The sequence below is a fragment of the Anser anser genome, assembly GCF_964211835.1.
Source record: "Anser anser genome assembly, chromosome: 2".
NCBI classification, from domain to species: Eukaryota; Metazoa; Chordata; class Aves; order Anseriformes; family Anatidae; genus Anser; species Anser anser.
In genome coordinates this window covers 105,988,883-106,060,971 of record NC_139721.1, presented here as the reverse complement: position 1 = coordinate 106,060,971, position 72,089 = coordinate 105,988,883, and the positions used below count along the sequence as shown (strand labels likewise).

Genomic DNA, 72,089 nt, shown 5'->3' with positions numbered 1-72,089 from the left:
CTTCTCCCTGGTGACCAGTGATGGGACCCAAGGGAACAGCTTGAAGCTGCAACGGGGAAGGCTCAGGCTGGATATCAGGTAAAGGTTCTTCACAGAGAGGGTGGTTGGGCACTGGAACAGGCTCCCCAGGGAAGTGGTCACAGCATCGATCCCCACAGAGTTCAAGAAGCGTTTGGACAATGCTCTCAGACACATGGTCTTATTTTTTTGGTGGTCCTATGGGGACCCAGGATTTGGACTTGATCCTTTTGTGTCCCTTCCAACTCAGATATTCTATGACTCTATGATTCTATTAAATGCACAGGCAGTGGAAGCAGCAACATGTGGTCTGGGAAGAGTACAGGGATGCTGTCTGGATGTGCAGGGATGGAATCAGTAAATCCAAGGCACAGATGGAACTGAGCTTGGCAAGGGATCCAAAGAATAACAGGAGGCGATTTTATAGGTATATTGCTCAGAAAAGAAAGGCCGAGGAGAGTGTATGGTATCAATGCCCCCTCTGATGGATGAGAAGGGTGAACATGTAACAACAGACATGGAGAAGGCTGAGGTACTCAACAACTTCTTTACCTCAATCTTCACTGCCAGTCAGGCTTCCCAAGTCTTTTGTTTCCCTGAACCTGTAGATGGAGGCTGGGGGAGCAAAGTCCCACCCACTGTAAGTGACAAGCAGGTTTGAGGCCACCTGACGAAACTAAAAAAGTACAAGTCTATGAAGCCTGATGACATGTGTCCTGAAGGTATTGGCTGATGTAGTTGCCAAGCCTCTCTCCATCATATTTGAAAAGTCCTGGCAGTCAGGTGAAGTTCCTGGTGACTGAAAAAAAGTAAACATCACTCCCATTTTTAAAAAGGGTGGAAAGGAGGACCCAGGGAACTGCAGGCTGGTGACGCTCACCTCTGTGCCTGGCAAGATCATGGAAAAGATCCTCCTGGAAGCAATGTCAAGGTACATGCAAGACAAGGAGGTGATCCGAGACAGCCATCATGGATTCACCAAGGGCAAATCATGCCTGACCAATCTGGTGGCCTTCTGTGATGGAGTGACTGCACCAGTTGACAAGGGAAGACCAACCAATGGCATCTGTCTGGACTTCTCTAAGGCCTTTGACACAGTCCCACATGAAATCCTGGTCTTCAAATTGGAGAGAGATGGATTTGATGGGTGGACCATTCAGTGGATAAGGGGTTGATTTGAAGGTCGTGCCCAGAGAGGTGCAGTTAGTGGCTCTCTGTCCAAGTGGAGGCCGGTGATGAGTGGTGTCCCTCAGGGGTCTGTCTTAGGACCAGTACTATTTAATATCTTTACCAACGACATAGACAGTGGGATCAAGTGCACCCTCAGCAAGTCTGCAGATGACACCAAGCTGAGTGGTACAGTCAATACACCAGAAGGAAGGGACGCCATCCAAAGGAACCTGGACAAGCTTAAGAAGTGGGCCTATGTGAACCAAATGAGGCTCAACAAGTCCAAGTGCAGGGTGCTGCACCTGGGTTGGGGCAGTCCTGGATATGAGTATGGACTGGGAGAAGAACTCATTGAGACCAGCCCTGCAGAGAAGAACTTGGGGGTTTTGATGGATGAAAAGCTTGACATGAGCCGACAGTGTGCGCTTGCAGCCCAGAAGGCCAACTGCATCCTGGGCTGAATCACCAGAGGCATGGCCAGCAGGTTGAGGGAGGTGATTGCCCCCTTCTACTCTGCCCTTGTGAGGCCCCACTTGGAGTGCTACATCCAGGTCTGGGACCCCCACCACAAGAAGGTTGTGGGGCTGTTAGAATGGGTCCAAAGAAGGACCACAAAGATGATCAAGGGGCTGGAGCACCTCTCCCGTGAAGAAAGGCTGAGAGACCTGAGGCTGTTCATCCTGGAGAAGAGAAGGCTCAGAGGTGACCTTATTGCAGCTTTTCAGTACTTAAAGGGGGCTTATAAAAAGATAGAGAGTAACTTTTTGCTCAATCAGATAATGACAGGACAAGGGTTTTAAACTGAAAGAGGGAAGATTTAGATTAGAGGTTAGGAGGAAATTCTTCACTCAGAGGGTGGTGAGGCACTAGAACAGGTTGCCCAGAGAGGTTGTGGATGCCCCATCTCTGGAGGTGTTCAAGATCAGGTTAGATGAGGCCCTGGTCAACCTGAACTAGTGGGTGGCATCCCTGCCCATGGCAGGGGGGGTGGAACTAGGTGATCATCAGGGTCCCTTCCAACTTGAGCCATTCTATGATTCTGTGAAGGAAAACAAGCCATGAAATGTTTGGAGTTTCAACTTGACTAAGCATGCAGAGAGAATAAACTCGTTTTAAATCTTCTGAGTGTTAAAAGCTGAGTTGCAACTTGTACAAGAAGTGTATTCCCATGAGACTTCTCTTCCTTATTCTTCTGCCTTTAGGTAGAAATACTGTGAGAAAGAATTTCAGAATTTAAGCCTGAAAAGCAGTATTATAATATGAAAAACATTCATGCAAATCATTTTTATCAGTTTGCTTCAATATACATGCCATGTCTGTGAACAGCTACATCTATATACATTATCATAAAATACCAAACCACTGCAGAAAAAAAATTGAATATATCATTTACTAAACATCAGTGAAACACATTGATCTGCTTCAGCAGGAGTAGGTTAGCTGATGTTAAAAAAGAAATTAATTAAATTAAATTTTTAAAAAATCACAAGAAGCATAAACTAAGTTGTCTATCAGTCTCTAAAAAACTCCTACAAATAAAGAGCTCTGAAGGGTTGAAATAATTCTGAATCTCAGTCTCAGGCCCCAAAGGAGTTTTTAGTCCAAGAAGACAACAGAAAAAGGTAGTAGCAGGCAGTATCTAAGTGAGTGATTTGCCACAGTCCACAGCAGAGGCACTAGGAGTGTCATGGTTTTGGCTGGGATAGAGTTAATTTTCTTCATAGAAGTGCATACCTTCTAGGTGTACCTGCTCTGGCATGGCCTTTTCCATTGGCCACAGTCCCTTCAGAGGTCCCTTCAGACACCTGCTGTGTCACGGTCCTATTCAGGGTCACAGATGTTTCAAGGTATTCTGCATAGCCTTATATTGACAGACATGGACACGGAAAGGTGTACCTCCTGCAGCACGGATTTCTCTGCAGCCACAGATGCTTCAAGGTGTAATTGCTCTAGAGTGGACTTATCCATGGCCAGAGTTTCTTTGGGATGTACATGCTTCCATGTGGGCACATCCACAGGTCACAGTCCTTCTGACTCGAGATCAGTCCGGAGTTCTAGCCTGTCCAGTACAGCAGCAAAGGGACATCAGCAATGCCCTGGCTGTCTGCCAGCCCAGGCTCATGACAGTAGCTGTTATCAAAATGTCCACAGGCACAGCAAAGCAAGATAAGGAGTAGAACAAACAGCAGAAGCAAAGGCAACCACTAACAAGCACTGGACTCTGCCATCACTCCAAATGTCATCGTGTCCCCTGCACCCCCAACCCACACCCTTCCTCCTTCTTTACTCCAGCTTTTATTGCAGAGCACATCATCATATGATATGAAATATCTCTTTGGCCAGTTTGGGTCAGCAGTCCTGGCTGTGTCCCCTCTCAGCTTTTGTTGCAACCCCAGTCTCCTCACTGGCTTGGAAGCATGAGAAGCTGAAAAGTCCTTGGCTCTGTGTAAGCACTGCTCTGCAACAACCAAAATCATCAGAGTGTTATCACAACTGTTTTCATCAAAAATCCAAAACACAGCATTGTGTGAGCCTCTATGAAGAAAATTAACCCTGTCCCAGCCAAAACCATGAGAAGTAGAAAGAAAAAAATTCTGATTGAAAGCATTTAATCTACAAATGATTTAGAAACAAAACCAACAAATTACTATCACCTACTTTTCATTATTATCCAGTGCAGATGTGCATTTTTAGATGTGCAAACAAATATTTTTGGTTTCAGAATATATCTTAAAGTTGAAAACAAGGTGGAGATTTACGCATCTTTCATCCAAAAAGACATAATTAGTTTTTGCTCTGAATGAGCAACAGTGCTCCACTTATAAGCTTGTGATATTACTACATGAAGCCTCAACATCTTGTCTTGAGATATTTTAAGATTGCTTTGTAAAAATTTCAAAGGGTACTTTTCCTTGGATATAATTAAGTAGCATCAATGCAGCTGTATCTCAGACAACAAATTATCTTTAATGTACTTTTCTTTTAGAAGTGTTATTATAGTGCTAAACAATTAATATAAGGTAGAAGAGAGAAAGACAGAATTAACTGCCTACTGTAGCAAATTAGCTTTTCGAATAGAGACAGCCCTACAAGCATTTCGGGATCTCTGTTTGCTATTGAATATCATTGCTTTATAAGTGAACAGCTGAAACATCTGTGTTCAAGCGGTTGACTGATTAAAATGCAAGCACCATGCAGAAAGCATTTAAAGGCTGGGAAAGGTAATCATTTACCTAGTAAAGACACCAAGAGTTTGATGAAAATCCATTGCCTCTATTATTTTAGAGGTGAAGGTGTTCATATCTGTGAAGAAATCATTTCAAGAAATAGGGTAACAGAAATACCAAAGCAGAAAACAGCTGAAAATTACTATCTGTAAATAACAAGAAATGGGAAGAAATAGGCGGATTTAAAGCTGTTAAAGACACTGCAAGTCACTATAAATGACAGGGACAACACTGATGATGAAAGATCTTTAAATATCCAGATGCACTCCCATAACTTTTGAGGTCTCTTTTTCCCCTCATTTCTGCTCCAGCTCAGCTAGGGTCCCTCACATATTATTTTTAAATTGAGCTGAGTACAAAAGTTTAGAGAAGAAAAATCAACAGTAACCTCACCTGACTTAGGCTCGCTTCCTCATCCCTTCAACATGTCTACACCACCAGTGCTGTAGCACTCCCACCTCTCCCGGTGGATAACCTGCTTGTCTCTTGCTCTCTCTCTCTGCATTTGGTATTTTCCCCTGAACTCCAGAAAAGTTCACTAGACTCTAATGCTATCAGATCCATCTGTCCAAAGACTTGGATAGATATCCACTATGCCTCAGAGAAAAGGAGGGAACATTCCCAGTGTTTGCAATAACCTCACAGCACTCTCAGGATGTCTGATTTAAGCCTCACTTTCTCGTGTGCTGTTCTGAAAAAGATACAGGTTTCAAAGCCTGTCCTTTGAGGAAACAACTAGCACAAAATTCACTGTCTTCATCCATTTCATCAGAATTTGTCAATGGAAGGGGGCTGATGGCTTATGTGTTCCACCTGCACTGAAGTGCTGTCTTTTTCCACAGCCCCACCAGCTAAGTGGCTGATAAATCAGTAATTTCAATTTATTTTTTTTAAGTTCACAGAAGAAAAATGAAAAAAAAACTTTCTTTCTTTCTTTTCCCCCAATTGTTTCATTCCCCAAATTGGATGCAGATACCTCAATTTCTTTATCAAATTGAAAGGTGCACAAAACCCCAGATAGGACCACATCCTACACTGTGACATGCTGCTCTGCAAGGTAAGCCCCAAGGCAGCTGTGTGGGCAAGGTATTTTTCAAGAGGGTGCTGGGTCATGCCAGTTTCATAAATTCTGGAGATTGGATTCCTGATCTTACAGCAAAGAACAGAGAAGAGATTGCACATGAGTGGAGGTTCTTCTCCCTTTTCTGGTTTCAGTCCCCCACAGAAATGGATAATTACCTTTGCACTTTCACATTTCCTTGCAGATTGTCGAGGATCTCAAAACACAGTATATGTACTATTTTTTGTTGCCATTATGTCAATTTAATTTGATAATCATTTACTATAACCTGAAATCCAATCTCTTCCATAGTGGAATAGAACAGACATTTAACTACACTAAACACAGCTTGTTTAGACTAGAAACTGAAGAATAATAATAAATACAGACAAAGCTGCAAGGATATCATTTGTTGTATGTCCTATGCTGGAATCTGGCTAAGGTGATCACAAATCATTCATCTTTAAAAACAGAAGCCCTCAATATATGTTAACAGATATATATTCAATTGCAGTAGAATTCCACTTCAATCCAGTGACTAGCTTTAATACTGGGAAGAAAGTGTCAACTTGTGGATTAACATGCCTTTCCTGTCCTGGACCATTCTTATCATGTCCTGTCCAGTCTAGTTGGTGGGAGACAGAAAACTAAGAGGGTAAGAGACTCTAGCTGGAATGAAAAATGAGTTTCTAATAAGCATGAGAGATTGGCAGGTCTGCTAGGTAAAAAGTGTTCATCTTCAGCACCATACAGATTATTATACAGATGTATTAGAGACAGCAATTACATTTGCAGAGGAAGAGAATTGTTCAAATCAATTACAATCAACTACAACAAAGCCTTGAAGAGAGGCTAAGAAAAGACTAATACTGGTAACAAAAACAGACCACAGAGAACTAAAAAAAATGAGTAGCAAGGGGCATGGCTATAGTTTAAACACTGAAAAAAAATTAAACTCACTGGAAAAAAAAAGAGGATTTTTGTAATTCTTACAAGTTTAGAAGTATAGTATGCAAATAGAATGAGAAAAAAAATGGTTGAGTGTGAAGAAGATAAGCTAGGGGTCTATGAAACTATGGTATAATTTTCTAATACAAAGAATTACTACCTTTGTATCTTTTGATATTTAAAAATGGAATTTTTAAAAAAGTATTGAAAAATACTAAGTAGGAAATAATTTCACAACAGTTTGAAGGGACTGGACTAGGTGACTTCCAGTTTTCTTTTATGACATGCAATTTAACAAAACGCAAGATGACTCTCTGAACAAAGAGTTTGACAGAAAAATATAAAAATACTAAAGATAAAGGCCAAGATGTTCGGAGCTTGAAGGAAGGCTCTGCTTAAATTTAAAAATAAAAAAGCAAACTGTAGAAGAAATAAAAGTTACTATGTGGGGTAGGGGGGAAGCCGTTATATGTGACTTATAAATTGACATAAGAGAGAAAGAGATTCAGAGTGTAAAACAGATTAGTTTTCAAAATTGACTAAACCAAGGTTAGTCCAATGACTACAAACTAAATAACAAAATATGGAAATCAACAAAAACAAGAAAAACAGATTAATTGTTTAATAAGCATCTTCAGGAGTTGTGGGGTTTTAGTCACTGTCTCAAACTGAACTATCAATAATTTATTTACTAAGCCGAAGTTAAGTTTTAGCATTTCAATGTTAGCAAAATGATAGGGAAAAAAATAGCCAATGTTTATCTTTCATTTTTATTTTTTCACTCCTGTGTTTATTAGTGAATGTGCACTTTTGGAAAAATATATATTTTTAGACTTAATCTTCAAATGGAATTTTGATTTTGGTGGAAACAGGTTTTCCCACAAAGAGTGCTGCAAACAGAGAATAAATAATTATAATTAACTAATGACATGAATTCAAAGCAACAAGATCACATGGCTCACAAAGTGCAAAGAAGCAGTAATTCTTCTGTTCATGAACAAGTCACTCCGTGTGTGGTCTGTGTTATTCATCTGCTAGACAGTAAAGCACATTTTTCAGTTTAACTGATGTGTATATGCTTCATGCCTATGTAGTGGATCAGGTGTCTGTGAAAAGCATACAGGTAAGAGAACTGAAAAGATGACAGTGAAAATAAGAATTAGGGCAGGGAAGGAAAAAGAATGAAATAACTATCACACAAAAAGCACAGCGATCAGCAAAACATCAGAAAATTGAAAAGTAAATGTAACCTGCCAGCAAATCTAATAGAAAGAAAAAAATCAAGCAAAATTATAAGGAAATTTAAGGAACAGGAAATTCGCCTGGACTAAATGATAGGAAATAAATATAAATAAATTTAAAAAAAATCCATATTACAGTAAACATAGCACTGTTCCCTGTGATGAGTCTGCAGGTCCAACTGATACTTAATTACACTAACAAACGAATAGCTGTCAAGGTGATGAATGCCAGAACCATTTAGTACCACTCAGTGGCTAAAACAGAAAGGTACTCTATTTATATCAGATGTGTTTCAAACTCTGAAAGAATGCTAGACAGCAATGTAGTGATCACTCTGTAAAGCATGAGAAAACACAGTTGCAAGAATTCACTTCCATAAGTTGGGAAATAGTACATTCATAGATGACCAGAACCCTAGAACTCTTAAATTTGACTGAATTCCAGGTCTGACAATAATATATTGAATGAAGAAAAAAATAAATAAAAATAAAAATAAAAATAAAAATAAAAATAAAAATAAATAAAAATAAAAATAAAAATAAAAATAAAAATAAAAATAAAAATAAAAATAAAAATAAAAATAAAAATAAAAATAAAAATAAAAATAAAAATAAAAATAAAATTAAGGCAAGGATACATTATGTTTAAATTTTCTGCTTATGTTACAAATAGAGCTACAATTTCCTTAAAAATAAATAAATATAGCAAAGAAATCAGGTTCACAAGCTGAAGATATAGAAGAAATTTTGCAAGTGTCTTATAATTGATCATTACATGTAGACTACAGCTATTTCAAAAGACTTTAAATAAATAGAGTGACTGATTTTCAAATTAATATTATATGCATGCAGTTTAGCATTATGTACATTTTAGTAGCAGATTAACTAACCAGGTCAAATAACTAGCTTTCAGTCATGCAGCAAATCATTTACAAGATTCAAAAAGCCTTTCTTATAAGCCTATTTTGAATCCTGGAGTGTGGTTCCCAAAATAATCTCTACTTTTAGCGCAAAAACATGATCAATGTAGGGACAATGACAACTGAGTTTTTAATATAACATGGCCACCTTACAGCCTTCCTCAATAAAATCTCCCCAGGCTCCCTCAGTTAAAAATAAAACAATGCATTTTCATTTTTTCACTTGGGAACCAAGAGATTTTATGTCACTGTGGGAAAATGATGTTCTAAAAAATTCCCTTGTCTGGTATTTGAGTTACCACAAATGTGTCTAAGCTAGGGCTTCCCGTTGGCTGCCAGTGTCAGTCCTGGAGCACTCAGCTACAAGTGTAGCTTTTGCCATTTTATCCAGCTCCTTTGGCCTGCCCCTCAAAACCGAAGTGTCACATTTGCATTAGTGCTGTGATGGAGAAATGGATAATGAAATACATGTCTAAATGGAGCTAGAAATATTTTCTATTAAACATTAGAGAAAGACTTAAAGCAGAGATTGTTAGCAACATAAACTTAATATATGTACCCAATAAACATGTTTCACACCCAAAACACCGTTTGGAAAATATGCTCTAGGGCAACATCTTAGAAATTCTGTTCTGGAAAATCACTTTCTATGACAGCTCTGTAAACATGGCTTACAACTGAGTCTGGCTGAAAAGCTGCTTCATTGTTGAATAGCTGGGCCTGGGCCTACACCTTGAATGTCCTTGAGAACCAAACAAGCCAGCAGGGAGGTAAAAAGCACAGTGGTACTTCTAGGCTTTCCCAACAGGAAGCAAAGGGTAGAAATCAAGATTCATTTGTAGCACTTGAGCAACTCACTAGAGGTTTGCATATAGAAACACCTGAATGCAGCATTACCTGCTTATTCTAAATGAGCAAGATTTGTTCATATATTATGAATGAACAGATCAGAAAATACCCTGAGGTATTTCCAAGATTCCAAACAGAAAAACAAGACTATATTAGAAAGTGATGTGCTTACTGACAACAATAAATAATTATTACACTTACCTGTAGGGTCTAATTCAAATTGTTTTTCCATCACATTTTTTCAAAGAGAACTTACCCTCCCCTTCTTCCTCTGCTTTCCTCTCATCTTATATATCAATTCTTTAATAATATATTCTAAACTCACAATCACTAACACGTAAAGTAAGCCTTGGCATAAGATAAATGAAAGAAAGTAGTCATTATTTTACTCTTCAGAATGATTCGTTCTAATCAGTTCCCTTGTGGTGGCAAAAAAAAAGCAGGTGGAGAACCTCCTTTCTTGGTTACCTGGGAAGAGTTCAGACTTCCCCCTTGAGGTAAAAACTGCTGCACAGTTTTGTTATGACAGATATGTCCACTGAAAAACACAAAGGAGGAACTTAGCTCCAATCAGCTGACAGATACTGCTGCATCCCAAAGAAGTGGTCACAATGACCCTTTCAAATATTGTTTTAAAAATGCTATAACCTGCCCACAATGACCATTATGTGAGTCTTACCTCATACCTCTTTCTAAGCTATTTCTTGAAAATGACTTGCTCAAACCCAGTTTGGATTCCAGTATGATCAGGACAGGTTACCAGACTCTTCTGCACCATTCATAGTAGCAATCTATTTCTAATAGACACTGTCTCATCACCATCTTTCCTCCCTTCGCAAACAACTAATTTCTAACTAAAAGGAAAAAGGAAAAGCGAAAAAGGGAAAAGGAAAAAGGAAAAAAGGAAAAAGGAAAAAAGGAAAAAAGGAAAATGTAAAAGGAAAGGTTTTTGTTTGTTTGTTTTGTCTTAAAATACAAGAAAATCACCGTGCTGGAGATTTAATTCATTCTGTGGTATCCAAAGACAGGAATCACAATAATTGAGGCACATTCTTAAAAGATGTCCAAAACTGAAGGCTTCAGAAACCTTCTCAATCTCTTTCAATACTTCAGTATCTTTATTACAAAGCTGTATTTTTCCCAAATCTAACCTGAATTTTACTTCATTGCAATTTAAGTTCATTACTTCCTGTGCTGTCCATTGCTGATAAGGGGAACACACTGGAAAACAGCCAGAAGCTGTAACTGTGTCTACTCTTTTGAATGACTAATACTCTGTTAGAAGACGTACAAAGAGCTCACTGATAATTTACATGAATCTATATGCTAGTAGGTCAATATGTCAGCTCTGAAAACTATTTCTAATCCATATATATTGATATATAGTGAACACAGCAGCAGTGTTGGATGTTTGGGGCCCTGGTCATGAACAATGTTTCAAGAAACGGAGGAGATAACACCTTATGCCTGGGAAGAAGATGATAAAAAAATAAGAGAAGCACAAAGCCTTAGCTGTAATACATTATTTATAAAGTATTGTTTTTAAAAATCAAGCTGGACACTTAAGTCTGTGTTGGAAACTAATACTTATAACAAAACAAACAAACAAACAAACAAAAATTGTTTCCAGGTTCTGTTTTTTTGGAAGTTTGATCCAACACAGAGATCTGCATGCAGGGAAAGCTTATGCAACCTCTTGCAGGCAGATATGAGTTTACCCTGCCTATATTCTAAGGCAATCAAGAAGCTGCATGGCTACAGTAAGTGTGGCATTTAGCCCCTATCTGCTTAAAACCATCCTATATAATCACAGAGTTCGATGGCAATGAACTGGCTTAGGGAATCTACAATCCATTGGCTTCCTTTTCTAAACAGCCACAGAACACAAAACATATGGGGTTAAGCATTACAGAAGTGTTGGTTGAGAAAGTACTGAAGTAACCGGAAAAAATTGTGATGAGAATGCAGAAATAACACAGCCTGGAAAATTTGCAGTAAAGAGTAAGTTTGCCTTAAGACAAAAATAAACACACACTAAGAATCCAGGGAAGTATAATGGAAAACTGAGATGCAGTTGCTCAGCTACTAGTATACTCATTGTTTTCTCTATACTTTATGGTTTTAATAGCGTGATTACATCCATCTGCACACCATTAACTCTGGTAGAAGATTGGTTTGTTACAACAAGATAAGTAATAAAAATACTTTAAACAAGAAAAAAGTATTCTAGCCATGAGACCGTTAGAGTGCACCACAAGTTATTAGGTGCCAGTCAGGCAGTCTTAACAATGGATGGCACTGATCTATGAATTGGACTGTTAAATGCAGTGTAATATTATACCTATGCAAGATGATAAGGTATTTTTAAAAACAAAAAACTACCAAAGTATATATGAATAGTATAGCCAAAGTATACACTCATAGGCATGAGTATATATATGCGTATATATCTAGAGGTTATATAAAGCAGATTTTTACTAACATAGAAGGATGGAAAGACTACAGATGTGTGTTTAAAAAACTAAACTAAACTAAACTAAAATCACCATATATCTGGCAAAGGAATCGTTTATTTCGGAATGAGTAGAGTAATGCATTAAACACTGCACACTCTTCACAGAATCATGGAATCATAGAAACATAGAATCAGAGAATCATAGAACAGTTTGGTTTGGAAGGGATCTTAAAGATTATCTAGTTACAACTCCTCTGCTATGGGCAGGGATGCCACCTATTAGACCAGGGCCCCATCCAACCTGGTCTTAAACACCTCCAGGGATGGGGCATCCACAACTTCCCTGGGCAGCCTGTTCCAGTGCCTCACCACTCTCTGCATGAAGAATTTCCTCCTAACTTTTAACCTAAATCTCCCCTCTTTTAGTTTAAAACCATTCCCCCTCCCCTTGTCCTATCATTATCTGTTCGAGTAAAAAATCATTCTCCATCTTTTTTATAAGCTGCCTTTAAGTACTGAAAGATGCTCTTCAGGCAATTATCCCATAGGAAAGCCCACTAAATTTGGTTGTAAGACTCCGCTTTCACAGTCCCTGTAAATTGCTCAACCTGCCTGTAGACCCTTGTGCACCTCATGTTTTTCCCTTGTGTTCAGGTTTCCCATCTCTACTGGCATCTCCTAAGACCTGTCCCCGGGTTTTACCCTCTTGGTTATTTCTCTTCCCTTTTTCTGGTCATCATTCTCTTTCAATATCCTGGATTTTTCCTTATTTTCACTAGAAAGCATTTATTTTCTGCATGAAAGAAAAGGAGCAAGCTTATGATATTACCTGTAGGAGATATTTCTAAAGCCATTCAGCTTTTTGGTACCACTCTTCTTCAGTGTCAGAAGGTGGTGCTCAAGGCAGTTTTTTGTTTTACTGTTGCTTTGATATTGTTGAGCGAAACCATATTTCCTCAGACTTGGTCTATCAGTGCCATAAAGAATATAGCTCCTGTATTTGCCTGCATTTACAGGCAAACACACAGCAGTACTATTTTCAGAGCACCTCTAATTCCTGGACTCAGTCAAATGTGATTATACCTGACATAATTTTATATGTACAAGAGTAAGTAATGTGTACATGTTCACTGTCAAGACAGATAAAATTAAGATTATTAAATCTTTAGAGAGACAAGCACCAGCATGATAAACTGAAATGTAACTGGGAAAAAAAAAAAAAGTCAGTGAAAATATTAGGGATAAGAAACAGGTGTATAGAGGAAGACAAAGCCACACTAGCTGAGACTATAGACATTTTCCATGGAATACATCACCATTCCTACCTCTTGGCACACTGCAGATTAAAAACACTCATAAAATGTTTTTGGATTCAAACACTGCACAAAAATTTCCTGTGGGAAAACTGAGTGCAAGACAATTTGCCATAATCTGTTACCACCACAGACGAGTGGAAACTGCATTAGAATAGTAATAGAGCTTTCAATTATTTTTCAGCTGATGCATATAAAAAGTTGTTCCTTCCTTGAAAGAACTCTTGAAATCAAAAAAAAGGTTTTTAGGTTTCTTAAGGAATGGTGAAATCTCTTTGTCTGGACACTGGACTTTCTTGTTTTAAAAATAGTGCCATAAAACTGAACAGTAGAAAACAAAGGCTTATAATCCAGGTCCTTCAGTGTTTACTTACAGCCCAGAGACATAGATCTATGATGATAACCACTTCCTGCATTTTGCAGAGCTAAAAGAAACATATTCGATAAAACAGGAGAGGCTGGCAGCCCCAACTCAGCTTATGTCATCACTGAGAATGAAATCACGTGCCAAACACATGCAAGTGTTTTGTCATGTCCTGTCATGGTTATTTGGTTATTACTTTGTGTAGGGTTGGGTCAAGGGATCAGAGGAAGAAAATAGCAATGAAAAGGAGACAGTAGGAAAAAAGAGATGTAACCTTAATAAAGGACACTTGGTTCTGAAAAGAAGCCTTGAGAGAGGTGGGTTTTTTTGCTGGTGGTGGTTTTTTTTTCTTTTACCACAGTATCACAGAATGGTTAAGGTTAGAAGGAACCTCTGGAGGTCATCTGTTCCAACTCCCCTGATCAAGCAGGGACACTTAGAGCAGGTTGCCAGAACCATGCCAGATGGTTTTCAAAGATCTCCAAGACGGGAGCCTCCAAAAATTCAATGGGCAACCTGTACCGGTGCTCAGTCACCCCCACAGTAAAGAAGTGTTTCCTGATGTTTAGACAGATCCTCTTGTGTTCCAGTTTGAGTCCATTGCTTCTTGTCCTATCACTGGGAACCACTGAGATGGTGAAGGGTCTGGAGGGCAAGATGTATGAAGACTGGCTGAGGTAACTTGGTTTGTTCGGCCTAGAGAAGAGGAGACTGAGGGGAAGACTCATGGTGGTCTCTGACGGGTGCAGAAGGGCAGGCATAGATCTCTTCTCTCTGGTGGCAGAAACAGGACCCAAGGGAAAAGCATGAAGCTGAGGTTCAGACTGGATGTTAGGAAAAGGTTCTTCACTGAGAGGGTGATTGGGCACTAGAACAGGCTCACAGAGGAAGTGGTCAAAGCACCAAGCCTGCCTGGGTTCAAGAAACATTTGGACAAAGCTCTCCAACATATGGCCTGATTTTTGGGTGGTCCTGTGGAGCCAGGATTTGGACTTGATGATCCTTGCGGGTCTCTTCCTACTCAGGATATTCTGTGATTCTATGATTCTTTGCACCCTCCCTTCATTGATAGGATCCCCCCTGAGCCTTCTCTTCTCCAGGCTGAACAGTCCCAGCTCTCAATCTCTCTCGCAGGAGGCATGCTCCAGTCCCTAACTGGATCTAACTGAGTACCTGGTGGAACAAGGGACCAAAGAACTTTACTTTTACACTGCCTGGGGTTCAGGACTTGACACACTATTTTTAAAAGGCCATGATTGTATTTTAAATTTCCAAACTCTAACAACAAGATTTTATCATTAATTCATTGTTTACCTGCAAGACCCTACAATTTTGTCTAACTCCCCAAGTCAAAAGGATAATAAATAATCTAGCTAGGCTTAATATTTTATTTTAGAGCAACAAAACAGGCTATGAGCCTCATCCTCAAACATTCTGATACTCCCAGATGTTTTCAGCTTCAGATGGATAAAAGGTGTCATTTAAGCCAAAGAGTGCAGGGAGCTACTTTGCTTATTTATATACAGCATTGAAATGCTCAGAGAAATGCATTATAACTCAGCAGGAAAAATGTTTAAAAATTTCCACCCACACACTCTAATTTTAGCCCATAGAAGTGATTAGTAGTTTCTACTTCAGGTTTAGCTTTAATTGGATGTGCAGAGTGAACTCGGAATAAGCTGCCAAACTGATATAATGTATTCAGTTACATGATTTTTAAAGATTAGCCTCATATGCTCCTAATTAAAACTGTACCTGAACCTTTAGTATATTCATTTATGACTCTGACTGGCATTAGGTCTACACACGTCTATTTCAGGTAGCATAGTCTTACACATTTATGTAGTGACAGTAAAGACCACACTAGAAAAAAAAAATCAGTAAGTGATTCAGTAATATTTTTAGCTCAGATGATATGTCTGGAGTTATTCTCCTTTAATGAAGAACAGAGCTACAGCAGCAGCTCACCAAAAGTCAGAAAGAGTACAAGCATTCAGATTTCAGTCATAGTGCTGGCTGCAAAAAGCACTCTCGTTGACACATAGTCCTCTTTGGCACTCACGGGCAGACTTTTTGAGGCCAAGGAGGCATATACATGACCTCTCTCACGACTTTTGCCTTAGACATGGCCAGAGGAAGTTAACATGGGATGAAAATAAACAGACTGTGGACCACGCTTAATAAACAATGGTCTTCTCTCTCCTCACCCCACCCAGAAACTCCCAAAAGAAAAACAAATTATTTGTATTGAAATATGAACAGACTTAAATGCAAGGATAACTAAACTCAGTAAACAGAAATAAGCATCTCTAAGTTCACATTTTCATTAATTTCTGCCCTTTTAAAAGTAATTGTTTCTTAGGGATAGTGTAGTCTAAATGCAGTAAATCATTGTAACTGAAAGCAAGAAACAATCAAAAGTTAAGTCTAAAATTTCATTTATTTATTTATCTTTATTTATTTTATTATCTAATATTACCCTTAAAAGGAGCTAGAAAATTGTTATCTAGGGCATACAGATCTTATTTTTTTCCTCTGTCCACATCTGAGTAAAATGGTGCTTCTGAAAAGCAAGCTACTGAGACAGACATCTAGTGGGGTTTCTCCTGGAGGCAGGGGACCCTGTGTGCAACAGCAAGCAGAATGGGGAGTCCTCCTGTGCTATGGTCCCCTGGTGCTGCCTGTGAGTGAACAACGCAGCCTCAGCCTAACCATGCTGGTGATCTTCTGGCTTCATTGAAAACATGACACCAGTGGAGGACTGGCATAATGGAAACGTCCTCTGTCATTTCACCAAGACCAGAGATAAAGGGAATGCAGGTGGCAAAGGCTCCTAAGCAAGCACACAGGTAATTACAACAACATATCCTTGTGAACCATTTTCAAAAAACAGGTTTGGCCTCAAATCTTGATCAGCTGCAATGTTACCTTAAATTTTATAACAAATAACAAATACTTGTTTTCTTCTATTTTAAAGCAGATCAGATGATCTGGTTCAAAAACTACCACCAATCACCACTACTACTACTACTACTACTACTACTACTACTACTACTACTACTACTACTACTACACAATCAGCACATATGGGGTAGGATTCAGTATACCTAAGAAGCAGGCTCCTGTGAAGTTTTTTATCTTCACTGGCATTTAAGTTTCTCAAGTGGAGGAGTTGTGCTGCTGACTCTGGGAAGGAAAGGTTTTCTGCCACATAAGAGCAAAACACTCTGGAGAATAAAACCTTACCAGTTATCTCAGATACCATCAGGTGAAATCAGCCACTGAAATTTGTGTTTAGTTCTCACCACTAAAAATGTTGGCCCACGCTGATCAAAATGATGGAAAAAGTGAATATAATAACAATAGCAATTCCCAGGAAAGGGAGCAAACAAAGCTTCCAACACCTAATAGTGCTCTAAGGCTAATTTTGTATTCTTTCATATGTTTCTTCTCTTATTTTTATTTGGGGGCTTTTGGAATACCGAAGCACATTTATTTTCTAACTCCAAGCCTTGGCAAAAATAATAAAAACATACTTAAAAATGCAATAAAATCACTATTTAAAAAAATGGAAAGCCAAACTAGAAGACAGATAAACATATACAGGCCAAAAGAAAGAAAGAGCATAAACAGAAAAAGTATTAAGTATATTCTTTATTACATTGTTGTGTAACATGGAGCAGTTAGCCAAAACCCACAGCCACTCACGTGAAAATGAGTGAATTTGAAATGCTACTTTTGTTATGTACACATAGTACTGCTTCCCCAAACACATGAAGCAGCTTATTCTTTTGCTTAAAAACCCTAATGTTCAACATTAAAAGCAAAATCTTTACCCCAAAACTCTAATGTAGACCCACTTCCTTTTCTTCTTCTTCTCCCAGTAGATGGTAGCAATTCCTCAAATTACCTCTGTTGGCTGAGCAGGCATATGCACTCCCAAATATACATACTTCCAAACTGAAGACTGTATTACCAGGCAGTGCAGCCCAATGGACGAAACAGTTGGTGATAAGGTCTCATGTTTCGCACTACACATCTTTCAAGAGTTTCACGTAGTGGTATTCTGGGTTCCAGGCTATTTTACGGACTGACAGTTGGTGTTCTGAATTCATGAGATATGCATCTGGAACTCATCTTCCAGTTTTGTTTCCTCCCAGTGCAATCCAACTCTTATGTATTGAGACTGCTCTATGATGTGAATTGACATGCAGTAGAAAGGTGCAGTCAGGAGATTCACTTAAAAAATGCATTTCTACATTCAAACTAAAACTGTTATAGATACAACCAAAAGCAGCTGGGATAGCAAATACTTACTGTTTCAGTTGTTTAAGCTAACCCAGTCTGAGACTATTACTTCTTTAGTCGGCATAGGCTCAGCCAAAACAAAATGCCTATCAAAACACTGCATGCCTGCATTTTTTTTTATTATTTTTTTTGATTTTACTCACAAATTCTTCCACAGGCTTTGGTATCTCTGAGGACCTGTATCTTAGTCCGTCTGCCCGTTCAGTAAAGGAATACCTTCATGCCAAACCAAAGCAGGAACTGACACTATTTGCAGACGAACTGAGCACTTCTTGCATGCCCTTCAGCTTTCAAGTCTAAACACAGTCATCAATCCAAGCTTCCAAAGTAAAAGACATTGTGAATTTCAATAGAATAAATGTATCCATGGAAAAAAGTGGTTCAAAACAGTACGAGCTGCAAGAGAAGGCCAAAGCATATCAAGTTTGGGAAAAGATTAGACACCTGCCATGCTAAGAAAAATAAGCCTCTAACATTCAGCCTCAACCAATGAAAGGCCTTCTGGTCAACCATTCAAAGTGGCACCTGAAAGAAATTGTCCATGGTGTTGGCCAGTCTTCCTTGCATTCGGCCTCTCCTCTGACAGGGAAAGCACTCAAGAGATTGCACATTTCCTATTATAATTCTAATTTAACTATTTTCTATTCCTTATTCTGATTGCATTATTTTCAAATAAATAGAAAATAAATCTTATATATTATTTTATTGAAGAAATTACCTATTTTATTAAATTTTATTACTAAGGTGGGATGTTTTAGTGTTGATCAACATATTGAAAAATCCAGTTCTTCAGGACCAATGTTCATAAGTAACTTGCATTGGAATGACACAGTAAATACTATTCACAAGAGGAAAAGGTTAATATGGAATACATTTCAAGCAGAAAGGGTAAAAGGTGCTTTTGCAGAAGTATACCAGCAAACGACTAAATACACAAAGCACTCAAAATAACTAGTTTTAAGGATACAAAATATGCAGTCACATATTATCTTGCACATTCTTTTTAATTGACTGTGTTCTTGAAAGAGTATTAATTAGATATCTATTAATCTAGAACTGCCATTTACATTTTGCTGCATTAGATTATTAATCAAACATCTCTTAGTTTTTCTTTAAAGTGCAAAATATATCTTCTATGATAAATTTTTTTCAAGTTGAAAGAAATTTCTTAATTGCGTCCATATTTAAGATTCTTTTTTTTTTTTTTTTTCCCCACAGGCAGTAAGTAAGAAATTGTGTGCGCTGGGGAATTAATCTTTTCATAAATATGTATTCTAAAAATGTAATAACACAATATTGGTTTATTATATGATGTTATATCTTTTTCATAAAAATCCAGTATACCTTATAAGCAAAAGGAATTTCATAAAACTCTTTATTTTTTAAAGACAGTTCCAGAGACATGAAAATAATGAAAAATATGGTTCACATTATTTGAAAAAACAAATAACATTTAGACATTGCAACAAATTCTATTTGCTTTTGTAACATACAGCACAGTGAGGACTTACATATAATTTCCTGCTCTTTCATAAATGTAAATATTCTGGTGGATTCTCCAACAAGTACAAATGCAAACAGGAATTACAGATTATATATATTTTATTCATTCAGGGTTTTTTTGTTTGTTTGTTTTTAACAATCCTAAAAATAATTACATTTTAAGCAAAAACAGGGAAGCTTAACTCAATAGAAACACATAGCTGGACTGCTGTACTTAGAAGTACATTAGGCTTTCTCTTTTTAGTGTAATTTTTTGTAACCCTGCTGTGAGTTAAATTAGTTGACGCTGGAATGTACTACAATGCAGTGGTTGCTTCTGAACTCAGGAAGCCCAACAAGAGACCTCAAGATCACCAACATTTGTTGGTTATCCTTGGGTGGCCATGAATGCAGAGCAGTGTATAAACACTCTTCCTGACCCAGTTATCAGAGGAGCTTTCCAGTTCTCCTGTCAAAGATGAGCTGCATGACAGACATAGAAATTACACTTCTTGAACAGTGATTTCTTGTGGGAGATGAGATGGTAGATGGCTGTCTTGGCCTTAGTGATCATGATACAGGATTCATAAAGGTAAAGTCTTGCCTTAGTAATTTGATCTGCTTCCATGATAAGATCACCCATTTCGTGGGTGAAAGGAAGATTGTGAATGTAACCTTTCTGGATTTTAGTAAGGCCTTTTGATACTGTCCCTCACAGCATCCTTCTAGACAACTTGTCCAACTGTGAAATAAACAGGTTCATGCTGTGCTGGGCAATGAACTGGCTGAGTGGTAGAGCTCAAAGGGTCATAGTGAACGGGACTACATTTGGGTGGTGGATGGTCACTAATGATGTTCCACAGGGATCAACTCTAGAGCCAGTCCTGTTCAACATTTTTATCAATGAACTGGATGCAGGAGTTGAATGCATCCTTAGCAATATTGCTGATGACACTAAACTGGGATGTGTTGATTCTGAAGGGACAAGAAGCCTTGAAGGATCTAGATACACTGGAGCACTAGGCAATCAGCAATGGCACGAAATTCAACTAAGGAAATGCTGGATTCTGCATCTGGGGTAGAGTAATGCTGGGCACAGGTACAGACTGGGAGACAAATGCCTGGAAAGCAGCCCTGATGAAAGGGATCTGGGAGTGCTGAAGGTTCGACATGAATCAGCAGAGTGCGCTAGCAGCCATGCAAGAAAACTGCATTTTGGGATGCATTAAATACAGCATAGCCAGCCAGTCAAAATTGGTGATTTTCCAGCTGTACTTAGCACTGACGCAGCCTCAGCTTGAATATTGTGTGCAGTTCTGGGCTCCACAATATAAAAAAGATGTTAAGATACTTGTATATGTCCAGAGGAGGGGAACAAAGCTGGTAAAAGGGCTGGAAGGCATGTCCTGTGAGGAAAAGCTGAGGACGCTTGTGTTGTCTAGTTTGGAGAAAAAGAGGCTGATCTAATGGAAGGTGTCCCTTCCCACGGCAGGGTAGGGGATGGAAATAGCATGCTGAGAGGCAACCTCATTGCCCTCTACAAATTCCTGAAGAGGGGAAATGTAGAAGGAGGTGCTGATCTTTTCTCTCTGGTAACCAATGACAGAATCTGAGGGAACAGCACAAATCTGCACCAGGGGAGGTTCAGACTAGACATTAGGAAAAAACTCTTTACAATGAGGGAGGTCAGACAGTGGAACGGGCTTCCTAGAGAGGTGGTTGATGCCCCATGCCTGTTCAAGGGGTATTTGAATAATGTTCTCATGAATACATTTTAACTTTTGTTTAGCCCTAAAGTGGTCAGGCAGTTGGACTTGTCCTTTGTAGGTCCCTTCCAACTGAACTATTCTATTCTATTCTATTCTGTTCTGTTCTGTTCTGTTCTGTTCTGTTCTACATTTAAAACACTAAATGATGGGAAACTGTGTAGCCTACAGTAGCCATTCTAGCAGAAATTATAACTGAATATCTATTTACTGAATGTAGTGGTATGCTCAAAATATTCACACATTAAAATTTCAATGTAAGTACAGCGATTTCTTTCCTTCTAATTACAGAATCATGGAATCATAGAACCATAGAGTCATAGAATCATAGAATAATAGAATGGTTTGGGTTGGAAGGGGCCTTAAAGTAATCTTTTAATTCCAACCCCCCTGCCATGGGCAGGGACACCTTCCACTAGTCCAGGTTCCTCAAAGCCCCATTCAGACTGGCCTTAAACACTTCCAGGGATGGGGCATATACAAATTCCCTGGCAACCTGTTCCAGTGCCTCATCAACCTCTGAGTGAAGAATTTCCTTCTAACATCTAATCTAAATCTACCCTCTTTCACTTTAAAGCCATTACTCCTTGTCCTAATGTTATGTATCAGCATATAATTATGTTCAGATAAAACTGCTTGTCCTCCAACTTCCACAAGATCTTTGTAGGAGTATAAAAATAGAATGTAAACCAAAAATTCAAAAATAGAAAAGAATAGCTCCACTATGTTCACAGGAACTAAAAACATTAATGTTCAGAGAACTTGGCACAAAAAAGCACTCACATGTGAGATTCATAGGCTCAAGAATAGAACAAGTATCATGGAGGTTTGATAAAACATTTTCATAACAATTTCGGAGGGGAGAAACAGAACTGTTGAACACTGCATTTCCACAGATATTATTTTACAAGCCTAATGTATTGAAATTATTCTCTCACTAAGATACTTACATCATTTCAGTGGAGGAGAAAGGCAAATTTAAATCACTATGATAATAGTTATAACAGTCTAATGGTTCTTGGAAGTAAATCTGAATTGTTCAAAATTGTAGGAGAATGTTCTGTAAATGATCAAACACTGAAGACACATGAATGAAGTGTAGCAGAACAGCAAAACAGAACAAAGCACTTGAAGCAAAGAAATAAAAAGTGCTGGTGTCAATATTTACTTTTTTTAAAGTTAAGTGTCTGAAAACTCAAGAGCAAATAACAGGAGCTTCTTGGACTGAAGAGAGAACTGGAGTTAGTTTATCAAGATACAATGGTAAAAACATCCATATTGTTTTCAGTAAATTTTTTGTTTCCCAGAATAAAATTTAGTCATTTAAATACCTTGCAGAGTGCAATATCTTCTGGCAGCATTAATTGAAGATGTCCTGTTTTCTTTCTTTCAGATCTAAGAAGCAACTTTTTTCCTTCTAAGGCCCACTTGGTATCAGAAATGAACCTGTTGCAAGTCCTACCTGTAGGAGGGAAGATAAATTCTTGCTCATGCCATGGAGTTTCTGTTGCTTAAGAAGTGTTTGGAGAGAAAAGAGGTAAGCCTTTTGGCTACAGTCTAATTCCTTCCACTCCTTTCAAGAGTAAATCCATGCCAGCGATGTCCACTGTTTACAAGTACAAATTACAATTTTAATTATGGTCTTAGTCATATCAAATTGAAAAACCTATTAAAGAATAAAGATCCTTAACCTTTCTGCACTTTTGCCCTATGTAAATAAAGAAACCATTCTGACTTTTATAAAGTTCTGTGGAAGGTAATAAGTGTGCCCAGATGGCCAAGAAGGCCAATGGCATCCTGGCTTGTGTCAGGAATAGTGTAGCCAGCAGGACCAGGGAGGTGATTGTCTCCCTGTACTCAGCTCTGGTGAGGCTGCACCTCGAGTACTGTGTTCAGTTTTGGGCCCCTCACTACAAGAAAGACATCGAGGCCCTGACGTGTGTCCAGGGAAGGGCTACGAAGCTGGTGAAGAGCCTGGAACACAGGTCCTATAAGGAGTGACTGAGGGAACTGGGGTTGTTTAGTCTGGAGAAGAGGAAGCTCAGGGGAGACCTTATTGCTTTCTACAGCTACTGAAAGGAAGTTGTGGGGATCTGGGTATCGGCCTCTTCTCGCAGAAAACTAGTGATAGGACTAGGGGGAATAGCCTCAAGTTGCACCAGGGGAGGTTCAGGTTAGAAATTAGAAGAAATTTCTTCTCAGAAAAACAGTCAGGCAGTGGAACGGGTTGCCCAAGGAGGTGGTGGCGTCACCATCCCTGGGGGTGTTTAAGGAAAGGTTGGATGTGGTGTTTAGGATCATGGGTTGGTGGGTGATGTTGGTGGTAGGGGGACAGTTGGACCAGATGATCTTGGAGGTCTTTTCCAACATTAATGATTCTATAATTCTGTGGTTCTATGATACTATTAAATAACGTATTTCAGCACAGAGTTGCATTCTTGCTTAATAGGTCTCCCTATCTGAGTGTTTGTAAACTTAATGCAATGTTTACATGCAAGAGTAACAAGTTGCTCTTGTAAAGAAGCTATGTTACGAATCATAGAAAGCTTCTTCTAAAGTAGAATTTGAATTGTATTCTCTCCTATAATTAGATACTGAACTTTACAAATGAAATAGAAATAAATATGAAGGCTTATTGCCGTCTTTTAAAGAGCAAGATTAATATATATATATATATGTATATGAAATGGGTATTTTTAATTTAAACTAGTTTTAAAAGTCAATCTCATGGATAGGACCCAAGGGAATGGCATGAAAATGCGTCATTGGATGTTCAGATTGGATATTAGGAAAGGTTCTTCACTGAGAGAGTGATCAGATACTGGAACAGGCTCCCCAGGGAAGTGGTTATGGCACTGAGCCTGCTGGTGTTCAAGAAGCATTTGGACAGTGGTCTTAGAGATATGGTTTAATTTTTATGTAGCACTGTCTGGAGCCAGGGGTTGGACTCGATGATGCTTCTTGGTCCCTTCCAAACCGGCATACTCTGTGATTCTGTGATTCTATGATATAAGTATCTCATACATAGCTGAGAACTGCTGTTTTCAATGCTTTACTAACAATATCTCTTGTATACAAGAAACTCAGCTGATGAAAAATGATTAGTGTTTGCACTATTGCATAATGGCATCCAGAGAGACCCGTCCTGATGAAGGATGGTTCAGAAGACCATACCTTGACAACCTCCTCAGGAACACTAAGGAAGGAGGAGGGTGTTGTGGTTTAACCCGGCTGGCAGCTAAACACCACACAGCCGTTCGCTCACCCTCCCCCCTCCCTCTCTGGGATGGGGGAGAGAAACGGGAAAGTGAAGCCGGTGAGTTGAGATAAAGACAGTTTATTAAGACAGGAATATAAGGAATATAATAATAACAATAATAATAATAATAGTGATAATGATAATAGTATTAACAATAATAATGTGTAAGAAAACAAGTGATGCACAATGCAATTGCTCACCACCCGCTGACCGATGCCCAGCCTATCCCCGAGCAGCCGGCCCCCCCACCCCGGCCAGCCACCCCTATATATTGTTTAGCATGACGTCAGATGGTATGGAATACCCCTTTGGCCAGTTTGGGTCAGCTGTCCTGGGTCTGTCCCCTCCCAGCTCCTGCTGCACCCCCAGCCTGCTCGCTGGCAGGACAGAGCGAGAAGCCGAAAAGTCCTTGGCCTGGTGTAAACACTGCTCTGCAACAATTAAAACATCAGCATGTTATCAGCGCTCTTCTCATCCTAATCCAAAACATAGCACCCTACCAGCTACTATGAGCTACTTAACTCTGTCCTAACTGGAACCAGGACAGAGGGCATCTAAAGCATTATTCCCACCATGAAAGAAATGATAAAAGACAGTATTTCCATTCAAAGTATTATGGATTTAAAATACACCATGCAGAGAATTTGTACATTATGGATTAAATAGCATTCTGTCCACTTTCCCAAGACTCAAACCTGTACATTATCGATAAAATGATGAAGAAAACACATATATAAACAAGCATAGCAACCCTTTCAAAATTTCCCAGTGTTTGAAGGTAGTTACAGAAGGAACTGTATTTTGTTGAAAGGTACCATCTAGTGGTGACTTCATATCACACAAACACTCTGAATTCTACATACTGAAACATTTTTGCCTGTTAATGTCAGAGCACAGATTCACTAAAATTGAATTTAGCATTATGATAACATATATAATGTTTTCATTCAAAAATGAGAAGTATGTTACCCTTTGCTATTACCTTTGTTCACATACCAGTTGGTGAGTCACTGGAAAGGAACACTCCTGAAGAGAAATGAAAGGTCTGCAACCTCGCTGCTGAGTTTAGCTCGTTTTCAGGATTGGAGTAGTAAAGACTTGTGGAAAGGACAGTGTAATAATTACCAAAAGTGTTTTTTCCTTACTAGAAGCCTCAGATGGTACTTTCTATCAAGTTAAAAAACAGAGCAGCCCAGGAAAAAAGCAGCACCTTGACCATTTCATGTTACCAATTTCTTAGTGTGAGCAAGGACTTCTTTATTGTAAATAAAAAGAGAAAAATGTTTTACTGTGTTGGTTTTGTTGTTGTTGTTTTGTTCTGATTTTTTTTCTATTGATTATCTGTTTTCTAGAATTCAGAATCCTTCTACCTGTCTTGGGAAGTCTAATCCACATCAACTCTTATATTAAATCATACACTAAGCTGTTCAACAACTGGTTGATCATAAATATGACTGCAGGCCACATTAATAAGCCCCATGCTCTCCTGAAAGCAGCAGGAAATAACAAAGAGCAAAAAATAAAAGAAGAATTAATGGCCATTCACAGTGCTATTATAATTTTTGAAGGACTTTAAGAATTAGGCTAGCAAAGCAGCAGGTGAAAACCAAAGGCAGGTGTGTTTGTTGTAGCACTTGGTTACTCCAAGCCTGTACACCCTGCAAAAGGACAGAATATCTGGCATTGTATTCATCTACACAGCCCAAGGATTCAACTGAGATGCTCAGAGTCTCGTATGTCATGTGGCCCTGGCTAATGTTATCACATATTCCTTGTACGAACATGAAGACCCTTATCAACTTAAGGAAAGAAAATAAAAGCCAGATCAAACAGAGGTAACAGTCACTCTTAAAGAAAATTATTTAAACTTGCACTTAAGATCCCAATATTAAGGTTAGAAATATCAGGCAAAGGATTCTCAAGCAGATTGAAAACAGCAACAGTTTGTACCGTAACAGTTGACTGACTTTTGGAGGGTGATTTGAGAGAAGTAGGAATGAAAGCATATGGAACTTTTAAAATAATTTGCCTTTGCCTATCCTTGTAATTTTCTTTTGCCATTCAGGTAATGAATGGTTACATTAGCCTTGGTTTTCCTAGCCTAATTCTTTACATTCTTTGGCTTGCGAATGCAAATATCATCTTACAATAACTTTTTTCCTAAAAACTCCTCCCAGAGGAGGAGTCTCTTTCAATATTCATTTTGTTGTTCTGAATTCCACCCATGTAAGCATGTAAATACTATGTCAAGAATTTCCTTTATGTGCACACACAATCTTTCAAAGTGGTTTTGACTTTGAAATAGTTTAATCACGAAATGTAAAAATCTAGCTGCCAGACCAAAAGACATGCTACCTCATGCAATTGTGTGTTGCATGTTACTTAGGCCCAACTCATACAGATGATCTAATTCCACATTCTCTTCCTAGGAAAAACATAATAATAATAATTCTTTTTTATATCTGCCTGCTCATTCTCCCCTTAAATATCCAATTAATTCTTCAAGCTCTTCCATTAGTTTCTATTAAGATTGAACCATCAGAATATAGTACATCAAGTTCAGTTTATCCTTACTCTGCCATGTCAATGTTTCATTTAACTGGTTTAACTATTTAGCTCTTGAAAACAGTTCTAGCAGAAAATCTTGATTATTCCAAACTGGTTGACTGATTCTGTTGAAAGAGAACTTGTCAGTGCTTTTAAATACAGTGAACACAACAGAATTTTGAATTCTTTTGAACGGGTTGAATACAATTACTTCTGCTGTATGTTGTGTATATATTCTTGAAACCTAAATAACATATATTTTTTCAGAAAGTTCTCTGGAGGCCAAGTTATAATCATATGGTGTCAAATTGTTGTTTTACTTGATAACTTGTTGTTGTTTGCATGATCTAGAATTGTGCTGAATATTTTAAAAGGATATATATTCAACCCTTTTAACTGTTAAAAATAAATAACATAGAAAAACTATTTAGAAACAACATAGAAAAATAAACTTTTTCCTTAAAACATATGTGTCCTTTTGACTATTTCAGATGGATAAAGTAGAAGAATGAAAGGCAGATATATGAATGATAAAAATAGCCAAAAGTGAGACTGACTTTACAAAGGTAAATACATATGAATTTAATTATTATGATTAATTTCAATAGGACAATCACAAATAAGCTGTCTTCCTTGCCTTGGTATGATATGCAGTATATCTGTATTTTCTAGCCTTAGTATTTCTAGCCTAAATTTCTTATGACACTTTCCTCTGTTACAGCTCTGCATTGTTAGTATGTAAAGTAATACTGCACTTTTCCAAACCATAAGGCAATAAAATTCACAATATCTGTAAGTGGAAAATTGTTTATTTTGCTACAGCCTTCATATATATGCTGTTTGTCTACTCTGCGCTGATATTGCTCTGCACCCCACATTTGGGAAAGATGTTACTGCTTGAGATGTTAACACTGTTTGAACTGAGTGGGTGTCTTGGAATTTAAAAGCAGCAAAGCCTAAGAGTGTCAGTCAGGTTCACACAGGGTCCTATTCAGATGGGGGCATGGCATGGCCTGGAGGTTTTTAATAACAATACTACCACAGACCATTGTTTCTCTTCCTGGCTCATCCACCAAAACAATGAGAAACAGGGTGAGAGGAGGCTGGTGTTCTCTGACAGAAGCAGGCAGGCAGGAAAGTTTTTGAATATCTTTTTAATTATAGTCAGAGGGTTAGAAGGCAAAAAGAAAGAAAACAGAGGATGCATCTCAGGAACCCGTCTTGTTTTTCAAAGTATAAACCCCTAAAACTTCCAAGCCTACGTGTGCCTGCAATTTAGACACTATATTACTAATTCTAGCTCACCTACCACAATCTACTTAAGATTATAACCGCACATTGGCAGTAGCTGGCACCCATTGAATTAGGTGTCAGTGACATGTTTTCTTATGGGAAAATTTCTAAGCATAAAAATTGTTTCACCACCCAGACTCACGGAAAGGCAAACTACAGATGAAATCTACAGAATTACAGAAGGTCACTCCTCTCCAGTGGAAATCACTTAAATGCAGTGTGTGATTACATAGGGTTTTGGAGGAAAATTAAGACTTGCCTGTACTTCCACTTCCACCAGCTTTAAGCTGCATGGTAGTATACCTGGGTCAGCACAAATTGTAGAGGGCTAGCCAAGGGCTTCATGCTGAAAGCTGACTTCAGTGCCTCAGTGGCTTTGGTACTGCCAGTACCCAAACCAGTACGCTTGAGTATGTACAAATGGGCTGGAACAGCAGCTCTCAACTTCAGGGAGGATATTCTCATGTCAAGAATGTGAGTCTTAGTTTGGCAAACTGTAAATATATGAGCAAAATGAGAATCAGCTAGCTAATGTAATTATTTAAGAATTTCAGATTTCAGTACAACGTATTCCTTGATTTTGTCTGAAAGCAGAAAACTAAAAGAAAGCGTATCTTGGTTCTTTAATTCCCACAAAAGATAGAAGCATGAGAGAACGAATCAGCTATGTGTGTCTGTGCATGAGATTTCAAGTATATAACATAAAACAAGCTGCAACGGCTTGGAAATATAAATAACAGCAAAAATATATATTTGCTGAACCCATAAGCATAGTCACAGAATCACAGAATCACGGACTGGTTGAGGTTGGAATGGCCCTCTGGAGATCATCTAGTCCAACCCCCCTGCCAAGCAGGATCACCTACAGCACGTTGCATAGGATGTCATCCAGGTGAATTTTGAGTATTTTCAGTGAAGGAGACTCCACAGCCTCTCTGGACAACCTGTTCCAGTGCTCTGTCATCCTCACAGTTCTCATATTTAGCTCTAACTTCCCATGTTTCAGTTTGTGCCTGCTGCCTCTTGTCCTGTCGCTGGGGACCACTGCAAGGTATTTGGCCCCATCCTCTTGATACCCATCCTTCAGATATTCATAGACGTTGATAAGATCCCCTCTCAGTCTGCTCTTCCCCAAGCTAAACAGGCTCACCTCTCTCAGCCTGGGGCATCCACAACTTCTCTTGGCAAGCTGTTCCAGTGCCTCACCACCCTTCTACCATGAAGAATCTCCTCCTCATGCCTAGTCTATGCTCTTTTAGTTTAAGACCATTCCCCCTTGACCTATGCCTTCTTACCGGTAAGAGGTATAAATGCTATAGAATGGGCCTTATTTTTACCCCAAATGGAGCTCCTTTCATCTGAGAAGCTTCCTGTGCTGCTCTGTGGAGACCAGCCCATGCTGGAGCAGTCCGTTCCTGAAGGACTGCACCCTGTTGCACGGCTCCCAGGCTTCTCAGGCCGGCAGACACTTTCTTCTGTCCCAGTTTCAGAAGACTTTTTCTATCAGCCTTTTTTCCAGTTAGGGCATGGTCATAACCCTCCTCCGAACTCACTCCAGTAGTTCTATGTCCCTCTTGTACTGGGGAGCCCAGAACTGGACACAATACTCCAGGTATGGCCTCACCAGCGCCGAGTAGGGGGAAGGATCACCTCCCTTGACCTGCTGGCAACACTCTTCCGAATGTAACCCAGGATACCGTTGGCCTTCTTGGCCACAAGGGGACACTGCTGACTCGTGGTCAGCCTGCTGTCCATCAGGACTTCCAGGTATCTCTCTGCAGAGCTGCTCTCCAGCACGTCAGCCCCCAGCCTGTACTGGTGCTTGGGGTTAATCCTCCCGAGGTGCAGGACCCTGCACTTGCCTTTGTTGAACTTCATAACATTCCTCACCACCCAACTCTCCAGCTGTCGTGGTCCCTCTGAATGGCAACACAGCCCTTGGGTGTATCGGCCATTCCTCCTAGTTTTGTGTCATCAGCAAACTTGCTTTGGGTGCAGTCTGTTTCATCATCCAGGTCACTGATGAATAAATTGAACAAACCTGGACACTGTGGTGATTTTGCCCTGATGCAGCTGAATTCCATCACAAACACTCTCTCACTCCCCCTTCTTAAAGAAAAAAGGGGAGGAAAATATGAAGGAAAGAGCTCAAGGGTTGAGAGGACAGGGAGATTGCTCAACAATTATTACCATGGGCAAAACAGACTCAGCATAGGGAGATTTTATTTTATTTATAGGAATTTATTGGCTATCACTAGTGAACTAGAACAGCGAGAAACTAAAAGCAAACTAAAAACACCTCCCCCCAATCCACCCTCTTCTGTATCTTCTCCTCAAGCAGCGCAGGGAAATGGGGGCTGTGGTCAGCCCATGAGGCTTCATCTCTGCCGTTCTTTCACGGTCACTCTCTGCCCCTGCTCCACGTGGGGTCCTTCCCACGGGATGCCGTCCTTCCCGAACTGATCTTGCGTGGGCTGCCCACAGGCAGCAGCTCTTCAAGAACTGCTCCCACACGGCTCTGTACCACAGGGTCCATCCGTCAGGAGCAAACTGCTCCAAGCACGGGTCCCCCACGGGCGGCAGCTCCCCCCAGACCCCCTGCTCCTGCGTGGGCTCCTCTCCACGGGCTGCAGCTCCGGCCCAGGGCCTGCTCCTGCGGGGGCTCTCCATGGGCTGCAGCCTCCTCCAGGCCACATCCACCTGCTCCACCGGGGGCTCCTCCACAGGTGGTAGCATGATGTTACACCACGGGCTGCAGGGGGACAGCCTGCTGTGCCATGGTCCTCTCCATGGGCTGCAGGGGAACTTCTGCTCTGGCACCTGGAGCATCTCCTGCCCTCCTTCTTCACAGACCTGGGGGTCTACAGGGCTGGTTTCACTAGTTGCTCTCCCAGATGCTGTTACACAGCAGTTTTTCCCCTTTCTTAAATCTGCTTTCCCAAAGGCCCAGCTGACATCGCTCATTGGCTTGGCTCTGGCCAGTGGCGGATCACTTTTGGAGCTGGCTGGAGCCAGCTCTTATCTAACGTGGGGCAGCTGCTGGGCTCTTCTCACAGAGGCCACCCCTGCAGCCACCCTGCTACCAAGCCCTTGCCATGTAAACACAAGAAACCCAGTCCTGACCCCTGGGGGACACCGCTAGCTACAAGTAGTGGCCACCAACTAGACTCCACTTCTTAGCACAACCCTCTGTGCTCTGCCATCCGGTCAGGTCTCAATTCACCTCACTGTCCACTCAACTATCCCACCCTTCTTGAGCTTGCCTATGAGAATGTTGTGGGAGACAGTGTCAAAAGCTTTGCTGAAGTCAAGGTAGAAAATATCCACTGCTCTCCCCAGCCAGTCATCGTATCATAGAGGGCTATTAGATTGGTTACAAAGGCCTGTACAAGACTGAAGGAGGTTTTGCATTGAAGCAGGAGACACTGCCAACAATAAACTGCCCTGGTGCAGCCCAAAACGCTACTGCATTCTACAAAGGTAAGAGTTATTAGTGTGACATTTAGATTACTTGTTGCAGGCCACGATAAGGTTTTGTCAGCTACTGACCAAAAAATAATCAGTCCTTACTGATAATGTTTTCTAGGCTTGCTTTCTTTAACTGATAGAGAGTTATAGAGAATAGTTTTATTTTGCTTTAATTTCATATATTCAACAAGTGTAAGTTCTGATTCAAGATTCTGTAACATGTATCAAAGGAAAAGTAAAATATCTTTTCTTTTTTTTTTTGATAAACAGACTATTGATAAAAATGTCAAGTAGATTAGTATCCTGTAATGTAGGTAAAACATCAAGCAGAGGAATCCTCCTGATCTTTCATAGGAAGATGCCGCAAAGCATATAGTTCACATGGTTTTGATAAGAAATTTGTAAACACTGACTGTTTTATGAAGTTGACTTTGTATTTATAGCTTTTTTGGAGGACAGTGGGACATTTTAACAGAAAATTCAGTTTTCTACTATGTCACAGCAATTTTGGTGTGTTGTGTTCTGCATGAGCAATTACATTTGTTTTGTGACTTATTAAAATAATAAATTATTTACATTAAATGCTTCCTGTTTTTACAACTATTACTACATGTGACAGATAATTTTAAGAGTCTGTTAAAAGTTTATTTTTCTGGTGAATTTTAAATTAAAATAAATTGCTTCTAAGAAGTGTGCTTTTTGAAAGTTGTATTATTTTCCCTTTTAGAAGGAAACTACTGTAATAAATTCTAGTATTACTGTATAATAATAAATACTGTCATAAATTATAGTATCACCATTTATGGGTGTTTGGGCACTGGAACAGGTTCCCCAGGAAGTGGTCATGGCGTCGAGCTTGATGGAGTTCAAGATGCATTTGGACAACACTCTCAGACATACGGTCTGATTTCTGGGTGGTCGGTCCTGTGTTGGTGCCAGCAGTTGGACTCGATGATCCTTGTGGGTCCCTTCCAACTCAGGATATTCTATGATTCTAATTTCTTCAGATAGTTTTAGGAACTATGCAAAAGTCCTTCAAAGGAATATGTGGAAAAGAAACAGTTGCACTGTTGTGTATTGCATGTGTTAAGCTGCACTTCATTCAAACCACTGCAGGCTGGAGGTAAGACGGCAAAATACCTCTAAGAATGAACACAGGTGTAGAGAAAACAAAACAAAACAAAACAAACAAAACACACACACACACCCTCAAACGTCTCATTGCTTTGTGCATTTTAACAATCCATCTCTCTTTTGGGCTCTGTTACCATGCAAGTCTTCACCAAGGCCCCCATCCCACACCTTCTGTTCTATGAAAGCAAACAGTCATTAGCATCTGATAAGTCAATTGGTTTGGGTTACATCCTCTGGAGGAAATGAAAGATGAACTTTTTGCCCCCGTGACATCTGGAGTAACCAGCATCTCTCACCTCCAGCCTCACAAGACAGCAGCAAACACTGAGGGCTGAGTAGTGCAAAGGAGAGGCACAACCATCTTCAGAAAACACAAAAAAGGAAATTATTGAGGAAGCCATCAGAGCAAGGTAGCGCACAACCAGGCAGAGCAATGGTTGTGCAAAGAGTGACTGCAAATGGAAGAAAGGAGTACAGGAGGCCCCTGCAATTGTTGATCGGACAGATTTTGTTCAGACTCTTGCAGCACAAAGATTGTGAGCAAATATAAAAATGTCTAGCCATAAAAAGACAAAGCTAGACATCCTGTCAATTTGTCAGTTTCTCAGGTAAATAGAAGAAACAGAGAGAAAGGAGGGGAAAATACTTTTTTTTTTTTTTTTCTAAGATGGACTGTGCAGTTTATATGTCAACAAAGAGTTTTGTATAACCTGGTGAGCATTCAATATCATTTTCAAATCAAACATGAAAATTAATTTGGTAACTACCAGGACAAACAGAAAAAAGAAATTAGCACACAGAAGGGCAGTGTTCTGACACTTTTAAGAACATGCTAAAAAAACAGAGGTTACATATAGAATTAAGCTACTGGATTTCACTGTGCATGGCAACAAAATAGCCCTGCATTTACAGATGAGAGTTTAAGAGAAAAAAAAAATCCTTGTGAGTGCTGAATGTTTGCTTAATAATCATCCAGATCATGACTTTACATTGTCCTGAACAGAAAAATGCCAGTTTCTGTAAAAACTGATGAACAGCACGCACAAGAAATGGAAATTATTAGAGATTAGCACATAGTGAGAAAAGACAGAGAGGTTTACCAGTTTCATACTTGATGAAAGCACAAATTTAAATACCTCACATATGGCTATTCTTTCAAGACCCCACCCTTGTGTTGCCTTGAAGAGAGAGGATACAATGGAAGCTATGAGTAACAATTTGAAGAGATTCTTCAGGCAGGAAGAGATTCTTAATATATTAACAGCTGATGACACTGCTGTTAGAACAGATAAACACAGAAGAGTTCAAAGGTTCTTGAACCACTGAATCACTCGCAGCTTTCACTACCTAACCTGCGAGAAGATCATTTTTGTTAAATATTAAAATGACAAACTAATAACATGATGCACACAATAAAGAAAGTGGAGAGTTTTCTCACTTTGAAAGCCAAGTGAGATTCAGGCAATTTAAACTTGTGATGAATAAATCAGATGATTTTACAGAAATTTTTTCTTTCTCCATTTGACAGTTAAGATATAGCAGAAATTTTGTACTGACATGCAAACTGCTTTGATGCAACCACACAGGCTTTGCCTGAAGAGAAGACAAAGCTATGCTTGACTTAATTATAAAAACTAACTGGGCAAGCTCACAGTCATGACTGACTTGATACAGTTGTGAATGCTGGGACAGATTCTTGCAGCTTGCATTTTGTGTACTTCCTTTAATAATCCACTCCAAAGGAAGAAATGGTGGCATATAGCTGATCCAGACTGGAGCTAGACTCAAAACATCTTTACTGCTGTGTGATTGTTCCAGAAGAAAGTAAATGAAACCAGGAATTATGTAAACAAAAATTAGTAAGTGGATACTGAAGTAAGAGCTTTAAAATCTCAGTGATTAAAAAAAAAAAAAAAAAAAGAATATTCCTTTTGTTCAACAGACTGACAGTCTTGTGAGTTTACAAGACCTTGCCAGATACTGGGAATACTTTCAACAGACATATCATTTACCATTTCTTCAAATTTGCACAGTATTCTGGTGAATCTGAAAATGCTGACACAACTGCATTAAAAACAAACTAACAAACAAAAACAAACAAACAAAAAACCATACTTAGCAGCCAGAAAACATCCTCATAAAAACAGCTACAGGAAAATCTTCACATTTATAGCCTTTGTAAGACTGCAGAAGCTCTTGGGTCTTCTAAGAGAAAGAAAACTACTACTTGTAATTTGTTTTTCGCTGTCACAGAATGTTATGACATAAATTAAAACAAAGTTGCTATGCATTTTCACATTTCTTTTTCAAAACAAACAGTACAGGAAAACTGCAAAGAAGAAACACCTTTCAAGTTAATTTTAGATGCTGTAGTAATGAAATATTATTTTCTCTCTTGCCCTTGATGACAGCATAGATATCACAAACATTAAAGAGCTAGTATCAACGAAAGTGATAGGGAAGATTTTTCATACAAAAAGAGAGCTGTCTCATATTGCTACTTGGTGCCCTCAATAACAATGTCTGTATTTTTGAAGTAGCTCATCACGCCATAGGTGAATTTGGTGGCTTTGGGACTGTATCTGATTTTCAATAATGGAAGTTCTGTGATATGGCTTTTTTAGGCTATTAAGGCATAACTGGAATAAATCCCAAGCAGTACATTACATCTTTAAGCAGGAAACCTTTCATGGAAATCCTTTAAAACTGTTTGACCTTTCACAAGTGCAACCATTTAAAACTTATCTCTAGTATTACCAGGGACATTATTATTAATATTAAATAATGAACTGAATTTGGGGGATTGGACTAGATGATCTTTCAAGGCCCCTTCCAATCTCTAACATTCTCCGATTCTGTGTGAATTACTGAACAATTAATTAAAAAAAAAAAAGTTAGTCTATTTTCTAAGGATGTGGTGAGTTGGCACAGCCATAGTAATGCCATGGGAAAAGATGTTCAACCACATCAGCCTCCCAAAACAAATAAATAGTGTGAAAGAAACATTAATTCATTTTCCCTACCTCCTGATCACGATTTACAGAAAAGGCTTATCTGATTATGATTTTACAGAAAAGAACACCTAGTCACCAGAGAAAAATAAACAAGGTCTGGATTTTGGTCATGCATCACATCCTGAAATACAAGGGAATCTTGTTTGGATCCCCCCAGAAATTCTGAAATGTTGTAAAGTAATACACTGGAAAAACCCTAGAGGGCAGCTAACTATTGGTGCAAAAACTAGGCAAACTTCTCAATGCATTATTCAAACAAGAAACTGTTCATTTATGAAGACAGTGACAGGCTACTTAATAGTAACCCTTTATTTTGACACTGCCAAATAGTAAATAAAAATGCTTCCAGGTGACATGTGGAAGCATCACTATCACCTTGAGAATGTTTTGCCTGAGGAAAGATCATCAAACATTTTTAGTGTCCTAGGCAGACAAAGAGCAACAAAAAACAAATATTCAGAAGATTAAAACAGAAAAATAGCCATGGGATATTTTTTTTTCCTAGTTACAGTTTACACAGAATATCCCAAAGGACTGCTTCAGCAACATCACTCTTGCTGTTCATCCCTGTTTTATAGCCAACGGAAGGTATCCTGCTGCTCAGTTATTTCTGTAATGGCACATGATTTCCACCAGCTGGTCCTTCTCCTTCCTGTGAAAACAGCTTCAGCTGTTGCTTGCACATCACTTTTCTCTGTCAGTCTCATGGTCATCATGCCAGCTCCTTAATTGCAATCACATGAAGCTTGTTTCAAGTTAGGTTTTAACATAAAATGAAATATCCACTGGTGTTATAAATCTGAAAACAAAGAGAAGCATTGGCTGGCTGAAGTACAGGCTGTAGGGGTTGGGTTGACCCAAAATGAGTTTTAAACTTCTCCCCTCACCCCATGCTACCAGCAGATGGATCACGAAGCAACCCCCCAGCATTGTTCATCCCCTCACCTGCGGTATGGGAAAGCCTGTCTACAGGACTCTGTAACTTGGGCAACTGAAAGGAAGACTTGCATACATACAACCACCTGAAAATCAGTCCCTTTGCCTCCAGAGCTTCATGGAACAGTGGCACTCTTGTATTGCTACCTGTCCTGGCTCCTCAGGGAGCCCCTCAAACAAACCACGAGTCTCATCACAACCAGGCTACTGGGGAAGCGGTGGCCTCCTTTCCCACTCTATGCCCTTCTTACACTGTTGCATCTGGGCTGATGTATCCCTCATTTTCTTTCAGGACACCAAACCCAAGAAGTGCCTTGTTAGCACCCTCCCCTTCACCACTCTCTGTGAGCACCTCACCTGCTACCTGGCCACTGTGCAAAGCCAGTGCTGCTCCCTCTTTACAAGGCACGAAGGAGAAAAGGAAATCCACCTCTTGCCCTGAGTGTTTTTTGCTTTTTCTTCTTCCTGTGAGGCGATTCCATCCACTCAACTGTCTCACTTCCTGGCCCCTGACTTTAGGTACGAACTTTGGCTGAAAATCTGATAAACCCCTGGGGCTCCAGCTGAACAGCCTTCTGCCCTGCACCACAGGGGATGCTGGAAGAAAAGAGCCCCAAAGACAGAAGAGGAAGGTGTTATACAGATGTGTCCTATTTACCACAAGTCATCAGGGCTGCCAAAGGCCGAACTGCAGACTCCCCAGTCACCAGTCAGGAAAGAAAGAAAGAAAAAAAAGCAACAGTCAAGCAACTACTTACCAGGAAGGGTACTTTGAGCTGTGCTGCCTTGCAGGGTATTTTCTGAGGGACAGATAGAACACTTCAGGGACAACCACAAGTGATTTCTGAGAAGTAAGGGGATATCCGGAAATGTAAGAAGCGCGTTTCTCCATCAGAGCATCACAGAGAGAAGAATTATCTAGTCCAGTCAGATAAATTAGGTGGGATGAGATTTGTGGTGCATTTCAAGAGTAAATAGCATAGCCACAGGGCAACCACAGACACAGATCCATGAAGATATTACAAGAGATACCTAGCCTCTGTAATTTCCCCACTGTAATAGCTAAAAAGAGATGATAAGGCGGAGTTCGCTGATGTTACAAGAGATACCTAGCCTCTGTAATTTCCCCACTGTAATAGCTAAAAAGAGATGATAACGCGGAGTTCGCTAACAGATTTTTGTGTGGTATCTCCACTGCTTCTGTAAATGATTGATGAGGAAGTAGTATGAAATAATGAAGTTGATGAAAGTGTTTACATGGTGTTGCCTTTGTTTCAATGATTTCTCCTGAGGAGAATGCAGAGCACTTGTGCAATGGTGTACCAGCTGCTTTTTCTGAATTTTAAGATCACAGGCTCAGGAAGGTGCCTTTTCAAACTTGCTGGGAACTTGGCATAGCTTCTATACACCCATGAAATCCTATGTGTGCGTAACTGTTGAAGACGTAGAGTTCTCTTCCTAGAGACACTTAAGTCCTATAAAACTGTTTTCAAGTTACCAAATTCCTGGGAAAGGGTGGTATTTGAGAGAAAATAGCCCCACACAATTTACAAGCAGCATGTTGCCAAGACCTTCCCCACGTTAGCACCCAGCAGCATTGACTGTATCTATGTCTAACTGATGGCCAACTGATATTTTACAAATCTACATACATGGTTTTCAGGCTGATAAAAGATCGCCTTGACAAGATAGATGTACATTTCTAACTGTCCCAAAACCAGCCAATGCAGAACACTGGAGTCTTATGTACTGTTTGTAGCTGAAGGGCAGAATAAGTGCTAAGTGAGTTGATCTTTATCCCACTATCCCACAGGGGCTAGCTCAGGCAGAGCCAAAATGGAAGCCATAAAATGGATTACAAGATAGTGAAGATATCATTCATGTTGCCAAAGACCAATTACAAGAGAAGAAACTGGCACTGTCCCCCAAACCTCTCAAAGGACAACAGCCTCTCCCTCCGGCCAGAAGGAGATCTTGTTCCTAATCCCCTCTGCTTCCTGCTCCTACCTGCGTCTGGGAGTTCTCAGCTTTTCTAGTAGTCTGATTGTACAAACTAAACAAAACACACCCTGCAAACAGCTGGAAAAAATCCTGAACTGCACTGTAGCTTCAGGCTCTAACAATGCTGCACCAGTTCCCAACGCTAGGGCCCAACGCAGCAACAGTTCCCCGCAGCGTTCCCAGAGCTGGGAACAGGCGGCTCTCCGCTCCGCCTGCAAGCTCCCAGGTCCCACACGCCAACTTTCTCTCTGACACCGACATCTTGTGGCCAACTGCGGATATGACAGCGCTCCTGCTCTAATGGAGATGGGTGGGGCCTTACTTTCATGCTTAATTCCTTTGGGGGGAATTAAATTCCTCTTGGGGGAATCCCACTGTGGGTTTCGTAAATCTCTCTACAGGCCAGATGGATCAGAGTCAGAGCCCTATAAACTAAAAAGCATTAGAGTCAACAATGCGCTGAACTTCAGCAAGCTTAACTTTCCCATACAGGAAGCAGGCAGGACAAGCAGTCATCCATACAAGAGGTGAAAAAATAAAATGTGAAAAAGTGAGTAATTCTAGCAGTAGTTACCATTAAGGTTCTGTTACTTCTATTATTTTAATGGAGATGTCAACATTGTAGCACTGATGCTGATGTGACTGCTTTTGTACGCAAAAGACACTAAAATCTGACCTTGCTGAAAGGTTCCAAGGTTTATTCCAAATTCATTTACCAGTAAATACCATTAAAGGGATCTACTTGTATATATATCAGCTGAAGCATTTGTACTGTTATAAACTATAGTTTAGATATAAATTACACTTACAGAGTTATATTGGATTTGTAGTCATCCAAATCTAGAAGCCTTCGAACTTCACAGAGCAATCTGTTCTAATCCATTAGCCATTGTGTTTTACGATTAGGACATAGAAGTCTTTGAAGAAAAATGATACTAAGAGACAACACTCAGGCTATTTCTCTCAATGAGCACATATTTTCACACACCCTCTGCTATTCTTGGCACCAACTAACAAATCACTGAAATGCCACATCTTCACCAGTAAATTAAGAGATGTCTGGGAATATTCCTAGGCACTCAGGCCAACCAACAAGGAGGGACTTATGTCTATGCTAATAAAATCTCTCATCCTCTGAACAGGCTGGCTGCACACAAACTGCTCCCAGAAACATGACAGCTCTGGAAAAATGTCCAAAATTCCTCGTAAGTGTAGTACTTGGCACAGGCTAGAATTGTGCTAGCAAGTGCCTAACATTTTAATAGAGTAGATAATCACGCTCGATTGCCCAGGCACTGTTTAACTTACAAGCACAAAAGTAGCCAAAACCTACAATCGGGGAGTGTCCAAATACACTTTAAACACTGTGATACATACTGGGTGAAGTCAGCTACAAGAATTTTACTAATGTCATTTGAAATTTCCAAACATTTTTGAAGCCCTAGATCCAATTTTTTTATGACATCAGTATTATAACTAAAAGTAAACAGTTTATGTATGCCACTTTTTGCAGTATTTCTATCACTTGCTTCTGAAATTATATCTGAATGTTACCTACCAGTATACTCATCTTCTAATTCAGGAGAGATATGGTACACCATTCTTTAAAAGTTACCGCTGCCAAAAGAAATGACCCAGAATTTTATCACAACAGATGCTAAACTTAGGTTGTTGTATTTGTAAAAAGTTTCTTTGAGCTGAACACACCAAATGATACTAAGTATGAACTCACCTAAAATGGTACACAGATCCAAGAACTAAGCAGCAAGAGCCCAAAAAAAATGAAATGGAAAAAACAAACAAACAAACAAAAAAACCTGAAAGAAGGAGCTGAAAGAAGGAGCTGAAAAAAATAAGTCATTCAGACAAACACTCAAAATCATTGCACCAAAACAACAAGAGCGCAACACAGGAATCAGTAATACGTATTACTGTGACTTACCACGTTTAATAAACTTGCAAGAATTTAATAGTATTGAAGTGGACTGCATCTCACAAACAGAACATTTTCACATCAAACTTTCAAACTCTTTCCATCTTTCTACAATGATGACTGAAAAAAATAGTGATATTTTAAAATGATCATTGTAACATATGAATCAACCAGTGATCAAAAACCAACAGAGTTGTACAAATGTTTTCTCTTGCTCTCTAAACTGTTTCTAGATTTAGATGAAATGCAAAACAGGATGAATATTTTAAGCATTGTTCTGGGAATCACTGAAGTGATTTAATTGAAGATTATGTGATAAGCAATTCATCATCATTTGCTGTTGAAGTTAATGATAATGCAAGACAGCTGACGTTCACAAGAAAACTACCAGAAAAAATATACAAAACACCTGTGTGACACAGTCCCAGTTTAAAACTGACAGGTCATATAAAAGCGAGGTTTTGCAACTGAACCTGTTGTGTTCATTAAAAAAAAAAAATAAAAAAATCTGATAGCATTCCCGCAAAACAATTCGTAACTACACGTGTCGCAATGTCAGGTGTGTATTTGTAACATTTTGGCCATATTTTAGACTGCCAGTGGGTGGCATTAACAGCACCATTAGCCCATGCTGTATGGAACAAATATGCTATTCAAAATGATTACAGAAGAGAAAGTAGCTTGTCACACAATCCTACTGAAAACACTGTGCATCACGGTCCAATACATTCCTGTACTCACATTGTGCTGTGGCTGCACACCTTCTATTACAATGAATTTCTAATTCTTTAAGCACCATCAGCAACTTCCTATAGTCCCCACGTACAAAATTTGTGTTTAAAAACAGTAAATTGATTTGTCACACCTCTATTCAGACCAATATCAGCCAATATCTAGTCAGTATCACTCTGTGATATTAAGGATACAATAAATTAAAGAAGTTGCCACATAGCCTAGAGCATTATAATTGCTCAGTATCCTTACACATTGCCACTCTTTATCAATCAGGCTGTGAAAGGCCAAGTAGGTTGAAATCCACTTTTGAAACTAATTTAATACGAGAAGTTAGACTGATGTACATTAGTTTGGCATACCTTGCAATTTTCATGAATTTTGTAAAAGAAAAACAGCATTTTCTTCTTTTTCATTCACTGCCAAATACGTCTCTTCTACGATCAAAAAACGTACCCCACAGATTTGCAGAATGATTGACATACAATGACTAGCACCTAGACCACTGTTTGAAGGGGAATATTTCAGTACATTATAAAGAAATATTTCACCAGTCCACCACTTACTGGTGATGGAAAACACAGGTGCCATCCGTGAAGACTTGAAGGTAGCCACTGACAACTTAAACCAACATGAAAGACACTCAACATTCCTGAGGAAAATGTATTTAAGGAGTATGACTGTCTACTTGTTCCTGAGCATGCCGGTCTAAGCAGACTGATTTATTCCATTAAGCAAAAGCGATAAAGGTCCAAACAGTCAGAAATAATTTCACTCATATTTCTGTGGACCATGACAGCACAAATAAAAGTGATCCTGCACATAATTTTCAACATTGCTTTGCAATGATCTTGCAGGATACATATTTTGCTGTTTTAGGTTTACTAAACTCCTAGCTTTACTGTTTCTTTTTCTTTCCCAGCAACATTTTCTAACATTTGCACTTATACAGACATTCTTTTAAGATTAAAACAGGAAAAATCATTTGCTCAAAGCATACCAGGATTGTAATACCTCATCACATAGAGTGTACTTTTCAGAACACATAACATTTAAGATTAGATGGGAACTCGTACAATGTGTGACATAAGTAGACTTGACTTGCCAGAAAATGCAATGGAACAGCTTATGCATATAATCAGTGATGTTTTAAGACTGACATCCTGACACCCTTCTGTTAGATTTATGAATGTGTTGTATACTGTCACTGTATTCTAAAACGCTGTTCTAAGAAGGGGACCGTAAAAGATTTTTCCACTGAGAGTTTGCTTCTTCTATTAATGAGATATCGCAATGGAAGGGAATGGGCTTCCTACAGCTTTCAGAGTTTTTTATACTAATACAAGATCTTTTGAACAGGTAGCAACAACGCAGGCAATGCTACTGTCCTTATGTGTAGCACAAGGGTATCTTCTGCAACCCTGGGGGCAAAGTTAACTATATATTCACGTATGTAACTCTAAAGGCTACAGCATCCCAGCATGTGGCCTTGTCCTTAGTAGAACCTACAATGATTTTTTCTAGACAGTTGCATTCTGCTTGAAATATACATTTCATGCTGGACATCCACTAAAAGCATTGCTTTTTGGATCACCTTCCTGACTTGCTGCCAATGAAACCTTTGTGTTCAGTTCAATGTCATAAATAAAAATGCATTAAAAATAATTCACTAGTTCTGAAACTAATGCACAAAAGCCCTGTGTGTCCTTTCCATTCAGAAGGCAGCACTGTCAATAAAGCCCCGTCCCTCTGCCAGTTTAATGAGCTTTAGCAACTGGATGTTTGTTGATGCTCTGATGTCAGCCTGCCAACTCCACAGGCTATCCTCCATAACAAAATTCCTTGAAAATTTTGCATGGTGCATATAATATAAAGAGGGGATTTTTGACTTAGCAAGGTCCTGTGTCATTGCAGTATTTTATGGCCTTTCAAATGGCTGAAAATAAGCAGATATTTAACTGGGTTTCTTTGGTGGCAACTGAATCTCTCACAGGGTACTCTTCACACAGACAAGTTGCCAATATCTAGTCCCCTGAGCTACGAACACCACAGGATAGGCCAGATTTTCAAAGCTGAGTCACCAGAACCAGTATTACATCTGTGTATTATGTCTTTTATTATATATATATATTTAACTATTTATTTTCCTTTCATAATAATTTCACAGTTGACATATATGTGTATATATATATAAAATAAGGAAATGGAGAACAAAAGTATTTTTAAAATAGGATGTCACTTGTGTAAATACTACCTAGCATGCTGTTTATTAGAGAACAGATTTTGATCTCTAATGGCTGAAAATAAGTTAATACAATATTTAAATTATTGGTTAGAAATATGCAGTATCATTCTGAATCACCTTGGGTTACCAAGGGTAAGGCCAACAGGTTATAACGGTATGAAAACACAGTATGCACAAAACTTAATCCATTTTCAAATAACTAAAGTGTGCTAACACCTGGATTTTTCTGCAGCATAGCAGATGTATCAGACAAAAATGTCTTTCACCTGGAACTGTTCCATAGATGCTTTGTGAACTCTTATGCTTTCAGTGTTTGTTTGCTCTCTAGCAATGTATGGAGCAGACGTGACTTGCAAATGTGGCCAATTTTTCACTTCTTACATGTTGCAAGGGACCTGTGCCATTCACTATTCCATGCATCTAACCTACAGATGGCCCTATACTTAACCATCTGTTCCAAGCTCTGTTCCACCTTCCTTCTACCTAGAGAGCCTACTGGTAAAGAGAATGATTATTCTGTTGCTAAATGTCATGGCTTTGGCTGGGACAGTTATTTTTCTTTGTAGAGGCTCAAACAATGCAGTGTTTTGGATTTTTGATGAAAATAGTGGTGATAACACACTGATGTTGTTGCAGAGCAGCGTTTGCATAGCACCAAAGACTTTTCACAGCTTCTCGTGCTGCTCTGCCATAGAGGAGGCTAGGGGTGCACCAGGAGCTGGGAGGGGACACAGCCAGGACAGGTGACGCAGACTGGCCAAAGGGATACTCCATATCATATGATGTTGTGATCAGCAATTAAAGCTGCAGGAAAGAAGGGGGGGGGGGGGAGGAAACGACACATTCAGAGCAATGGCATTTGTCTTCCCAAGGAACCATCACGCGTTATGAGCCCTGCTTTCCTGGAAGTGGCTGAACACCTGCCTGCTGATGGGAAGCAGTGAATGAATTCACTGCTTTGCTTTGCTTGCAAGCATGTTTTTTCCTTTATCTAGTAAACTGTCTTTACCTCAGCCCATGAGTTCTCACACTTTACCTTTCCGATTCTCATCCCTATCCCAGCAAGGGAGAGTGAGTGAGTGAGTGGCTGTGCGGCACTTAGCTGCCTGCCAGGGCTAAACCGCAACATTACCTCAGGTAAAGAGCAAGTACTTGGCAAAAAGCCACAGCACTGTTACTCATAGGACTTAGTCCAGAGGATTTTCAGCTTCATATGGCCATCCCTACATGCAAGCAAGCCTTGAGGGAACAGGAAGGAATCTTGGAAAAAGTGCACGGATAGCACACTCTTTCCAGTGCCTGGTGTATTTCACATTCGCACAAAGCTTACAGTTACACTAAGATACACCACAGCTGGTCTCTGATGAATTACATTTCTGTTTAGTGTGTTCTTTATGACCCGTTGTGTTATCCTGGGTTAAAAACTGGCTGGATAGCCGGGCCCAAAGAGTTGTGGTGAATGGAGTCAAATCCAGCTGGAGGCCAGTCATTAGTGGAGTCCCCCAGGGCTCAGTACTGGGGCCAGTCCTCTTTAATATCTTTATCGATGACCTGAATGAGGGGATCGAGTGCACCCTCAGTAAGTTTGCAGATGACACCAAGTTAGGTGCGTATGTCGATCTGCTCGAGGGTAGGAAGGCTCTGCAGGAGGATCTGGATAGGCTGGACCGATGGGCTGAGGCCAACTGTATGAAGTTCAACAAGGCCAAGTGCCGGGTCCTGCACCTGGGGCACAACAACCCCAAGCAGAGCTACAGGCTGGGAGATGAGTGGCTGGAAAGCTGCCTGGCAGAGAAGGACCTGGGAGTATTGGTTGATAGTCGGCTGAACATGAGCCTGCAGTGTGCTCAGGTGGCCAAGAAGGCCAACAGCATCCTGGCTTGTATAAGAAGCAGCGTGGCCAGCAGGTCCAGGGAAGTGATTGTCCCCCTGTATTCGGCTCTGGTGAGGCCACACCTCGAGTACTGTGTTCTGTTTTGGGCTCCTCGCTACAAGAAGGACATGGAGGTGCTCGAGCGAGTCCAGAGAAGGGCAACAAAGCTGGTGAGGGGTCTGGAGAACAAGTCTTATGAGGAGCAGCTGAGGGAGCTGGGGTTGTTCTGCCTGGAGAAGAGGAGGCTCAGGGGCGACCTTATCGCTCTCTATAGGTACCTTAAAGGAGGCTGTAAAGAGGTGGGGGTGGTCTATTCTCCCACGTGCCTGGTGACAGGACGAGGGAGAACGGGCTAAAGTTGCGCCAGGGGAGGTTTAGGTTGGATACCAGGAAGAACTTCTTTACTGAAAGGGTTGTTAGGCATTGGAATAGGCTGCCCAGGGAAGTGGTTGAGTCACCATCCCTGGAGGTCTTTAAAAGATGTTTAGATTTAGAGCTTAGTGATATGGTTTAGTGGAGGACTTGTTAGCATTAGGTCAGAGGTTGGACTAGGTGACCTTGGAGGTCTCTTCCAACCTAGACGATTCTGTGATTCTGTGATCCTGTTACCCCAGCCTAGACCCGCAGACACAGCCCCCCTGGTTTGAACATAGACAGGACTGTGGTCCTTTGCCAAGGCCCTGTTTGTCTAATGGGATGTGCCTAAGATCCAGGCTACAGTACCTACCCACACAGTTAACCCCCGGTTTGGCAGTCTTTCAGTCAGATAATCAGGCTGTCCTTGTGTGAGCAGGGATTACAGGGTTTCTGTCCTGCAGACTTTCCTGATGCAGTTCAAACAAATCCAAAAACTGTTATTTGTACTGTCTGCACTTCCTTTTTCACTTTCTACTGGATCTTGGTGCCTGACACCTGTGACTCTCTAGCAAGTTTACTAACCTCGTTTTTCAACTTGGTTAACGAGTATAGGTATAAAACTTAGCCGTCACAGAAGAAAAACTATTTAATCCTGCATTTCACATTCTAACAGATGAAAGCAATAATCACGCTACTTCTCCCTCTTACCTGGTTATTTTTTTTTCTATGAGTTTTTTTCACCTGTTTTCCAATGTCCAAACAATGTCAGCCCTGAAGTGCTGGGTCTGACAGCACACCCCTACATTGGTATAATATTGATATTATCCAGCTGTCTGCTGGTTAATCTCCAAACAAAGCTGGGATAAAATGGATTGCAGTAGCAACCATTTGTCTTATGGCAGAACTCAGATGAGGATGGCAGCAAATATTTCACACACCAGCACTACACTCAAATCACAGAATCACAGAATTGTAGGGGTTGGAAGGGACCTCAAGAGATCATCGGGTCCAACCCCCCTACCAAAACAGGTTCTCTAGAGCAGGTTGCCCAGGTAGGCATCCAGACAGGCCTTGAATATCTCCAGAGAAGGAGACTCCACAACCTCCCTGGGCAGCCTGTTCCAGAGCTCTGTCACCATCACCGCGAAGAAGTTCTTTTGCATGTTGGTGAGGAACTTCCTGCGATCCATTTTGTGGCCACAAATCAATAGTCATGTCAACCAAACACCCTGTAAATCTCTCTCTTGCGAACTCAGATGAGGAAGGCAGGAAATATTTCACACACCAGCACTACATTCAAATCAATGGTCATATTAACCAAACACCCTGTGAATATCAACCTCCTATACACTTAATTTTTCACATTTGGGTCACTATCCAACCCGGCTATGTACCACCACCGCATTACTGTGTGTCTATGTTAACAAAACACATAATCGGAACAAACTCTGTTTATTTTAATATTTATTCCCAAATCAGGCAGGATCAAGACAGCTTTTCTGAGCAGGTCTCATAGAAGGTCCCACTAAGCTGTAGCAATACGCATTTAATTTGAAAAAAATAAAAAAGCAGGATTTTTTGTGTGACGTTCTGTGACCTCCGACGCCCACCACACAACCACCGGGACCCGCCCCCCGCCCGTGTCGGCCCCGCAGCACCGCCATCGCACGGCCCCCTCACGGAGGGCCACGCCCACCCGCGCACGCGGCTCGCCCTGACAGGCCGCCGCCACCGCCCTTGCGCCCGCCCCCCGGCAGCACCCGCCAATCCTGAGCGCCAACGTTACGCTACGCACGGCGGGCGGGCGGGGAAGCCCCGTCCCCCTCCCTCCCCGGCACCACCCCCGCGCCCGCACCGCGGCTGCGCCCCATGCTCGTGGCGGCCGGCGGTTGGCGGCCGGCGGGCAGCCAATGGGCGCGCGGCAGCTCAGAGCAGGGCGTGCAGCTGCGCGCCGACGGCCCCGCGCGCTCCTTGCCCCGCCGCAGCGGAGCCGGGCCGGGCGGCGGCAGCAGCCAATCAGGGAGCGCGGTAGGGCGGCGGCGGCGGCAGTAGGAGCAGCAGCAGTAGCAGTAGCAGTACCGGCGGGATGAGGCGTCGCGGGGTGCAGGCGCTGCTGCTGCTGCTGGGGGTGGCGCTGGCGCTGGCCGTGCTGGCGCGCGGCGCGGCGGCCGAGGAGGACGAAGGTGAGCGCGGGGCGGGGCGGGAGCCGTGGGGAGCCCCGCTTCGGGCCGGGGGGGGGGGGGCAGGTTGCCTAACCGCGTAATTAAAAGCCTGTAATTAGCCGCGGTGGACGGTGCTACGTTGCCAGGTCGTGTGCCGCCTCGTGGCGTCAAGGGGCGCGCTTGCAGCCCTTCGGAGCGTCCCCGTTTCCCCAGTTTGTGCTGTGGGCGCTTTTCGGCCTTTCCTCCCATTGTCCTGGGGCGTCGCCTCTTCTGTGCGCTTGTTCCATCTCTGCTAATTAAATCGGCTGGTTGTAACCGTGCAGCCCTGTGACAAAGCCCTGAAGTTGTTGTGATGGGCACGCCGTGGCTGTTACGCCCCTTGCATGGCTACAAGGAAGGGTCCACGTAGAGAATCCGATACGGAAAAGGTGGAGGAAAGCTGCTTTCATAAATAAGGCTTTTGAGTGACCTGGGAATGGATTACAAGTCTTGGCCTCTGTGTTTCTGGAGATGGAGGTCATCTGGCTGGATGCAGCCTGGAAACAGGCTCTACAGTGCCCTTCCCAAAGGAAGCTTTCAGAGAGAATCCAAAAGGTGTTCGTGTTTGGGTCCAGCTTTTTCACACGGAAATCATCTTACTCAAGGAAAACTTACCAGGCCAGGTTTCCACTAAGGGTTGAGAGTTCAGTAAAGCCACTGCATCAATCAGTTTCAGGTAGAGTAGCCCATCATCCCAAAAAAGGCGTGCCAGTTAGTATCACGTACCTAGAGTTTTAAAGTAGGCGTCATTTCTATTAGTTGACTTAAGTAATAATGTGTTGAAATTTGTGCTATGAAACGGTCTGTATTCTGCTTGAGGACAAGTTATAGCAGAGCTGTCTCTTCATTGCCTTGTTCACCTTCTTTGCAAGTAGCTTTAAGAAAGAAAGTGCAGGTGTTTTATTTTCTTGAGCTGTATTATACAAATACTAACTTGTTACTTCTACTGTTTCAGATGTCACAGTTACACTCATCCTGTGTCTGTTCTCTTGAAAATGTAAATCATCGATTCAAAATAAAGTTCCTTAATGACAAAAGCCTCACTGCCCCCTTACCTGCTCAGATCCTTAAAGCGGGTCCTTTGGACCCAATGCTGGTGGAGGTGTTAGAGGTAGCTAAAGTAATCCTAAGCGCCAATGAAGCTATAGACTCCAGAGGATGAGTTCGTGGTCATTACAGAAACATATATTCTCCTTAAGCAATTTTGGAAGGGCTAGAGTCCTGCTGTTACATGCCTCTATCATGCCTCCACCTCTGGGGAGGAAGAAGTGGATGTGTGTAATGACCATACATCAATGTCAAAGCTTTGTGTTGGCAGGCTATGCGACTGCTTCCAGTGGAAGATACAAAATTACTTCAGTGATACACGTGAAATCCAGTGGTTTAGTGTTTTTAACTTAAGCAGAATCTCTACGCGTGATGCTTGGTTCTCTCCTTTCCAGACTCTGACCTTATGCTGCTGTTACTGCAGAGGTCTTTTTCGTACCAGATGGAAGCTAACCTTGTGAGCAGAAACAAGAGTTGCAGTCTGGTCAGTTTCAAAGCCGCATGAGCAGAATTGACTAATGAGTTTTGCTCAAGTTCCTTCCATGGTAAAAAGTCAAATCTGATGTGCTTTGCTTGGAAAAGCAACAGATATTGCACAGCTCCCAGGGAATTCAGGCATAGACCAACCTGAAACACCCTGCAGTAAAATACAGCCCTCGAATCTACTGAGCACTGATGTCAGCAGAAGTTTTGGCTGCTGAACACCCCTGAAAGCTAGCTTTCTCACAGTGGCATTCCCAAATGTAAATAAATGAATGCCCTTGGAATTCTCTTGCAGTGTGTTTGGAAGCTCAGCCCTTCCACTGCAAGTGTTCCGAGGCAGCAACACCGAAGGCATTGTCCAGTTGTAAATAGTGCTTTTAGCTGATGCTTAGATGAGAGGGAAACAGTAGTAGTTGTTAAGAAACTTAATTCAGGTGACTTCCATTGTGTGATAAATGATCTCCTGTGATCTCTGACCGCGTCAGAGACTTCAGTATTTTGGCATTGTATAAAATTGGGTTCTAACTAAAATATACACTCCCCTAGAAAATATGTTTGTGCAGATAGCATATGCACTTATTTTTTAGTATCTTTTGATAGAAAAATGGTTATTGGTGTTTAGTGGTATTATGTCCATGATGAGAACGTTGCTGTGGTTTGCTGTTGGCCTGAAAATAAGTTGGGTTTTCTTCCACTCTTTCCTGTTTGTACCTGGCCGCTGAATATTACATTTATAATTCTTGACTTCAAATTCCAGGCAAAATCAAGAGTATTTTCAGAATTCTTGTCCTGGACACATAGACTATGTGTGCGTTATCTGCTGCCTACTGCAGTCCTGCATGTCAACTTAGTCGAAAGCTAGCTAAACTTAGATAGAGAATATATAATTTTGAAAACTTTAATTTTCTTCCTGCTTTTTTAACCATGGAACTCCACGTGGCTAAAAGGACCTTAGTTACATTGATGTATGTTTTACATTAGGGATGAGGTATTGTCATCGTTTGTTCTGTGACTGAAATTCTTATAAAAACATTCAGTAAGGTTTGTTTGCCTAGAATTATAGCAGTTTTAACAACGTCTTTAAAACGATCATTCATGTCTTTGTGAATGATCAAATGTTAAAGACACCATCTCAAATTCTAAGGCAGACTGAACCGGTTGAAGTGTCTTGGCATCAGATTTCATGTTCAAGTCCCACTTCTCAAATTGAGCAAATCTGTCTTCTCCAAAGGCCTGTTCTAGACCAGTGGTTTTGGACTCCTTAAACCAAAGGGCCCCCTGGGTGGGGGGCCTCACTCCATTTGTTCCAGAAGGACGTCTTGTCTCTATCACATGCCTGGGGATGGGTTTGCAGGGGTGTATTCTGTGACAGTCAGTTTGTTTTTACACTTGCTCCACAGCCTGGTGCTGATTCTGAGCCTACAAGCAGAGTGATGCTTTTGCATGTAGAAAGCCTCTTCAATAAATTGAAACATCTCTGTAACTGAAAGCAAGATAGGTTGGGGTGGCAGGGCTGGGCTTGAGCAGTTGGGGATGGAAACAAAAATTCCCAAGCTTGGGCAGCTGTCACTGGATGTGGAACAGGAACTAACCTGGTACTTCTTTAACTACAGGATACATCTAATCCATCTTTAACCTGGTAGAGTTATTTAAACATTAAGCTTGACACAATCTAGTCTATATTGCATTTTTTTTAATTCTACTTTTCCAGAATCACTTACAAAAGAAGTTGATGATGATGATGATGACGACGACGAAGAGGAAGATGATGACGATGATGATTCTGAAGTTACAGAAGAGAACGGTGTGTTGATCTTGAATGATGCAAACTTTGACACCTTTACTGCAGACAAGGACACTGTGCTGCTGGAGTTCTACGCACCATGGTGGGTTCACAGTCTGCAGCACCTCCTTAGGCAGCAGGATGGGATGGGTGCTGGGGGCTTTTTTGGCAGTATGCAATCCTAAAAGGTGAGCTTGGGCTGTTGTTTTTGGGCTACTCTTTACCAGGTATCTATCTGAACAGTTTTAGGGAGTGAGGAGTTGTTGATACTGTTTCCTCATGTTAGTAAGCTGTGATTCTAAAAGCAGATGTCTGGATCATGACTGGTTTAAAAACATAGGTGGTTTCAAAGGCTATGGAGCACTAGTGCTGGACTGTGCAGTTGTCCAGGGCTGGAGATGGTTCTGGAGGTGTCCCTTTCCCTGCTCCTGTAACATAGGAAAGAGCATGCTGTTTTCTGTCACCACATATTTAGGTCATACTGAGGGTTCCTGTGCCAAGGGAAGCACTGCCCTGGGTCTGTCTCTGCTCTGTGCTTGTCAGGGAGCAGAGATGGTCCCAGTGAGCCCCAGAAAAGTTGTGCAGTATGACCTGGCAGCACGCTGTCTTGGCATGTTGGCCTATCTAGAACCAGTGTACTTCTAGATGTGGAGGAGGCTTCCCTAGCTAGAAGGTTTTCCTTTTGAAGTTCCAGTCTCTGTCCTTGCCAGAAGGATGTGGTGTTGAGTAAGGATATAGTTCCTTCATACTTCTAGTTTAAACAGTGCCACATACATGATAAAAATTCTGCTGGTGTACACTGAGTTACATCAGTACACTCAGGAGCTACCATGGATTTACCTGTGTACAACTGAGACAGAGAACTTAAACCAGAATGTATCTTTTTTTGCATTCTTATGGACAAAAATAATGAGGATCATTAATGGGAAAAATAAGAGTAGAATATTTGCAGTCAAGCTGATGCGTTAGTGCTGCAGCCAGAAACTCTCTTCCTTTGTGGCTTAGTGATATAATGGATAAGTCATTTGACTTACCCATTTGTCCTTTTTCATAGAATCATAGAATATCCTGAGTTGGAAGGGACCCATAAGGATCATCAAGTCCAACTCTTGGCACCACAAAGGTCTACCCTAAAATTCAAACCATATGACTAAGTCCAAATGCTTCTTAAACTACAACAGGCTTGGTGCAGTGACTGCATCCCTGGGGAGCCTGTTCCAGTGCATAACAACCCTACTTGGTGAAGAACCTCTTCCTGATGTCCAGGACTTTTTCTAGTCTTTGAATGGGAGGGGAGGAGAGTATGATCTTGCTTGAGGTAAAGTTGTGTTTTATCTAATACCAGTCTCATCACACAGAAGCCTATTCCTTTTTGGCAACTGTAGTTTGCCAGCTTGAAAAGTGAACTTGAAGCTTAATATAACCAAGTAGAAGGATGTGTAGTCACCACAGACTAGACACTTTTTTTCCTGCACCCTTTCCTGCCAGTTGAGAGGCTAAGGAATACAGGCTGTCTGTTACATGCTACTTTTTTTTTTTTTTCCTGTTCTGTCTTCAGTTTGTCAAGCTGTATTCAGCTTTTCATATGCTGGTATCCTCTGCTGTGCCATTTTTTGCAGCAGTAAGTTGTGCTCTTCCCAGAGTTTTGGCATGATCAGAGAGAACAGGTGCTGTGATATGTGAGTGGATAACTTCTGGTTCATTTTTCTCTTCAGTTTGATTTTTAGGGTACCATATAGAGAAGATGAACCCAAATTAGGGAGAAGCTGAAGTCTGAGTGAGATGTTATCTGGGGGCAGGGAGGAGAAGCACAGTACAAGGTTTGCAACTTTGTAGAAGCAGTCATCAAATTTTCTTGCAGAGGCTTTAAGAAGCATATATGGAAATATGGTATCTTTTGAATAGGGGTGGGGGTGGAAAAAGAAGAAAGGTTGTGATTTGAGCGAACTAGCTATAGCATCTCTTGCCCTCTCACCACCACTACCACCCCCCATGAGTCTGAAAATACAGCATGACAAATACTCTTTAAGTTGATGCTGTGAACATCTGGTAGAAGGCCTCCTGGAAATGTGGGGTAGTAAAATACGTCTCCATGTCTGTCTTGCATTTATCTGTCTACTTGTGTCTTTTACAGGTGTGGGCACTGCAAGCAGTTTGCTCCTGAATATGAGAAGATAGCCAAAACTCTGAAAGAAAATGACCCTCCTATTCCAGTTGCCAAAATTGATGCTACTGCAGCGACTTCACTAGCAAGTCGTTTTGATGTCAGTGGCTACCCAACCATTAAAATCCTGAAAAAAGGCCAGCCTGTTGACTATGATGGTTCTCGAACAGAAGATGGTAAGCACCAGTCCTTTGCAGTTCTTCATGACAAAGCAAGGAATTCTATGGTTTTGCTACTCAGACCGTGTATTATCAAGGACTTTGATCTCAAGTTCCATTGTGTTAAGAGGAACAGTATTATGAAGGCTGAAATTTTATCCAGTCTTCTAAATTCTGTGTACTAGAAGGTAATTCTGCAGGTAGTGTGTAGTGCTCTTAGTGAGGAAAGGTTTTTAAAATTATGGCTTGATTAGAATAGGAGGTATTGTTGTGCTTGATGAGAGATCAGCCAGTAAGAAACATCAGATTTGTAAATTGACATTGTGTATAAAACCCTATGGTTCTCACTTAATGAATGTGTCTATCTTCACTCCAGTCAGAAGGAAAAACTACCTTTTCTGTCTGCTTTGAATGGAATTCACGTAATAACTTGCTGTAAAGTATAGACTGTGTTCTGCATAATTAAGATGCTCAGTAGGTGAAGAGAATATTAAAGACCTTGGCAATACCAGCAGTAAAGTAGACTATAAAGGAGCTTGATTTAAAAAAAAAAAAAGTGATGTAGTGTAAACCAGTATAAAAACTTGACTGTTTGTTCCAAGACCATGCTTGCCGCTCTGATATCTTGATATTGACTCTTGCATTTGATATACTATAGATATGATAGTGCAAACTTTAACTGGGCTATTGAACTATCTTTCAGAAATTGTAGCCAAAGTCAAGGAGGTTTCTGACCCTAATTGGACCCCTCCACCAGAAGCTACACTGGTATTGACCCAAGATAATTTTGATGATGTTGTGAATGGTGCTGACATAATTCTGGTGGAATTCTATGCTCCATGGTAAGCAAGAAGGTAGTCACCTCTGCTTTACTAGCACAGCTGGCCTGAACGTGCTTGGTGAAGATGTTTTCAGTCATTATGCCTCTTCTAAAGAGGCTTGCAGCTCTTTCACTGCAGGGTTGAAGGTACCTAGCAGGACTGTGCATTGTAAAAATTGCCCTTTACCCTTCTCCGTCCTTAGGTGCGGACATTGCAAAAGGCTTGCTCCAGAATATGAGAAGGCTGCTCAGGAGCTCAGCAAGCGCACACCTCCAATTCCCCTAGCTAAAGTCGATGCCACCGCTGAAACTGACCTTGCAAAGAAGTTTGATGTTAGTGGCTACCCAACTCTGAAAATATTCCGCAAAGGCAAACCTTATGACTACAATGGTCCACGAGAAAAATATGGTATTGTGATTTCTTTTCTTTACTGCTACATCAATACATTTATAGTCAAGCACAGAGCTTGCAAACTTGTTCACATCCTAGCAACAGTAGTTAGAGGAACCTGAAAAAAGATGCAGTCATATCTACATAAGCCAGCAGTATAAAGTAGTCTTATCTTTGTATCATCTTATGGTGGTACTGTAAGCTCCTTTTAATATAAAGTAACTTAAATGTACAAGCTGGCAGTATGAGTAAATGAGCAGCCATTAGTTGCACTGCTCTGTAAGGGCTGGTGAAGTGCTCGGTACTGGGTTGTAATATTGAGGGAAGAATTAGGAATATCCGAGTGGAATCATGTCTCATAGCAGGGTCACAAGACTATGAAGGATCTAAAATTTCAAAAAGATGAATTACAGGTAAGGTCATCTGATATCCATGGAAGTCCTGAAACCAGCCTAAAAGAGACTATCCACAACTGAAGCCTTTGAAGACCATGACTGCAGTCCTGTTGATGTGGTCTTTTGGTTATTGTGGAAGGGCTGCACAGAAAGAAGGGTGTCAATGGGAAATGTGGTATTAAATGATGCTGTAGAGAAAATGCCTGAACCTTTCAGTTTAGTAAATGTTCTAAGCAATTTCTTGTGGTGGGTTTGTCTCACAGGTATTGTCGACTACATGATTGAACAGGCTGGTCCTCCATCTAAACAGATCCAGGCTACCAAGCAGGTACAGGAATTTCTGAAGGATGGGGATGATGTCATCATTATTGGTATCTTTAGTGGAGAGACTGACAAAGCCTATCAGCTCTATCAGGAAGCAGGTAAGGAATGTTTTTAAATATTAGAAGACCAGGTTGTTGATATTCTGCCCAAGACTTTACACATGAGAAGTTCCTTTATTTTTGCTCTGAATTCAGTAAGGGACCTAAAGAGGGGAAAAGGAGACTAAAGGGTGATCTTCCACTTTTACTCAAGGAAAAAAGCTCATACCAGGTCTTGATCATGTAACTGAAGTATCAGCCAGTTGCAGGGGGTAATCTATTGATGTTGCATCCCTAAAAATCTATGCACTAGAGAAGAAGGAAAATTCCTAGCTGAGGTACAAATCACAGCTTCTTGCTAGCTTTGCCATATGCTTTTGCTGGCTTCATATCTGACAGTTCCAGAGGCTGGACTCTACAGAGTTTATTTGGGGTGGAGAGACTTGGAGGAAGGATCATCATCCATCTCTGGGTCAGTTTAGCTAGACCATTCCTGGCAATGCTTATTTTTACCACCACTCTGACATGACACGCTGATAGTCCTGTTAACAATTTTTGCTACCATGTGTAAGAGGCAAAGCACTTTAAGTGCTCAGTCCCTCTAATCAATCCGCGTGTGTCACAGGACTGAAAGGCTCAAACAGAAACAGAGTGGCTGTAAGCAATGAGAGAAGTCAGGGCTATTCCTCATGATGTGGCTATGCCTGCTTCTGGGGCTGCCATTGTTTATATCTGGATTAAGAGCTGATCTGGCTGTTACGGCGTGGCAAGATACAGAACTGTCTCCCAGGTTGCCCGCAAAGGAAATGGTTTGACTAGTTGACCTTGTGAGTTCTTTTAAAGCTCTACTTTTCTCTTATTTTGTGGAAAGCCAAGGAATAGGAGACTGATAAACAAATAGCTGCTTCAGCTTCACTGTGTATGTTCAGGAAGCTGTTCAAGACTTTACTTTGTGATTTAGAGTAAATACTCTAGATGCATGGTTGAACAGCATCCAAATAGTGCTACCCACATGTTTCCCCACCTGTGCTGTTCTCTAAGACTCTGGGCCACTCCATGTCTGAGAGAATTTCTGTGCAGTACAGTACTAAGATTTTGGTTGAAGGCTGTCAGTTCAGTTCTTGACGACTTTTCATTTTCCCCAACCTTTTTTCAGCTAATGGCTTAAGAGAAGACTACAAGTTTCACCACACCTTCAGCAACGAGATTGCAAAACTATTGAAAGCATCTCCTGGAAAACTGGTTGTAATGCAGCCAGAAAAATTTCAGTCAAAGCATGAGCCCAAGATGCATGTTTTGGATCTTAAAGTGAGTAGTTAGTCCAAAGCTACAAAGTTTGTTCAGAGATTGATGGCTTTATTTGTATGTATGAGCAGTTGGCATCTTTCTGATGGAAATAGTTCATTAGGTATTTGAGGTAACCTGTTCGTCTCCCAAAATTATTCTGGTTTGTTCTTCAAAGCTTTATGAAATTAACACAGAGATTATGCATTCAAATAATTTACTACTGCAATTTTCAGGTTAGGCGTAGAACACTAAATTATCGTTAGTGCTTAAGGATTTGAAGAATACGGTGAGGGCATTGTTTATAACATGCCACTTCCTTAGTTGTGCATGCACAAATACTAGTTTCCAGTACTGTGTAACAGAAATGCCACTTATTTGCACGTCTTTTCCCTGTTTTTCTTTTTTTTGGCAGGATTCTACAGATGGATCAGAGATCAAAGAGCACGTGCTAAAACATGCTTTGCCTCTAGTTGGTCATCGCAAGCCTTCCAATGATGTTAAAAGATACACTAAGCGTCCTCTAGTGGTTGTCTATTATACTGTAGACTTTAGTTTTGACTATCGTGTTGGTAAGTTCACCATCCCTCTGCTTTGGAAGGAAGCAAGCAGTATGTAACCAGAAATCACTAATCCTGCTGTATTCTGGTTCTTCAGCTACTCAGTACTGGAGAGGCAAAGTTCTGGAAGTGGCCAAAGACTTCCCTGAATATGTGTTTGCTGTTTCTGATGAGGAAGATTATTCTTCTGAAATAAAAGATCTAGGACTTCTTGAGAGTGGAGAGGATGTCAATGTTGCCATTCTGGATGAAGGTGGCAAGAAATATGCCATGGAGCCAGAGGAGTTTGATTCTGATGTACTCAGGCAATTTGTGCTGGCATTCAAAAAAGGTATAGTTCCTAAAAAGAAAAAAGCCATTTGCTTTTTTTACTTCCATCACTTTTTCCCTGGTATTATGGCTACAATAAAATCATACGTGCAACCTTGTAGTGCTCTGTGGCTTAAAACTTTTGGATGATTCTTGCCCTTTTTCTTTTCTTTTAACCTTGGTTCATTAACTTTGTTGTTTAGGTTATGCTGTGGCATCTAGCTGTATTCTAACACTGAAAGTGTTTGGTAAGCCTAAAAGCTGCTTGTAGCTTTGAAGTGCCAGTTGATCATTCATATTCATGGCTAGTGTAATAAATCACTGTCTAATACATTATGGACGGATACCCAGAAAAAGAGGGAGGAAGCTTCTAGAGAATTGAGACATTGTTGCCAATATTTCACAAGCTTGCCATAACTAAAAAAAAAAAAATGGTCAGCAGCCTAGCCAGTGTTTCCTGTAGAGGTAAGCTCATTTACTGGTGCAACACTTTTCCTTGGTGTGAGGATGTACTTCTGCCCTTTCTTAGGGGAGATCATAAGGATTGTTTTTACTCTGTGCTAATAATGGTGTGTGTTTTCCTTTCTCCTAGGAAAACTGAAGCCTATTGTGAAGTCCCAGCCAGTGCCAAAAAATAACAAAGGGCCTGTGAAAGTGGTAGTGGGTAAAACTTTTGATACCATAGTAATGGATCCGAAGAATGATGTTCTCATAGAGTTCTACGCCCCGTGGTGTGGACACTGCAAGAAACTAGAACCAGTGTATAATGAGCTAGGCAAAAAATACAAGAATGAGAAAAATCTAGTCATAGCCAAGATGGATGCTACTGCCAATGATGTGACAAATGACCACTACAAAGTAGAAGGATTCCCTACTATCTACTTCGCTCCGAGGGACAAGAAGAACAATCCTATTAAATTTGAAGGCGGGGACAGAGATTTAGAGCATTTGAGCAAATTTATAGAGGAGCATGCGACAAAACTCTCCAGAACAAAAGAAGAGCTTTAGATGAGATGAGGGATGGTAAAGAGAGAATTTTTTGTACCTTGTAGTTTAAAGAAAGTTACCGACAAAACTTCCTGAGAGAAGAATTCAGCAGTTGGAACAAGGAAATTCTTGAGCAGTAAAGCAATTGCAGTATCTTTTTTTTGCATTGCAGGAAAGTTTTCTCTGGACACTGAACTTCTATGATATGAATGTCTTACGTTAGCTGTGGTTTTGATCTTTGGAGGAAAAATACATCCTTTATTTTTTGTGACTATCTTGAGCTTGATTCTTTGATTCCAATGCAACTGTTTTTTTAGAAGTTAAAAGATACTACCAAAAAGAGAGAACCAAATTCCTCTACCAAATATACTTGTCTTCTTTGTTGGTATGGTTACTTTGGGGGCGGGAAGCCAAGCTCTCTTGTTTTATTTCTGTGTACTTACTCAGGTGACTGTATTACTGTATTGACTGAGAGTAAGAAAGGGTGTTTTCTAAAGTGTGGATGAATTAGTCAGTGCTATTAAGATAAGACACCAGTAACTTGCTAACCAAATACGCACTAGACCTGTCTGCTTTTGACTTGCGGACCTCTGTAGAGCAGGTGATGCTATAATAATGAGAAGTGACTTAGACAAATTTGATATGCGTTCGTATTGACCAGTTTATATCTTAGTCTTCCCAAGTATGTTTTGGAGCAACTGGAGCATGATGGAAGTAACATCTAGTGGGGCTAATGCTAGGATTCAGGTATCAGATCTGTGTGTTGCTGTCTCAGAGAAGATAGTGTTTGGCACTGATTCTTCTGTGGAGAAGACTGGACTTAGCAGTCCAGGAACAGCCTGCCTCTTTCCAGAGCTCTGATGCTGTAGCATGTGCCACTTGAGTGTCACTGGAGCAATTTTGCAGCAAACTTAACTTCGCAGGTAATGCTCCTGACCTGGCAGCATTGTTTTCAGTCTTACAAGAGACCAACATAATCAGTCTTCCCTCAGTGTTTCCATGCTGCATTAGCTTTCAGCCTTTTGGAGGGTGTGAAATCTAAAACCACCACCCAGTCTTTTTTTCTCCTGATGAGATGGCATCTTCTGTGTAGCAAGAATAAACCCATGTGTAGGATTTGGTTGTTAAGGTAATGCCCAAAGCCTTCAAAGGGATAAGTAATGCTTCTCTTATCTTAGTGTACTTTGCATCCCTGTTGAAGGAGGTGTGCTTCTGCCTCAGTAAGGGACTGTTTCCCCCAACAGTTAACAACTTTCCGAGCAAAGCGTGACTATTAAATTCTTGCAGAGGTGTATGAGACTGTATGAAGGCTTTCCCTTCATTAAAAATTAAACTGAAGCTATTGAACAAAGCTCACCAGCAGATTATGAATGAAGGGGATGGTGTTAAATCTCCATGGAGTGCTGGGGTGTGTGAGATTGCATTTAGCTCCTGTTGTTTATCAGAGGAAGCTGAGAAGTGCTGAGCATTTATTTACTCAGGATCATGTCTCAATTGCTGCTTTGTGTTAAAGCAGTTGTAGTCATTTACTTCATGCCCTGGCATTGTCAGTCTCCTCTTTCCACGGTAGAAAAGGCTTTCCTCTACTATCCCTAAATATACAGATGCATGTTAAGTTTAGGCAATGCTTCATCTACAAGACTCTTAGAAAGTGCATTATCTTCATTTGCTGGTTACAGCTTTTCTGTAGAGCCTTTGGAGGCCACAATCTGTGATAAATGTCTGTGTAGGTAATAGGACATGAGATCAAACTTAGCTGAGCATCAATGTGTTAGAGATGATTTTTCAGCTTTATATATGTAACCCAAGTAGAATGTTCTGTTCTGTCTCTGCCAGTTGCTATCAGCTCAGTTTTTCAAAGAAGTAAGCACAGATTTCTTAAACCTGTTCTCAAACACAGTTCAGTTTCTATCCCTGAGATACCTCACTTAACACTGCAGGAAACTAAATTGCTTCTGCTTATCACTTGCTCTTATGATAGATTAGTTGCAGGCTTGTAGGTATTTATTCCAAAACAGATGTTGCCTACCCAACAGGAGGACACAGATAAATATAGAACGTGTAGTGGGGGAGGGAATCCCTTGCTGGTGCTGAGGACTAAAGCTGGGGCTGAGGCTCCATTCTTGGGACAGTAAATGTCAAAAGTTGGTAAGAATTTTCCACCTCTCTTCTTGCAGCTGCTAACTTCATATCACTGCCAGTACTGTACTGCTTCTGGAGATCTGCCTTCCACAGGAGGCTGTGAGGGCAGAAGCCACTCTGGGTTGAAAGCAAGCTCTCCAGCTTGCAGGGGGCCTTGCAGCAATGCAAGGCCCTGGGAGTGGCAGAGCTGTGCTTGCATGGAACTCCTGCATGCTTTCCCTTCCCTGCCTCTGCAGGTGGAGGCAGCCTGGGTTGCAGATACTTAGGGCTGTGCTCAAGGGCCTGGGTTTTATTTTGGGGTGGCACTGCTCAAGTCAGAGCTGTGTAAGAGAGAAATAAGCCTAGCTGTAATATTACGAACTTAATTTCTTGGCATCTGTGAGCTGCAAGAGCAGGCACTGTTGCCATGAGTTAGTTACAACCATGAGGTTATAGGTTTGGTTTATGAGCATTAAAGAGGGGTGAATTCCTCATTCTCTCTACGTTGGTGTCATTTGGCTGTATTTCCCTCCGGTCCTTGCCTGTTGTGCCCCTTGGCACCTCCGCTCTGTAACTGTATTTATCCTGACTGCTTTCCAGCAGAAAAGAGAATACTGTTGTCTCTCAACTTGGAGCAAAGTTATACTGGAAAGCAAATGAACTTAGCTTCAGTATCCCATCCCCTGTTGTGTGCACTGTCAGCATACCACAGACTTTCTCTGAGACTTGGCCCTGTGCCAGGAGTCTCACTGGGGTAGTTTCATCATTAGGCCACAGCTAGATAAAGCTATCTACCTGAAAGGTGACTTTTTTAAAAAATGTGCTTGATGCCTTTAAGGAAGATAAGTCATACCATCTGTTGGATTTTCTATTAAATGCTTTTCCCTTTCTGGTACATGAAGAGTGGCGTCTATTCATCCTAAACTCTAATAAGGTATTACCTAAGTACTACTGCTCAGTTTCGGTGTTTCACCTCTTACAAAAGGGGGAAAAAATGCACACAGTGCAGAAAAGCAAGGGAGGAGGTCACTTGCTCTTCCCATAGCTGTGCAAGCATATGATACCATCTCAGGTTGTAGTTCCAAGTGGAAGAAAGCTTACAGTTCAGGCTTCAGCACAGGTTTGTGTAGTAGTAACCATTCCCAGATAGATTGCAAGTAGCTCAGTGGGGAAGACTTACTACCACATCATGTTCTCACACACAGCTTTGAGGGGAAAAAAAAAAACTGTAAACTGTGGTATAGTTTATGTAGTCAGAGCTGAGACTTCAGGGCCACTCCCTTACCCTGAAGGGCCGAGGAGTGGGGTGGTAGTACCTCCAGCACAGCCACTCCTCCACTGAGAGTGAGTTTCTGTTCTATTTCTAGGGCAGTCAAGGCTATAGTAAATAAATGCTGTCCTGGGACCCTGATGCTAGCTTTTTTTTTTTTTGATTGAGAGAGATTAACTGGCCATCTTTCTGCAATCAAAGTTATTGCTTGGCTTCTACAAAACAATTCTGTTCTTCTAAACTGTTAATTATGGTGATGTCTGGGGATGGTCCAAGATGTGTTTGGTAGCAAGCAAGGCATTACAGAGCAGACAATTCCACAAAGTTTATTTGTTCTCATGTAACACCATATGTTGAAGTAATAGGCTTCCGGAAGTTCAAATGTGAATAAGAATGTATGATGGGGTTAAAGACTTCAGAAACGAGCACTTGCTATAGTGGTCAAACTTCTGTCCTTTCTCTCATGGTAGGCAGGAGAAGCCCCTGCAAGCTGCCCCTGCTCCAAAATGCATTTGGTTACCATCTGAATTGGAACTGCACAAGGATCAGAGAACTGAGTGTTGCAGCCTGTGGGGTAATAAGTACATCAAGCCCCGAGCAAGCGAGTATGTAACCCACTTAAAAGTGACACAAAGCCATGTATTTGTTAAGTAAAGCAAGCAAAAGCCAAGTTGCTTAAGTTGCATAGCTCCCTTTTTGGTAAAAAAAAAAGTGGTGATCTGTGACCAACACTAGCTGAAAGCTCTGAAGTGATGCAGTACCTTGCCTCTGTGACCAGGTGTTTCTGGGACATTGGTTTGAACTGTGGATTGTCACAAGAATCACTACAAATCACCATGGTCCACGGTGACCAGGTTCCCGTGGTGTCAAGGAAGAAGGGCTTCCCCTCTTTTCCTGCCTGAACCTGTAGTAGGTTGCAGGAAGCCATGGGCTGGCAAAAGCTTTCTAGGCACACAGCCTCACTTGAAATCTGTCCAGAATCCCACAGAGCGTGGAAGGTTGCTTGCTCATCTTTGGCAGGTCCTTGGCCCTGAAGCTGACTTCCTTAGACGCTATTGTGCATCCTTCCAGAGTCCAGGAGCCATGGACTGCTGTCATTTCAGCATGAATGAGGTTCCTGTGCCATGAACAGCTGGTCTTGCACCCTGTGGTTACCTGAGTCTTTGTACCATGGCTCTCTGGGGAACTCCTGAATGCTTGTCTGGCCAAGTCCTTGGCAGAGGCTGGGTGAGACCGCTCGGTACTGGAAGGACTTGGTCTGGAAGGTTGTGGCCACTCTCCAGTTTCATCTCTGCTTGTAGAGAAGAAAAGATTTCCTCTGTGAGTTACCATTAATCTATACATCAGAAAGGCGGAAGTTTCCCTTCCAGAAATGCTCTTTGTTCAAATTCCAAGCTGTGTGCAGATTGGTAAACAAAAACGCAGAGAAGATAAAGCTACATTTAACACAACCGTGCAAATAAAACCCTTATCAATATCAGTAACCCAATCCCTTGATGGATTTCATTGTGCTGGGGTTTTGAACAGCCATTTGTTTCTTCATTGTGAAAGCTGATGTTTGTCAGCCTGCTCTTGATTAATGTGCTGCTACTCGCTTTATCTGAGCTACAGTAACCTTCCTGAAATTTAGTATGCTTTGCCTTACAATAGAGGAGAATTATTCTGTAATACAGCCTAGTACACTGCTCCTCAAAGTGATAGAAGTAGAGTAAAAGAAAATACTGCAGAAGGTGGGCTCAGAAGAAAAACAACTGATAACCCATGTTTCTATAAAGTCTGAGAAATCAAGGCTAGACATGACCATTTACTCACTTACTCTGATTTCTTTATATACCAGTCTGTTTCCAGCTGTTTGAGCCTAATAACTTGCATTTAACCTATGTACCCATTAAAAAAAAAAAAGTCTACACATAAGTCATGGAGCTTTCGTTAAGTGCTGATGCTACACTGATGTCCACAAAATGCATTCAGGTAATGGATCGTGCCTTGAAAGTGGTACTATTTTGAGTACAGAAGGCAATTTTGCATTCACTTATAGAGCGATATAGTTCATATTACTTCTGCTTTTACCTAGAGGTCTTCACAGAGGGCCTAGTGGCAGGTGGATTGAGCTTTATTCAAGATCCTTCTAATAAATCTGAAGGAGAAATAAGCAAGCAGTATGTGCAAATCTAGAGAGGCATTTATTGATGTACTAACCGGTCCATTGAAATATAAGTGGCCTTACTAATCCACCTCCATATATTTTTCTGAGAGCTCATCCTTAGAGTTCAATTCAGACAAAGCTGTTAAATCTTTAAATAGAAAAATCACTGAATAAATGGAAAAAAGGTCACAGTGGGCTTTGTTTTTCATTTTCATGCTTCCACAATACACCACCATTAACAAGATCCTTGATGCTTGCTGTTTTCTGTAGTGGCACAGCAGCAGTACAGGCAGCGCTTCCTCATGCTGACAGCTATCCAACAGGACTGCTAAGGATCAAAACTTCTTTGATCTCAGTGATGTGACAACAGCTTCAGTGGTGCAAGCAATTCAATGTGCGCTTTATTTCTAACAATGCATCCTTGTTTTGCTGAGAATTAGGTTGTCAGATAATGTAGGAATGGTCAACCTTAATCAGAGACACTATTTAAACACCTCAACCTGAGGAGATGCAGCTGAACGATGGATGTGTAAGTAGCAACTCATCCTCATGGCTGTGGAACATTGCAGTTTGAAAGACCGGACCTAGATGATTGATGGAAAGCATACTGCTTGGAAAAGAAAGAGAAAATTCAAATAATGTGTAAAGATCACTATGAATATGTAACCACAAATAGAAGGCAGTACTGCTCATCACTCATCATACCATAAGCAAATACAGATCAATAACTATGTGAGTGAAGGAAAAAAAAAAAGTGAAGACTTTTGAAAGTCTTTGAAAGACTTTGAAAGTGAAGTCTGAAAAATGCATTAATTCAGATACAGAATAACTAGAAAAGTATAAAGATCTACTTGGAATTACAGATATTGTGTTATTTGACACAAAAAAAAAATCTGGTCTGAAAACACCAATTTTAGCTTATCACTGGCTGAAATCAATAATAGATTTAGACCACTCATTTTTAATCTTAGTAAAAGAAAGAATGTGCATTGCTTGACTCAAGAAGTGCTTCTATAATAGACAAAGAAACCAACTTCAAAGAGTCAATCAAATGCATTCAAAAATATACTGCTGGACTTACATGTTTGTCATCCAAAAAGAAGCAGCTATTATGTGGTTCTCTGCTAAGATATTTCCTTTCACCTAGGTCGTTTCTTTTTTCTCTTTTTGTTTGTTTTGTTTTGTTGAACCCAGTGTTAACCTTTCAGAATAAGGACTGACAAAAATATTTTGACCACCTTCCCCGTACCCAGAGATTTTGCCTCATCCCCCAGCCCCTGCCTTCCCACAAAAACTCACGGCTTCTCCTGACACCTGCAAACCCAATATGCTCTTGGGATTCCCTTGAAGCTCTAAAATCCCATTTTTTTTGATTCATTAACCCCCTTATTTATGCTAGAGCTTACTTGGCACCCTTTTTTCCCCACACCCAGCCCTGGGGAAGGGGTGCAAAGGCCGGAAGCTATTTAAAGTATTTGGGTACTTGTCATTGCACTAAGACAAGCCGAGAGGCTGGGAGCCGCACGGCAAGCAATGTTCCACCTGCAAAAGTCAAGGTTGAGACCTTGCATGGGGATGGGCTGCAAAAGACCAGTCAAGTGCAGTAGTGGGAAGGGGGGAAAGAGAGAACGAGGAGATCAATCTGTAACTGACTGTGAACAATCAATTGAGATACCCCACTACCTTCGGACCAGCCGACAGCACACCTCCATCCGGCTCTTATTTATACCTCCAGTATTCGACTACTCTTTAGGATATGGCTACTGATGGCTCTGTGCCCTCGGTGCCGTGTCCCTGGTGCCGTGCTCTCGGTGCCAGCCCCGCCGCCGGCGCCAGGCCCGATTTGAGGCACCCGTCACCGAGCGGAGCCAGGACCGGACCTTGCCGGCCGCCAAGCGCCGCGCTGCCCCCTGGGAAGGCGTCATGCAAATCACGGCACCGCGCCTCTGCTGGAGCCTGCGCGTGGGCGAGGCCACGCCTCTGGCCCCGCCCCCCACCCCCCATTTTCTCTCAGAGGTGATCTGGTTTCTGCCAGCTGAGAAAAAAGTGTGCCAGGAGGGGGTGCCCAGGCACCCTGCGGCTTTCAAAATGTGTTTTTAGAAGCAGCCCTATGGGGAAAAAAAAAAAAGCGTTTCTGCTCCGGGCAGAAACTCCTTCTACACTCACGGTGCCAGCAGGCACGTAACGTACCCCTGGGACTGAAGGTCTCCAATAGCGCCAGTGTTCGTGAACGCCTCGTTAAAAATAAACAGATGAGTAAAGCCTCGTGCTTTGCCAGCTGATCTCATGGCTTGAGAGGCCTGGTCTGCAATGATTCGCACCTGAGCGTTCCACAACCCTGTGAGGCGCACCAGCACCTGGAGAAAGCAAGCACGTTGTGCATGTTCACCAGAAAGAAGAAACCTAAGCCTGTGACTGACCTCAGCAGTACCTGGAAAACATGTCGGGAGAGTGTGGACTGCAGCGTATGTCACCTGCAGGTGCATTTGGTAACAGAATAGAGCATCAGCAGTGTTCAGGAGGGACAGAAGCAACAGCAATGGTTCTTTAGTATGCAAATAGAAGATCTCCAGCACAGAGCTCAAAGGAGGAAGAACAGAAGATGAAATGGATATCAAAGGAAAAGGAAAAAAAGATCTTAAAGGAGAAAAAATATGCTCTCACTTGTGGTGAGGGCACCACATCTTTATTGCCTTTCAGACAGGCATGAATGTGCAACAGATTACTTGCATTGCTTTATGCAAATGCATTGTGCTAGAGGAATTTCTAAAGTGTATATGCACACACTTCATGTGTGTGGTATGAATAGCTGTTTGTGATTGCCTCATTTTCCTGATATTTAATATACCACTTGGGTTAATTACTGGAGAAAATTATTCACAGCAATCTGTCCAAAACTGAACATTTGTAAAGTGCATATAAATGATCATTGTGCAATTTTAGATTTGTTTAAAACTATGGTTATTCAAAATATCCATGACATCAGTCACAGGATTTTTTAGTCAGTATCTTGGTGCAGCAAGACATACCATAGTTTTCTCATCAGGACTCACTTGCCAGCCAAGGATAGCAGCTTGCTTTGTGCCAGCCATTTACACAGAAAATAAAAATCCTGCTACAAAATCAGTCTTATTGTTGCATAAAGCACACAGAAAGCAGAGCACACACAAGTGGGCCCTAGCTTAGTCTCAAGCTGAGAACATCACTAGCTCCAAAGAAAATGTTCTTTTTAGGGTATTTTGTATATTTCTTTACATTATTTACTTTGTATAAATAATCTGACCAAAGCTCTAGGATGAGCTTCAGCTGAACCAGCCTAATACCTAGTGACATCCAAGAAAGACTTCATTCCTCTTCTATGCCACCAGTTGCTCCCTTGCTGGTCAGTTCTTTGCTAGGTTTGTTTTCTGCCAGGTTGGTGACTTGAATTAGCCCACAGAGAAACTTGATGAGTACCAGAGGTTGCACAAGGCATGCAGCAATATTTAGGACAATGAGGGAAGAAAAATTGCACGTGAGATTACTACCTCCTGCTAGAAGCAAGCTGGTAGATCTGCTCAGCTGCAAGGAAGGACTTCATGTTCTCTCTTCAAACTCTTGAAAGCTTCCTCAGTTGTCAGCATATATTCTGGGGAAAATGCCTCTTAGTTAGAGGATGGGTAGGGGAATGTGTGTCTTTCCCGCCCCCTCCCCCCCACACCCCCCCCATGATCCTTATCTGATAGGTGTATAATAAAACTCTACAGGCTGGAAGGCACGTCCTGTGATGAGCAGCTGAGGACACTGGGTTTGTCAAGCCTGAAGAAGAGGAGGTTGAGGGATGATCTTGTTGCTTTCCACACCTTCCTGAGAAGGGGAAGTTGAGAGAGAGCTGTTTGTCTTTTCTCCCTGGTACCTGGTGATAGGACGAGTGGGAATGGCTCACAGCCACATTGGGGAAGCTCAGACTAGACGTTAGGGAAAAACTTCTTCACTGAGAGGGTAAACAGATACTGGAACAGGCCTCCAAGAGTGGTGGTTGATGTGCTGTGCGTGTCTGTGTTTAAGAGAGACACATAGATAATGCTTTTAATGATACGTTTTAATTTTGTGTGAGCCCTGAAGTAGTCTGACATGTTTGAACTTGATCTGAAGGTCCTTTCCAGCTGAACAATTCTATTCTACATGCCCAAGCTGCATGCCGTTTTGGTGCTCATTGCAGAAAAGATGCAAGTATCTGGTATTTTAAGCTCCCAGCACATATGCAGGAGGAGAATGACTACCTATCCCTTGCCCACTGCTGTGTTTTCATGTCTCCTACCTGTCCTTTCCCAGAGCTGTGACTCTGGCGCTCTTTTCCAACTGCAGCCCTGCAAACTGCTTCTGCAGTTGGTATCAGATGACCAGCTGAGGTGAGTCTGTATGAGAGTAACAAAGTCAGATGAAGTAATTTTTTTTTTAAAAAAAAGAAAACTTGTGGCTGCTTTGGAGTGGCCTGTAATTATGGACAGAAGCATGAGATAGGTAAAACTGACTATAACAGGAAAGGAAGCTGTCTTTGTTACTTAATCAGAAAGAGAGCTGTGCAGTAAATGTAACACACTTTATTTTGAAGGGATGGGTGCTCTCTGAGCAGCACTAAAACCTGAAACACAGAAAATGGCAAAACAGAGAGAGAAGGGCTACTTTTACTGTAGTTGGTCTGGAATCATATGCTGAATGTTCCCCACATTTTTTTCTGAATATTCTTTTTTAAATTTTATTATTATTATTTTTAATACTGAAAATACCTATATGAAGAGAAGAAAGGGCAAGGATTAGCAAAGGATAGGTGCTTGATTGTTTGGTTGGATTATTGGTAGCAATGTTTTGACTTTTTGTTTTGGAGTAGGAACTGCAGTATTGTTATCTATCCAAAACTAGAACCCTCTTAACTGATCTTTATCTCGCATTTCCAGAGCATAGACTGCAATTAAATATAGTCACAGATAATCACTGAAATGCTAATCTCCTGCACTTTGATATCAGTTTATTCTTCCTCCTTTTCTCCTATGAAAATTTGACTGTCTTTGTGTTATTACTACAGAGTAACTTCTGGCCTGTTTGATTTAGTTTTTCTTTTTACTTGCTTGTTAGATCATACGCTCAGATCTTTATCTGACCAGCTTTCTCTTCTAGGAACAATTATAGGAATACAAATCAGGTCTGACGTGTTGCCTTGTCCTCCTGCTTGCAGTGAGAACTTTCTACAGCAGCAGAAAGTATTGGACACTATTTGGAGTCCATGGTGCTATTCTTTGTGGCTAGAGAAACTTTCATTAAAAATTAATTGTTTGCAGATTGATTTATTTCATCCATATGTAAAACTTGGGTGTGGTTTTTCTCGTCATTGTTTAAAAGGAATGTTTCGTGGTATTATAGCTGTTTTATTCCAGCTAGCATGCACAATAAGTTTCTATTTTATTTTTATAATTGCTGATAATTGGGTTCATACTTTCAGCAAGTGTAAATCAATATTGTTTTATTAACATCAACAACCATTAACTATTATTTACATGGAAAAAGCACCTACACACCTCAGCAAATCCAGCACACCCTCTGACAGACAACTGTACAATGAACAGGCAAGAGGAGGAGAGGGAAAAAAAAAAAACAACTCAACAACAAAAACCAGCCTGCAAGCTCCTTAAGGCTGAGATTTTATGCATTCTGGTTTATATTAGCTAAGGTCCTTGGAATATTCACAGGGTTAGGACAGTGATATGGAACACTGCGCACTTATCACAGAGCATTTTTAAAGTGTGTCTCCTTTAGAAGTGCAACACTCCATTGTTTTAAATTGGTGGGAAATAAATTATAGATCTGTAATTTCAAGACAACAGAGAAAACTATTTTGTGTGACACTGTTAGCAGCACTTGCTTCCGAGGCTTAGTAAGACTTTGTTTTCACCTGCTCAGGGTGTCAGTCTTAAGAGAGAACCTATATCACTATGAAAATACTTTGTATCTTCTGGAGGACAGAGGAGGAATTGTGAAGTATCTGTAATTACACTTCTTTTTTTTTTTTTTTTTTTCCTCCCTTGCATAGCTTCCATGCAACTTCAAGTTTCCCCCCTGGGAGTTAATTAAAATGACTTTATTTAATCTCTGCCAACTATAGGTATTTGTATATTCAGAATCTTCTAGCACCTTTCTCTAGGGAATATTTGTTGAAGATATACCTCAGCTTTTACAGTGGATGTAATGATGTTGCATATCTGCAGTTATTATTTCTTACATTAAGCATCTAATCTAATACTTCCAGAATTTAGTTTAAACAGCAAAACAAACTTCTAGTGAAAGGATAACTTTGCTTAAAGAGAAGGTACTATGTCTAACTGTACTTTGAGCTATGTTCTGTTCAAAATGTTTGTTTTGCCTTAATGAGAGTATTATGTAATCTGTTAGCTTTGCACTACTTCTGTATCACTCAACTGAGTAAATTTCACAAGATATCTGGTCATATCATGAGGAAGACTATTTTAATGTATTTTTGTTACCACATCTTACTCTTCCAAGTTTATGGCACAAAAGTTGTGACCAAAACAACTCATGATCAGTGTTTTAAAAAAAAATAAAAATGATGTGAAGTCTAGGAAGGAAACACTTTTCCTTTTGCAACTTATTTTGGGGACAATCCTGTTCCCTCACGTGCAGGTGTAGATGGGCCTTTGGCAGAAAAATAGCAATGCTTTTGTGGTACAAAGACAGACTTCACTATAGAAGGTAGAGATGCTGCACCTGGTGTAGCAGGTACTGCACCTGTGTAGAGGAGCAGGGACACACTGAAAGCATCACCTCTAAGTCTGACAAGTGAACTGCTACACCAGGGCTTCCCCAGGTGAGTTACTGCCCCAGTAAGTGGAGTGGGCTCTGCTGCAGCGTGGTGCAACTCTGTGGTCCTGCAGGAGACAGGAGAGGAAGGAGTGCTCTAGCATCCACCTCCGGACTAACAGCTGATGACTGGATGTCGTCTTCCTGGTGGAAATTGCAGTGGTCTTGGTGAAGTTACCTTAACCCTTTTTTCATGATCCACTGAACTCCAGTGGTCTGAGATGGAGGAAAAATAAAGGCTGTGATTATTTAAAACTGTGGCTCTCTTATTAAAGCTACTCTGATCTAAAACAAACAAACAAAAAAAATCCTACCAGTCTGATAGAAGTGAATAGAAATTCTGAACAAAATTTCTATTTAGGTGATCAAAGAGCACATGACTGCACGTGCCAATACCAATTTCACTATCATTTGACCTTTATACAGAACTCATTTGCGTGAGCCTCATCTGTTACAAGTAATATTACATAATAACAAAAAGTTTGCTAGCCTTTTATTTACAAATAACTTTTTATTTACAATAAGCTAGTTTTTAATATTCCTAAGTACCTAATAATTGATACTTAAAGTGAGTAATATAATCAGTCTTTAAAAAATTTAATTTGAAACCTAGCAGATGGATAGAAATTTCACAGTTTCAAAATGTTATGAAGGTAAGGAATTTTCTAAAGAATAATCATCAAGCAAATGTAAAAGACACTGTGTGGCATTCTCAACTTCAGACATAACGTGCAGCATAAAGACTTGCTGTCTAAAGTATATGCTGAACTGACAGTAGTAAGAAGTAGGAATTTATCTATTGATCTAGTGAATGTAAAGCCAGCCATGAAGTGTAATCAGCAG

At 40.8% G+C, this 72,089-nt stretch overlaps 1 protein-coding gene and 1 long non-coding RNA gene across 5 annotated transcripts; one reads left to right on the top strand and one right to left on the bottom strand.

Annotated features, from left to right (window-relative positions):
* Positions 1-34,032: 34,032 nt before the first annotated feature.
* LOC310893352 lies at positions 34,033-41,784 on the bottom strand. Of its 4 annotated transcripts, none has more exons than XR_014578920.1 (4): positions 40,716-41,784; positions 37,531-37,616; positions 37,130-37,369; positions 34,033-36,635 (listed from the first exon to the last, which is right to left on the bottom strand). It is a non-coding gene; the product is annotated as an uncharacterized lncRNA (long non-coding RNA). The 4 variants fall into 4 exon arrangements; XR_014578923.1 differs by lacking the exon at positions 40,716-41,784 and adding an exon at positions 38,841-38,991; XR_014578921.1 differs by lacking the exon at positions 37,531-37,616 and having other exon boundaries at positions 40,716-41,777.
* A 6,030-nt stretch (positions 41,785-47,814) lies between these two features.
* PDIA4 (protein disulfide isomerase family A member 4) lies at positions 47,815-59,131 on the top strand. Its single transcript, XM_083822419.1, has 10 exons — positions 47,815-48,096; positions 51,356-51,530; positions 53,562-53,767; positions 54,453-54,591; positions 54,773-54,978; positions 55,619-55,777; positions 56,874-57,025; positions 57,417-57,573; positions 57,659-57,892; positions 58,463-59,131. Exons 1-10 carry the CDS (start codon positions 48,000-48,002, stop codon positions 58,876-58,878), a joined length of 1,941 nt encoding a protein of 646 aa, XP_083678545.1. The 5' UTR covers positions 47,815-47,999; the 3' UTR covers positions 58,879-59,131.
* Positions 59,132-72,089: the final 12,958 nt, after the last annotated feature.

Coding starts and splice junctions, on each gene's coding strand:
- PDIA4 (XM_083822419.1), top strand. CDS start 48,000: ATGAGGCGTCGCGGGGTGCAGGCGCTGCTGCTGCTGCTGGGGGTGGCG. Junction 48,097..51,355: donor GGCGGCCGAGGAGGACGAAG/GTGAGCGCGGGG, acceptor CTACTTTTCCAG/AATCACTTACAAAAGAAGTT. Junction 57,893..58,462: donor TGTGCTGGCATTCAAAAAAG/GTATAGTTCCTA, acceptor CCTTTCTCCTAG/GAAAACTGAAGCCTATTGTG.